The following is a 66,217-nucleotide window of genomic DNA, read 5'->3' on the forward strand; positions in this document are numbered from 1 at the left end:
AAGTGTTGGCAAAGATGTGGAGAAATTGGAATCCTTGCACATTTTTGGTGGAGATGCAAAATGGTGCAGCTGCTATGGAAAAGAATATAGGGGCTGCTAAAAAAGTCAAATATAGAACTACCATATAACCCAGCAATCCTACTTCAGGGTCCTTAACCAAAAGAATTGAAATCAGGATCTTGGAGCACTATTTACAACAGCTGAGATGTGGAAACAACCTAAATGTCCATTGATAGATAAATGGATAAAGAAAATGTGTTCTATACATATAATGGAATACTATTCAGCATTTTTTAAAAAGGGAAATTTTGCAACATGTAACATGGATGAGCCATGAGAATATTATGCCAACTCAAGTAAGCCGGTCACAAAGACAAATACTGCATGATGCTACTTGTGTTATCTGAAATAGTCACATTCATATAATCAAATGGAATGGTGGTTGCCAGAGGCTGGGGGAAGGAAATGAGAGTTACTATCAACAGGCATGAAGTTTCAGTTAAGCACAATGAGTAAGTTCCAGAGATCTGCTGTACAACATTGCACCTACAGTCAATAATGTATGGTACACTTAAAAATTTGTTAGAAAGGTATCTCATTTCAAGTGTTCTTATCACAATAAAATAAAATATACAAAAATAAATTTTAAGATACTTAACCCAAAAATGAAAATAAAACTTGGAGTAATGTTTCTTGAGAACAACCAGTTTCCTCCAAATCCTCTTGTTTTTTAAAGATATAAATTCCATATTCCATTCTTGTGGAATCAGGAACCTGTTTTGAAAAGAGAGGGGACCTAGAACCTACAATTTAAACAAGTTCTCTTGGCAATTCTTATGTGAGGAAATCTGAAAACCACCGTCTTGACTCCCCTCTCGCTCTAGTTGATTAGCTCTAATTAAGCCATTTTCTGACTTTTTATGGTAGCTCTCAAATCAGCTCCTTCCTTTCTAGTCCCACAGCTGATTTCTAAGTCAGCATTCCACTTTCAGTCTTGGTTGATCTCTGTCTTCGATTTCCTATGCCAACCCACTTACATCACTGTTAGATCAACCTGCCCCACAGTGCTCTCTGGCATGCTCTTCCTCAAAGCTCTTCGATGACTCTACTGCCCAACCAGATGCAGTCTAAACTTTTTAGCCATAAATGGTCACAATACATGTGAATCAAACTTTTTCTTTGGTATTTAAGCTCTGTTTCTACATTGAGATCAACAGAAATTTGCTTATTTTGAGTACTCCTGAGAAATATGACTTAATGCCCCCGCTGGTATGGTTGGGTTGGTTGAGCAGTGATCCTTGCACCCAGAGGTCACAGGTTGGATTCCCCACCAGGGCACATGCCAGATTACAGGCTTGATCCCCAGTAGGGGGCGTGCAGGAGGCAGCCTATTTCTCCCTCGCTTAAAAAATCAATAAAACATATTTAAAAAGAAATATGACATTCGGAAGGCTCATGAAAAAGGGTTAAACATTTCTCCATCTTCTATACTCATTTTCTAGGTTATCTTTTCACTGCTTTAGTGTTCCCCCACCCCCAAATTTTTCTTACAAATGCAAATCCTTTTGGAAATGGATGGGCTGTTAGAAAGACACATTCCCCCAGTATGAAACTCAAATGTGTCTGCAACTCCTCTTGTCCAGTCAGTCACTGTCGAGTCTAGTTTCTATGTTTTTTTGGGGGGGGGGAGGCAGGGGTGGCTCTTCCCCTTTCCTTTCCTTTTTGTGCTTTCCTTTAAAGATGCAACGAAATCACTTCCTCCATGAAGCCCTCCCTAACTACCCAAGACTTAAGGTATTTCTTCTCTCAAGAACATCTGTAGCACTGATTCAGCAGGCATTAACAACACAGCAACACAGCTCATATGATAATTTCCCTTTTAATGTACAGGATTATTTCCAACTCATCTGATCTGGTGGTTCCTTAGTCACAATTTAACATGAAATGACTGGGCAGTTTTTCCGGAATAGTCCAGGGCAAATGGAATGAATGATTCTACTCTTGAGTTAGCTTTGATCTGCAATGAGTTGCTATCTCCGGAGAATAATGTATGTGCCAGTTAAGCGAGGGTCCACTGGTCCTCATCCCTTACAAATATTGGACTGTACTTAAGGGAAGAAGGCCCCAGCAGTTTACTCTCACCCAACCCATTTGGACCCTGATGCTCTCTCTTGGGGTTCAAGGGGTTCCTCGAGTTTTCTTGCTCCCTCCCAGGCATGGGGGGCTCGTATCCAGCTGAGGGTTCTCCCTCCACTGGGCAGGGGTCCGCGCCTGTATGGCCAGCGCGTGGACTGGCCCAGCTAGCTCCTCGGCCAGTGCAGCGTGGACCAGCCGGTGCCGCTGCAGGGGGCTCAGTCCCTCGAAGCGAGAGCTCACCACCGCCACGCGGAAGTGCGTCTCGCTGCCCGATGGGACCGCGTGGCCGCTGCTCTCGTTACGCAGTTCCAGCACTTCGGGGTTCAGGGCCTGCTCCAACTTCGTGCGAATGGCGGCTTCGACGGGACCTATGGTCCCGGATCCCGCGCTGCCCCGGGACAGACAGACGCGGCCGGCCATGGAGAACTTGCGTCTGACCAGCTGCCCACTCAGCATCAGCTACCTTAGAGACAAGGGCCAGAGGAGTGAGGGTCGGGGCTACCGCCGGTTCAGAGCCACATCCCGCCACCCTCTTACTCCCACCCCCACCCGCCGACGTGCACAGCCCGCAGCTGCGGGAGAGCCGGCCCTAAGGCCAGACCCCGAGACCCCGCCCCTTTCCTCTGCGTGACGTCTGGGTGCTTAGCGGCCGCCGGCAGCGGCAGGGTTAGAGAAGGCCCGCTCGCGAGGCACGTTCGTTAGTAAGGGGATTAATAAAGACTGGAACCGAGGTTGCAAAAGCAGGTATGTGCAACTCCGGGTTTTCGGTTGGGCCACTGTCCCCTCTGAACCCTAGGCTGGGCCCTTTCTACCTCTGGCGCAGCCCTGGCTACAGAAGTTTCGGTGCAGGGACGCGACTCCCGGCTTTCTAGGTGAAATGCAGTCCTCGAGTCCTGAGTGAGGCACGCTGGGAAATGGAGTCTTCGCTGCGCAATAGTAGAACTGACAGGTGCTACGTGTGCCCCGAGGGCTCACGGGAATTGTAGTCTAAACAAAAACCCGGCAATCCCTGCGCATTTGGGATTGGAATTATTCGATACGTTTTATTGCCAATCATGTAGCCCTGCTCCTTTATTTTACATACAAGAAAATAGGACTCCATTCCATTTTTGAACACATAATTATTGTGTGGTAGACCAGTTCGGTAGGTTGGGGAATAAAGCAGACCCTGTTCTCAAGGAGTTTACAGAACACTGGAGAAGATGGACAAGTGAGGGGACAATTGCTAAGTGCTATGATGGGACTTAAAACAGAATGCCAAGGAGGCAAGTCACCCAGACTTAGGGGCACAGAGAAAACTCTGGACTAGAGGGAACCAACCCTGTGGAAAGAGAAATCTAGGCAGAGGGAATGTATTCATTACATTCTAGATGTTGTGGCACACTTAGGTGTTCAATAAAACTTACTGAATGTAATAATGTCTGAATAGAGAGGGCTGACATTATTTCTGTTGACCCTTTGCAAGGGTCAAGCTCTATAGGGCCACCTATAGTCTTTGTTTCTAATAAAAACAGCCATAATAATACCTACTGTTTAGTGAAGGTTTATCATGGCCAGATTAAGACATTTAGAGGCTTTAAGCACCTAGAAATTATGATGGTCACCTCGTGTGTAATGAAAACAAAACAAACAACAGTAAACACTAATCTGTAACATGTAGATTGGGATGCCCAACAAAATACTCATCCTCCCCCCACCATGATTACTTCAATATTTGTTAGAAAAAATTAATTTGTGCTTATCGACATAATTTTCACTTGAGAAATTTATAAACCTTAAGTGTACAGCTTAATTTTACATATGAGTACAAACATATCAAGATACAGAAAATTTCTAGCACTTTTGAAGCTCTGGGAAGTCAATACCATCCTGTTATAGTAATCGTTATTCTAACCTCTCTCGCCATAGATTTGTCAGTTTTTGAACTTTATATAAATTGAATCAAATAGTATGAATTCATTTGTGTTGTCTTTTGCTCAACATTGTCTGTTAGATTCATCCATGTGTGTGGCAGTAATTTGTTCATTTCCTCATGTGGTATTGTAGTTATATGAATATACTACATTCTTGTATATGCTTTTTGTTGGATGCAAACATTCATTTATGTTTGGGGTATTTCCGGGGTGGAATTTCTGGGTTATAGGATAAATCTAATGTTTATTTTTGAAATTAAAAATTCATTCAAAGAATTTTTAGGATGCCCCTGCTTTGTTGGTCCAAGGTACTGTTCTCTAAACCCAGGCTCTGGAATTTGGGTTCTTAACCATTAAGCTATTCTGCTTCCTAATCCAGCTCTGAGCCTCCCAGGTTCTAGGCTCTGCACTAGGTTCTTTACACTTATTCTCATTTATTCTAACAACTCTGTTACGGTAGAGTATATTATTTTCATTTAACCGACAAGCTTCTATTATATCTTCCATCTCTCTGACCACCACAGTCTACTATTTGTAGTTGGCACTTGGAGAGTGGTTGTTGACTAAAGAGAACTATTTTAAAAATGACACTAATTCTCTTAAGAGTATTGTTTCATTTATTCATGCCAAAAACATTTACCCTACTAAGAGCCAGGTAGAGAGAATTAAGGACTCTTGATTCAAAGATGAAGACATGGTCTCTCCTTTGAGGTGGTCATAAAAAGGAAACGAGACCAAGGTCAAAGCACAGTACAGACTGGGGCTATCACCAGGATGTTTAAAAGGCATATGGGTCCCCCGAGGCTGTGTGTTTAGGAGTAGGGAAGGCCTCATGAAGGAAGAGGTGATATCTGGACTGAAACTGGTAGAATGAGGAGGATTTTACAGGTGAACAGGAGGGTGAAGCATTCTAGCCAGAGGCAACTGTATGTACAGATGTTAAGGAAGTAACTGGATATGCTGTTGAGATGCAGGGAGGAGTAGATTCTGGCTTAGGGACCTGCAAGACTGTTGGTGCAATTCAGGAAAACAGAGCAAAGAGAAGAGGGTAGGCATTGTTTGAATAAATTCGCGTTTGTACAGGTAGAGTAGTTGGAACAAACGGGTTGAACTACCCAGTAAACAGTTTGGTGTAAGGCTTCGAGTTCCTGCTACAAGTTTGGATGTTAGTGGAAAGCATGGAAGCGGGCAAGACTCTTCGGGAAGAGTGAACAATGGGAGGGGTGGGGAGGGAGGCAGAGCCTGGATGTACGCGCGGATTTAGGGACGGGCAGAGGGATAGGAGCAGGAAAAGGAAAGGCGGAGGACATTTTGAAAGCCAAGGGAGCAAGTTTCAAGGTGGTTTCGGACGCCTCCCGCAGGTGAAGAGGAGGAAGAGCAATCTGTTGTAGCCCTTAGTCACCCAGGATTCCGGGGGCGGAGGCGAGTGGGGGTAGGGCCAAACCACGCCGCTGGCAGTGACTAAATTGAAGAGAGGGGAGTTTGGCGGCGATGAGGCAAAACGGCAGGACTTTGAGGGTAATTTAGGGCTCAAGGAGGTAATCAGCTTCAAAATCTCGTACCCCAGAGCGGGAGTGAATGCATCGGCCGGAGGCCCTCCGCAGTCCTTTTGGTCCTTCTTGGGATTTCCCTTCCAGCTCTAAACTGCAAAAAACAAACGAAAAACCTACAAAAAGCCACCACCCTAAACTGGAAAAAAATGCTAGCCGGAAACAAGACCAGAACAAAATTGCGCTTTGTTTGAAAATCTTGTCTCTTTAAAAATCCTGGCATGCAAATAAGGGGATTTAATATAGCTCGCAGCAATTGGTAGGCATTTACGAAATCCGTCATTTCCTGGTTGTGCCGGATGCAAACAAGAGGCTGCTTTCTGCTTCCCTACTGGCTGGCTGATAGGGCCCCGCTCTTAGCCAATCAAACTACCTCCTTTTACCCCCTCCCGGTAGCTCTTATAAATTACACCAAATTGGTTATCCTTTTCACATTCTTCTTATGGTAAAACAGGCTGTTATTCCTTTTTTTTAGCCGTGATGTCAGGACGCGGAAAGCAGGGAGGCAAAGCTCGCGCGAAGGCCAAGTCGCGCTCGTCCCGCGCCGGCCTGCAGTTCCCGGTGGGCCGGGTGCATCGTCTGCTGCGCAAAGGCAACTACGCCGAGCGGGTGGGGGCCGGCGCGCCCGTCTACATGGCGGCCGTGCTGGAGTACCTGACCGCGGAGATCCTGGAGCTGGCGGGTAACGCCGCCCGAGACAACAAGAAGACGCGCATCATCCCTCGCCATTTGCAACTCGCCGTGAGAAATGACGAAGAGCTCAACAAGTTACTTGGGGGTGTTACCATTGCCCAGGGCGGTGTCTTGCCCAATATCCAGGCTGTCTTGTTACCCAAGAAAACGGAGGGTCATAAGCCTGGCAAGAACAAGTAACTAAGGCTTGACACCATCAGTCAGTCCCACTTACCCCAAAGGCTCTTTTAAGAGCCAACAAAGTGTCAAATGAAGGGCTGATCACAAAATAGCGCATTAGCTCTTTTTTTTGAAAGCTTGGGTGGCTCTAAAAAGAGCCTTTGGTCTTTGGTTTTCTTTGTTAGCATTTATTTACTTTTGGCCTTGTGGCTTTCGGTTTTCTTTGGTAATAGAACGGCCTGGATGTTCGGCAAAACGCCGCCCTGCGCGATGGTGACCTTGCCCAGCAGCTTGTTAAGCTCCTCGTCATTGCGGATGGCCAGCTGGAGGTGGCGAGGGATGATGCGCGTCTTCTTGTTGTCTCGGGCGGCATTGCCCGCCAGCTCCAGGATCTCCGCGGTCAGGTACTCCAGCACGGCCGCCATGTAGACGGGCGCGCCGGCCCCCACCCGCTCGGCATAGTTCCCCTTGCGCAGCAGACGGTGCACTCTGCCCACCGGGAACTGCAGCCCCGCGCGTGACGAGCGCGACTTAGCCTTAGCTCGAGCTTTGCCTCCTTGCTTCCCGCGACCGGACATGATTAGAAAGGAGGTTAAAACTGCTAAAGCTCAGAATCTCGCTGCAAAACAGGATTGAAGGATTAGCAATTAGAAAGCCTTTATAAGCTTTCCTAGGGGTGGGGTCAGAAATGCATTTTTCATTGGTCCTAAACTGGCTCCAGAAATGACCAATAAGGTCACGAGTTGGTGTTTTCACGTAATTATTGCTGGAAACGCAAGGTTCTACGTGGCCCAATGGAAACGAAAGACTTCTGGAGTCCTAATTTGCATACGGTGGTTATAAAAGGGTCAGGTCCGCCTATCGTTGCACTTCTTTTCTCAGCTACCCTGTGTGGTGTTTTCTGCAATGCCGGAACCGGCGAAATCCGCTCCCGCGCCCAAGAAGGGCTCGAAGAAGGCGGTCACCAAAGCCCAGAAGAAGGATGGCAAGAAGCGCAAGCGCAGCCGGAAGGAGAGCTATTCCATCTACGTGTACAAGGTGCTCAAGCAAGTGCACCCCGACACCGGCATCTCGTCCAAGGCCATGGGCATCATGAACTCCTTCGTCAACGACATCTTCGAGCGCATCGCCGGCGAAGCATCCCGCCTGGCGCATTACAACAAGCGCTCGACCATCACGTCCCGGGAGATCCAGACGGCCGTGCGCCTGCTGCTGCCCGGCGAGCTGGCCAAGCACGCCGTGTCCGAGGGCACCAAGGCCGTCACCAAGTACACCAGCTCCAAGTGAGTCCCTGCCGGGACGCGGCGCTCGTAGGAGTCGCCGGCTGCTTGACTCCAAAGGCTCTTTTCAGAGCCACCCATCTAGTCACGAGAAAGAGCTGTTCGCAATTTTCCTTCTCTGATCCTTTTCACAAAGTAAGTTACTCTAATAAAGGCCACGGAATTGGCACACGTAGTTTTTAAGCATTTTTTAGGTCCCGGGACCGTGACTGGCTTTGCTCTTTGAATGCAGGGCGCGTCTTTAACCCCTTCCTCTGCTCCTGTTCTCCTGTGAGTCAGCTCTACAGTAGGTTAGAATGTGCTCCTCCCACCCTCTGGTCCTAGACTGGGGTGTCCTGGTGCTTTGGTATGTTTCATCGGTGTTTTAAAACGATTTCAGCCATCATTTAAGAAAGGACCCCAGCACATAACCCAGGTTCCGCGAATACTGCGTCACAACCCTGAAGAATTTTCTCGAGAATTTGGTAGCTGCTTTGGTGCGGGTTACTAGTTCTGCACTGCGATGTGGCCTCCTGGGGACACCAGCGATTCTGGGTACTAAGCGTCTCGGAGTCCGAGCTACAAGATCTCAGCCTTTCCCTGGCTGGACTACATTAATATTCAAAACCACGCGCCGTTCTGAAATGCACAGATTCTGGTTTCTACTCATTTCGGGGCTTTGAAATCCCTATTGTGTCTCATTCTTGTGGATAATTTTTGCATTTTTTGTTTGTTTCCAAAATTATCTTTTCATCACCATTTATCCCCCCTATACCCTCTCCCTCCACGCCCCCCCCCCCCCCCCCCGGGCATTTAGAATGCTCTGGATTCAGGTTACTTAAAGGCACTGGCCGTCCAAGTCCCGGCTCGAAGTCACTTCTCAGGATTCCAAAATCCACTCAGGAACTTGTACCTCTCCTTTCCTGTCCTAGTCCCTCATGGTTTTATCTTCCTCCTAGCAGCTGTTAGAAATTTGTTTTTTATTTTGTTAGAGTTTTTCTCAAGCCCTTAGAGATTTTGCTAGTCTGGTTTTCCGCTATATCGTCCGCGCTATTAAGTTCCTGGCACATACCGGATACTTAAAGACTTTTATTAATATTCTTTGAATTTTCGTATCGCACCCCTTAATCATGTCCATGGAAGGATGGGCGCGGTTCATTTCCATTAGATGTATGTGAAAACATGGTGAAAATGGAAATGTTCTGGAGCTCCTTCCCCCAAGTCTGCCCGTGGTCACCTAAGGGCAACAGCTGGGAGGAGGCCCCTGAAGATTCTTTTTGCCCTAAAGAGGAGGTGGCAATAGCAGGTCTTCTCTGTACCTTTCTCAGTTTACTATAACATCTTTTGGGTTTTATTACATAGAGAGCATGGTCACTGGAAAGACCCTTTTCCCCTTTCTGATACCCCCCCCCCCCCACACACACACACATGCACCCTATTAGCCCTCTCTTCCATACCCAGGTGAGCTTTTAATTTACACATACCAGTCTCATTTGCTTTTTGGGAGACCTTGTAAGACAGACCCTGTAAGATAGGCAATAACCTATTAAAAGGGTTAATAACCCTTTTATAAACAAGGTTGAGAGAAGCAAAGTGATGGGTCCACTGGTCATACAGCTAACATTGTCCACTATTGTATCCTCAGGTTTGAGGACAGTTGCATTTTAGTTTTATTATGTTGAATCTTTCTGTCCAAGCCTTGATTTTGCTGATAAAGACACCAATGGTCTGATCAGTTATCCAACTGTACTTTTCACTAAGAGGTCCTGGAGTCGATTACAGGGGTTTCATGAATCCAAATAGACACCAGACTATCATAGACTGAGTAAATCTTATGTTTTCTACATGTGTGTTTTCAAATGTATGAAGATGGTATTGTTATTAATAAAAAATTACCAGTTAATTTAAAATTATCGGGACTATACTTTAAAAATATATTTAGAATTCTTTTATCTGTAGTGTATTTTCTAACTAAACGACGTTAGTATATACAACCAGTACTGAGTCTGTGGAAAAGCTGGGTGCCTCTCACTTGGAGAATGAATATTTATAAGACTAATTAGCCAAACTTCTAGCCCAGAGGTGCACTGAGGCCTGTTACGAGGACTTTGTTAATGCTTAGTAATTGAAAAATACATGACCACAAGTAAGAATTATAAACAAGACAGAAAAAATAAAATCCTTACAAAATTTTAGCCAACACCTACAGAGATGTGCCAGCCAACGTTCAAGATCCTTTACATGTACTGACTCATTTTGTTTAATCCTCACAAGAACCTCATGAAGTAGTTACCATTATCTCCCATTTTATAGGTGAGGCGACTGAAGCACAGAAGGGCTTCTCCTCAGAAACTCTCCAGAGAATAAAGTGTTTAAGGACCTTGAGAAAGTAAGGTAACTGTCTGAAAACCTGGGCCTCTCTCTGGATTTGGGGGGGAAATACCAATGCTTTAAAATAAAAATCAAAAGAAATATCACCTACTTTATTCTCTTCAGAATGCATCCTGAATATATATCTATGGTGGTGGTGGTGGCCTTGAGGATGAGATTGCGGGCTCTGGTTCTCCATCCCAGAGGCCATAGCTGAACTCAGTTTAGTTTAGCCCCACAGTGGTAGGTAGGGCTCATCAGCTGGAACCCCTTCACTAGCACAAGAGAACCATAGTTACTGGTTATGGGCTCCTCCTGGGGATGGTGTTTACTAGGAAGGAAGTTACAGAGTGAGGAAGGCAGGTAGAGGTGATAGAGTTTGGTATTTTAACTTCCGAGAGAGGCAATTAGTAATGGTGAGATGAATCCTTCTAAGAAACCTCTTTGATCACTTCTTTCTCCTGCTCAAACATCTGTATACATTTGCTGATGTTGGGATTAATAACAATAATTGTTATAGTAATAATTGCTCCTACTTATTGAGCATCTCTTTTTAAATTTTAACTATTACTTTTATTTTGTTTTTTATTTTTGGGCTCTGTATCCTTTTTTAGAGCACCTAACTATTTGCCTGGTCTTTTGCCAAGTGGTTTACATGCATTGCCTAATTTAATCTTTACAGCCACCCTTTAATATAGGTTCCATTATTATCAACCTTATTTTATACATAAAGGAAGCTGAGTCTTGGAGAAGTTAAATAACTTCCAGGGTCGATTAGGGAGTAAGTAGTAGGACTGCAACCCAGTGCACGCTTTGGAAAAGCTTGATATTCAAGGCCCTCAATAATCTGCTTCCTTTTTTTTATTTCTGCTCAAGTTAAAATTATCTGTTTGCCTTCTTCTAAACCTGTTTATTCTTTCCCTGGTCTGGACTGAACTGCCCCTTCTTTCTAGCTTGGCCAGAGCTTGCTTTCAAGCCAAGGTTGTATCTTCCAGCTTAAATGACATTTCTTAACTTATTCTCTACCATGCCCACCTCAACTTAAAAACAACTTTACTGAGGTATAATTGGCATACAATAAACTGCACATGATTAAAGTATAATTTGCTAAATTTTGACGTATATCTATGAAAGCATCACTGCAATCAAAATAATGAACACATTCATCACACCACCACCCCCGTCCCAGAGTTTCCTATTGTTTTTTCATAATTCTTCCCACTTGGGCCACTCTTCACCAGTACCCTCCTTTGCTCCCATCCCTGCCCTCTGGAAACCACTGGTTTGCTTTATCTGATTATAGATAGTTTGCGTTTTCTAGAATTTTATATAAGTGAACTCATACACTGTGTATCATTTGTATGGGCTTCTTTCACTCAGCAGAATTATTTTGAGAGTCACTCATGCTGTTATATGTATCAGTTCATTCCATTTTATTGCTGAGTAGTAGTCACACTACAACTGTTAATCCATTCACTTGTTCATAGATACTTGGGTTGTTTCCAGTCCTTCTTTCACTTTTTAATGCTCTCCAAATTTGTGTCATGGTAGTTCCACAGATGAACATGATAAACTCTGTGCCCTCGATTGCAAAGGAACTCAGATGGGGGATGAAACGTACACATATACTAATTCTGTTCAAGTGGGAGAAAGTGTTAGGGTTTCACATTTGTTCTCCTAGGCTCAAAACTTCTCTAATCCAGCCATTTTCAGCTGGTGTGTGCCGCAAGAGGCAAACTGGTGTGCCACAAGAATTTTTAAAACGTGCAATACCTATTAGCCAGGGGCACTGACCTCTTTTCTCTTTGATTGTCGAATAAAAAAATGACAACAGCCAACACAATAGCCGTCCTGTGTGAATGAATCAAAATTATACCTATTTTTTTTTTGTCGGATCGCCAAAAAATATATTTCTTGGTGTGTTGCAGAAGTTTAGTAGTTTATGTGTGCCATGAGATGAAAAAAGTTGAAAATCACTGCTCTAATCCATCCCGTCTTGCTGCCAGAGTAATCTTCTAAAGCACAGATCTGCCCATCTGCTCACTAACCTCCAGTAGCTGCCTCACTGCCTCAGTCACCTTCACAAGAAACAAAACAAAACAAAAAAAAGGACAAACGTAAACTTTATCAGTAATTCTTGTACCATATGGTTTCATAATGTTGTCTGAGGAGCCCCACTCCTTTAAGAAGGGGACTAAAGAGCTCGCAATAAGTCTGGCACAGAAAGTAAGCCTGAGGGGCAGCTATGTTTAGGTTTCAGAAACTGACTCTTAATGGAGAGACTGTCCCTGTGACTAGGCAGACTAGGTTTAATCATTCATTTAATATGGGTGATTGAAAATCTGTATTAATTTAGTAAATATTATCTATTAATATTATTAAGTTCTATAAAAACGGCTCTCTAGGACCATTCCTTTTCTCTGATTCTTAAGTATTGTTAGGTATGGTATCGTTATTTTATTCTTTTATTCAATAATTATTGAGTGTCAGTTAGATACCAGGCAATCTGCTGGGGAGTGAGGATACAAGGTTAAACAGAACAGTGTGGCTTCTGCCTTCTTGGACTTTTTTAGTGGCTAGACTTGAAGATGGATATTACACCAGTGACTATAATAAAGTGTGAGGAGTGTTAAGATGGGAGAACAGATACAGAGAATGTAACTAAATGTTGGTGCTGATAATGAAGGCCTCCTTGAGGAAGGGCCTTTTAGGATGAGACCTGAAGAGGCTGGGAAGGAAGCATGTTCCAGGCAGTAGGTGACATGGGCAAAAACCTTCCTAAAGAGATGAAGAGCACTAAAGGCCTACCCTGAAGGAACTCAGAACCTGGTGGAGAATTGTAAAGATAAATAATCCTGGAGGAACTACTAAAACAGAGGAAAGTGCATGCTTATTAGAACCTAAGGAAAATGCCATCTGTTGGTCTGAGGAGTAGCAGGGGTGGTGATGGTAGGGCAGGCACATGAGGAAAGCTTCACAGGCTGAGTTCTACAGACTAAACAATAGGCCTACGAAGGTGGGGAATATATTTGGAAAGAAGAAAGGGTTTGCCAAGTCATGGGAGTGGTTGGGAACTGCCACTATTGGGCAGTCCAGAACAAACTTGTGCAGCTAGAGGAATAGCTAGTGAACATCTAATTAAAAACCAGGGGAGACTCATAATTTAGGAATTGTAAGGTGGTTTACTTTTATAATTTTGTCCTATTTTTTTCTGAGTAGCTAATAATAGCATAAAATTTCCCCATTGTTTGTTCTGGGTCAGACACTATGTTTGTCACTTTATGGGAACTGTTTCTTTATATGTCCCCAGACACCACCACCAGGCAGGGCCCGTTATCCCCATTTTACAGATGAGGAACTGAGGTCTGGTGAGATTAAGCATTTGCCAAAGTTGTGGGGGCAGTAAGAGGCAGAGCCTGGACTCAAACTCAAATCTGCGCCATTGAACTTAGCCTCTGCTTCTCTACTGACTATGATGCGTGGGTGTAAATTTCATCTGAAGGCAAAGGGGTGGAGGGCATGGAAAGGTGGTAAAGCCTGTAACAGGAGTGACAAGCTCAACTCTGGCATGTGCGGAGGTTTTTCTCCACTTGATGGTAGTCAGGTGGGGAGTGGGTAAGCGGGTAAAGATTGCAATGAAGCAACAAGGCCCTCAACCCTGTGCATTATGAGCTTCCTGTCACTTCCCCTCTCGGCTTTTAGTATGGGCTCTTTGCTTGGTGTTTTCTGCTTGAGAATATGAACTTTGGAGTCCCAGCACTTTGATCAGAGTCTCTGGCCCTGGTACTCACTAGCTGTGGGAGCTTGGGCAAAATACTTCAAGCTTCCTAGTCCATAAAATGAGGATGACAAAACACTCACCTGATTTACAGGGTTGTCATGGTGATTAAAAGAGAGATGAAGCCCAGGCTGGGTAGCTCAGTTGGTAGTGTATCACCCAGATACCCCAAGATTGTGGGTTTGATACCTGGTCAGGACACATACAAGAATCAACCAATGAATGGAACAACAAATTGATGTTTTTTTTTCTCTCTCTCTCAAAAAATCAATAAATAAAAATTTTAAAATATAAATAAAAGAGATGAAATACAAAGTATAGTCAGAAGTGACTGAGTTTAATGAACATAAGTGTAACAGAGTGAAATGCTCACTCTCTCTGACTCTATCTTAATTGAAGCCTGCATTTCTACCATGGCCTTCAGGCAAATAGCTCCTGCTATAGATATAATAATTATTAGAGGAATTCTGTTTGAGGCTTGAGCTTTTTACAAAGATTTTCAGGAGTCTCAAGACAATGGATTGATGTTTCTCTCTCATTGTTGTCTCTCTCTATCCCTCCCTCTTCCTCTCTCTAAAATCACTAAAAAACAAACATATTTTAAAAATATATATTTCTGAACATCAGTGCAAGATTTGGCCCTGTTGATACAATCTTTGCCTTCTTTAGACATACTGCTTTTTCAAAAACTGTTTTTGATTTTTTAGAGAGGGAAGAAGGGGGAGAGAGAGAGAAAGGGAAACATCGAGGCAATTGGTTGCCTCCTGTATGCACCCTGACCAGGGTTCGAAACTACAACCTGGGTATGTGTACTGATGGGAATCAAACAGGAACTTTCAGTGCACAGGACGATGCAACCAACTGAGTCACACTGGCTAGGACTGGACATTCTGTCTTTCCTGGTGGTCCTCCTCTGTCTCCCACTATCCTTCTGCTTCTTGGTGTTTTCTTCAACTATCAGCCCAGTCACTATTTGCCCAGGGTTCTTGCCTCAGCCCTCTTCTCCCTGACCTCTGGATAGGTCTCATCAAATTCCCTGACTTTTGTTCTTAAATATCTGCCAAGGGCTTCCCCCAAAATGTCTCTAGCTGAGCCCCTTTGCTGAATAGATTAATATATCCAACTCTTGGTGAATGTGTCCTTCTAGACTCTAGATAGATAACAGGAATCTCAACTTCAATGACAGAAAGGGCTTTATGCATCTTATTGGTTCCAAAAGCTATTTCTTCTTCCTGAATTCTCCACTTTAGTGAAATCTTCCACCATCTCCCAGCTCCTCAGGCCAAGCAAAAGCTCCCTATTCTTTTGCCTTCTCCACATGCCTAAATCACCAAATCTTGTCAAATTAAAATCTGTCATTTCATCTCTTTTCACTCTTAGCCACTGCCTTAGCAGAAGCCACCATCAGCTGTGATTTAAGGACCCAAAGTCCAATTAACAATACCAATTCCATGGCAGACTTTTCTTGGAACCAGGGTGGACACAATGAGACTTTTTAAGTGAATGCGAGTTGTTTTTCGCTTCATTTTCTTTTGCAATAAAGTTCCCACTAGCAAAACCAACTTGGTGTGGTGTTTTGGCTGACACCTACCAAGTGGCCAAAGGCAGGTTTGATTGAGTAACATATTCTGTTGCCGTAGCCCTGTGGGGGCAAATCCCCAAGATACGGCTGCTGATAGGTAAGGCAGCAGTGCCCTGCCCAGGTGGGCCTGACCCTCTGCTGGCCAAGAGATATTAGATCAGATAGGCCCCACTTCCTCAGAAAGTGCGTGTGTACATACATGTTTGCACTGCCTGGTGTTTCCTGGGTTTCATGTGTGGGCAGGGGTCTCAGATCAAGCCAAGTAGAGAACCTTTCCATTGTTGAGGCCCAGAGCCTCTGCTGTGTAGCAGCCCTGGAAGAGAGATCAGTGATGCACACAAGGCCCTACCCTTAAGGGGCTCACCTTTGACAGGAAACAAGGAAAGACCAACCAGGGAGGGCCTCCACTGTCCTTCACTAGTGAGGGACCAGGCCCTAGACTCCCCAGTGCTCCTGCTTCTCTGCCTTCTTTCAGTGTTCCCCTTCCTCAACCTGCAAGCTTTGAGTTTGGTGAGTGAGCAAGCACTCCACTGTTGTGGCAGGAGGAACAGAGGAGAGAAGGGCGAAGGTAGGATACAGCCATTCCCACTAAGCCAGAGGACCTCTGAACTGCTTTAGCCATGACAGATGAGCAGGCTGTTGTCAGATCTCAGGGCCACAGGGAGGTCTTGGATATCTTTGGCATTTTAAACCTGATGTAGTATTAATTCAGGGAGTATGGTCCTGGGGAGGAATGGCCCTGAGGTAGAAATCTACATGCTCAGGGATTTGCTCAGCCACTGATGGCTCTGACACGGTGGAATATTACTCACTCTGAGGACTTGAGGCTGCACTTCTGAAAACAAAACTTCAATGGATGAGACGCCCAGTGCCAAGGTACCGGCCCTGCACAGCCCCAAGTCACTGATGTTTCTGCTTATAACTCACAAGGTACAGATCCTGAGAATCCCATTGTGTGCTGTGGGTCTGGGTAGGGAATGAGGGTCTGGGCAGAGATCAAAGGGGGCCTGTATTTGCTGGGGCTGCCATAACAAAGCACCGCAGACTGGGTGGCTTAAACAATTTTCTCAGTTCTAGGTGAAAGTCAGAGATCATGATTTCGGCAGGTTTAGTATCTCCTGAGGTCTCTCCTTGGCTTGCAGATGGTTGTCCTCGCCCTGTCCCCACATAGTTGTCCCTCAGTGTTGTCTGTGTCTGATCCCCCCGTTTTATAAAGATCCCACTCACATTGGATTAGGGCCCATCCTAGTGACCCCCATTTTAACTGCCTTTGTAAAGGTCCTATCTCCAAATGCTCTCACATCCGGAGGTGCTAGGAGTTAGGTCTTCAGCATATGAATACCGGGACCAACAAAATGGAGACTAAACCTGAGCATTACAGGACCTTCTTCCCCCGCCGCCCAGCTGCCGGCTGCTCTGGAGACAGGTCAGTCAGCCTAACAACTGGAATTGCTTTTGTTGCGGTTTTCTTTAACTACGGGCTCGCAGCCCTGGGGATCCTCTTGATGGGATTAAACCCGGTGCTGGCGCTCGCGTCCCCGTTCTCCCTCCCCCCATCCCCCCTCCGGAAAACCTTTCTTCTTCGCCAAAATTTAATGCCTGGGGGGAGCGCAGAAATGGCGAGGAGACGAAAACAGCTGCGGAGTCCGGAAGGCCGGCTTTGGGATCTGAATTCTCCCGGGATTGTGGCAGGCAGGGTCCGCTAGGGGGCGGCGTGGAGAGTGAAGCAGAAGGGACAGGACCCGCGGGAAACGAGATGAGAAACTGCGGAGGGGCGGGGGGAAATTTCGAGGGCTTCCCGCCGGCGCGCTTGAGGTTTTCAATCCGGTCCGATGTTCTTGTATATCAGGGGCAGAGCGGGCCTCCCCGGCACTGAGGCTTGTGTGCTCAGAGCGTGGTCACTATGTCTGGGAGAGGCAAGGGCGGCAAAGGGTTGGGTAAAGGCGGCGCCAAGCGCCACCGCAAGGTCCTGAGAGACAACATCCAAGGCATCACCAAGCCCGCTATCCGACGTCTTGCTCGGCGTGGTGGAGTCAAGCGCATCTCGGGGCTCATTTACGAGGAGACTCGGGGGGTACTGAAGGTGTTCCTGGAGAACGTCATCCGGGATGCCGTCACCTACACTGAGCACGCAAAGCGCAAGACGGTCACGGCCATGGACGTGGTGTACGCCCTAAAGCGACAGGGACGTACCCTGTATGGCTTTGGCGGTTAGGCCGCCGCTGCAGGCCTTACACGTGCGGCTATCCCAAAGGCCCTTTTTAGGGCCACCCACATAATCCTCGGGGGAGCTGAGCACACGTGTGTGTGTGTGTGTGTGTGTGTGTGTGTGTGTGTGTGTGCGCGCGCGCGCGATTGCTTTGCGCTTTGCAGTTTTGGGGGCGGGTAGTGATAGCCAAAGCGCTTAACAGCCCTAGGCACCACGAAGCTTTTTACCAAAGCTTATTTTGAACGGGGCTGAGGCCTTCCCTGTCCAGTCAGAGGTGTGTGGCTGTATCCGCATTTGCATAGTTATTGGCCAATCAGTGGGGCTCCAGGACAGTCGGTGTGAGAACTCAGCCAATCAGGGCGGTGGTGTTTGGACCAATCGAACTTCGCATTATTCAAATCCGTACTTGCGTAGAGACGGGCTACTCAGGGGACTGGGATGGGGGAAGGGGTGAGGCGGGAACTTTCTCTCTCCCCCTCTTTCTGTAAGCCAGCCTAGCATCCCTCCTGCCTCTGGAGCGCAGTTTTCGCTACCTTTGCCCGGGTACGGTGCTGGGATACCTCATCGGGGGCTCCTGTTGATGCAAGGATGCTGGCAGAGGACTTTTTCTCCTAGCTGTCTGAGAGGATAGTGTGCCCCATCTTTAAACACGGACGGTTTGATTTGGGGCGTTAGCCACATTTGTGGTCGTGTTACTGGGCCGTGTGAAGTTTAAACCAGCAAGACGGGGCAAGGTCACTGTTAGTCTCAAGGCGGCCCCAGATTTGCGGTCCTGAGGTGCCAGTTCTGCCACTTGTTCATCAGTTAATTCTTTTGGGCTTCCCTTCGCACTTCTGCAATGAGAGAGTAGGCCAGGTGGCTTAGGGGCCCTGTTCAGGTTGGACGGTGTTTTGTGCCACTGCACTGGTGCGAGAGCACTCGCAAAATCCAATCCAACAGCCATTCGAAAATCAAGGAGAAGAAATACAGGTTATAAGATCACGGGTGAACTCATTATGCGCAATTTTAAAACAAATTTGGCAGGCTCTCAGGCCAGTGTGTGAAAAGTATCCTCGGTATCCTGTGTTTTCGTCGTTTTCTCCATTGCGGTGGTTTTCAGTTGCTGGTCGTGACCCATGAACAAGGTGGTGAATTCAATTTGGAAATTGGGAGCCAGTATCTTTAATTAATGGAGCAGAATTGGGTTGAGAATATCCCAAGTGAAAAAAAAGAAATCCTTTTCTACACCTTGTTTCAATTTTTACACGCGTGTGTATGAACGTGCAGTAGGTAGTAACATAAAATTATATCTTACCGTAGTTTAGAGTCAGAAATCAGAGCTACTGAACGTATATAGTGGTACTGTACCTCTAGATGTAAGTATTATGTAGCAATCTAATACAGAATGGAAAGCAAAACACAAGACCCAGGCTCAAGTGGTCCCCCCCCCCCCCCCATGCCATCTTCTGGCTGTGTGAACCACACATTCCCAGGTGTCTCTTCCTCCACTGAAGGTTTGGTTTCTTCAACCATTCAACAGGAATACCAAAAAAAAGCCCTCCCTCCCTGCCAGGGTTATTGTGAAATTGAACGAGAGGAGGTGAGCGAAAGATGAGCCATAAGCCACCTAGGAACCTGGGTATTTTTACTGCCCAGGCCATGCAGCCTGGAAGCTGGTCGTGTGTTTAAAATTATTCACCAATTTTCTTTGTGGGTGTGTTCTTCCTCCTCCTCCTCTTCTTCTTCTTCTTCTTCTTCTTCTTCAAGTGGCGTGAGTGATTGTAATTGGGACTTACATCAGTTGATACTAATGTCACTAGTATTTACCTCATGATTGCTGTTGCTGTTAATAGATTTGCGACCACATATAAGGCTCTGTTCTAAGCCCTTTGTGCGAGGGCTGTACTCTCTCTTTTCATCCTCACAGTGATCTTGGAGTGAGTGCAATTAGGATCCTGCTTTACACCTGAGGATATGGAGATCCCAGTCTTTTTTCTCTGGAGACTTTTCCTGGTAGGGGTGAGGGGGTCAGGAGCCCTGGCTCTACCCGTAAGGGGCCGCAGGCTTTAACCTCCTACCCCCAGCTTACCTGTATAGCAATGAGGACCCTAGAGGTCTGTTTCCCGTCCCCTTTCTCTTCTCTGCCGTCCTTCCTCCTCTTCCTGCCTTTCTCTATGTACTTCACTCTCAGCCCCCGATCATACCCCGATCCTCTACCACATCCCCAGAAAATTCTGTCAGCATGAGCAGGATTCAAATCCGAGCTCGTCTAACTGCAGAGTCCCTACTAGTTATTAACCGCCAGTGCTCTGAACTGCCATGCAAAAGAAGGTGGACTTGCAGAGACATAGAAGCATGGAACAGAGTGAGGGATCTCAGAGGGAAGGTGGGTGTGGGTGGGGAGACATTAATCAAAGAATTTACATGTTTATAAGCATAACCCATGGACGCAGACATTGGTATGGGGAAGGCCTGGGGGTGGAAGGGATCAATGGGGGAAAAAAGGGGACATCTGTAATATTTTCAACAGTAAAGATAATTAAAGAAGAGAAAGAAGAAGGTGGACTTCATCATTTCTGAAGGGAGTTGGGAAGGAGGCGGGAAATCTATCCTGAATAATCAGAGCTGGTGAGGGCATCAGTTCAGGCAGGGACCACGGACGGATGGAGGGAGGGTGGCAGAATTGAAAGTCAGAAAGTAGATTTGATAGCATTTGTTGACTCATGAGATTTGGACAAAGGACGGCAGGAAGGAACCTCTGCCCGGGAAGGGTGGGGGGGTGGGGGTTGGGGTGGGGAGCTGAAGGTGTCTTTCATTAAGATGAGAAATATGAAACATAGCTTTGGGAAGCAAGATGTGGCAGTTTTGGAAATAAGCTGAGGTTGAAGTGGCTTCTATCCATCCAGAAGGACCTAGTCACAAGGCAGTTAGAAAATATCGGTGTAGAGCTCAGGACAGGGGTCTCAGCAGGAGATACCTATTTGCGAGCAGCTGTCAGAGGCAGAGATGTGCAAAGCAGGGAATCCGTGATCTCACTTCAGTTGCAGGGAGGAAAAAGACAACGGCCAGCATGGGTAAAACCAGGATATCGATGGACCTGGCAGAGAAAGAGGAGGAGAACATGAGAAAGGTGAGAGAGGGACCTGGAGAAAAGGGTGAGGAGGACAACCAGGAGAGGGCGTGAAGCAAAAGGTGTCAACAGGGCCATAATACCACACAGTTCCCCTCTACACGGGCACACGCACCAGGCTGAACGAAGACAAGTTTCTCACTTGGTAAAGTCCCAGGTGCAGGGTAGACTTTTCCCACAACCAAGCTGGCCGTGTAGAAGCTAATGATCAGAGGAAGAGCATTTATTTACCTTGTCCTTCATTATCCTTTAACTCTCATCTGCGAGTAGAGGAGTGCTTTAAGTGCAGAAATGGTTAAGTGTTAAAACCTGCATCTTAAATCGTTCTCTTGTATTGATGAACTCGTCTGCACCAGCCTCTGAAACAGATGGAAAGATCTGAAAGACTGCTGTGAGGGTAGGTAGGCCTTTACCGTGACAGGAACACAAGATTTTATTGTTCTTGGCTAGATGTCAACGATGCCACTAAACTTGAGATTCAGACAGGGAGACTTCCTGTAAGTAAAGGGGCGGGGGAGGCTGGTAAATGAAAGCAGTGCCATCTTGGGTGTAGGCAAGAGGCTGTAGAGGACCATCATCTGACACCAGCATCTTAGGTCCCAGGGTCAGCTCAGCTAGCTGCTCCTGGACCTGAGATGCTGGGCAAGTCACTCACCTGAGAGCCTCAGAGTGTCTCTCAGAAAGCAAGGTTTGCCTTGAGGATGGATGCAAAGGTGGCACCCCCCCCCCCCCCCCCAAGTCACTAGGACTTCCTAACTCAAGAGTACAGGCCCGGTCCAAGGGACCCAGCCTGCACTGGGGCCTACGCTAGCAACAAGGGACTGGGCAGAGACCTAGAGGCATGCTCTGAAAATTGCCTGAAACAGAAACATGTGGCCACCTGTAGCAGGAGGGGCACAGACCCTACACGGCTCTCCCCTCTTCTGACACATCTCGAGAGGCAAGGGGAGCTTAAAAAAAAAAAAAAGAAGCGGAGAAACCATGTCCGGGCAGAGTACCCAGACACAGGTCGAAGCTTTCAGACGCCTCCCCGGTGTACAGCGAGTCTCACTCTGCGGACCCGGGCAGGAAACGGCCCGCTGAAGGCCCAGCTCCCGAGTGGCCCATAGGGCCTGTACACACGCGCGGCCCCCCCGCGCCCCCCCCCCCCGGGGCCTTGATTGGGAGCACAGGATAGGAGGTATCACCCAGTTGGCGAGTGAGACCCGAAGTTATCTGCCGTCGGGACGCAGGCATCCGGGACTTGAACTGACAGAAACCCACCCGACAGAGGGGGCGACTTTCCTCCGCAGCCCGAGAGCCGCGCCGGGTGGGGCCGTTTCCGGCGGGGTCGGGAGGCCCGCAGCTGGCCGAGAGGCCTCCGGGGTGCGCTCTGGACGGCGTGTCCCTGAGCGTCCCCCAGTAGCTGCTCGGGGGGACAGCCCAACCTCCGACCCCCGGTCACTTGTGACCAAAACGGCCCACGAGAGCCTTACACCACACACCACGACTGCGCGAGGTGTCCGAGCAGCGAAACTGGGCGTCCCGACCTCGCCCAGGGGAGCAGCGGCTACGCCGGCAGTCCCCATTAAGACTGAGCAAACCCCTGTAAAACTCAAAATGACACCTCGGAAAGTGGGCAGCAGAGGGAAGTAGGTCTTGAGGCCTGGAGCCTATGCCTGTGTTGGGAACCCAACGCCGCCCCCCCCCCCCTTCCCTCCCCGGCAGGACGCGGTGGGAGCACGGAGGCCCCAAGTGATACAATACAGCTCCTTCCCAGTGCTGTTGTGGGTGGCTCTGAAAAGAGCCTTTGGATGCGATGGAACAGAGTGCGCGTACTTCTTACGCTCGCTCCCCGCGAATGCGGCGAGCCAGCTGGATGTCTTTAGGCATGATGGTGACACGTTTGGCGTGGATGGCGCACAGGTTGGTGTCTTCGAACAGCCCCACCAGGTAGGCCTCGCTCGCCTCCTGCAGCGCCATGACGGCCGAGCTCTGGAAGCGCAGGTCGGTCTTGAAGTCCTGCGCGATCTCGCGCACCAGGCGCTGGAAGGGCAGCTTGCGGATCAGCAGCTCCGTGGACTTCTGGTAGCGGCGGATCTCGCGCAGCGCCACGGTGCCCGGGCGGTAGCGGTGCGGCTTCTTCACGCCGCCCGTGGCCGGCGCGCTCTTGCGGGCCGCCTTGGTGGCCAGCTGCTTCCGCGGGGCCTTGCCACCGGTCGACTTGCGAGCAGTCTGCTTGGTACGGGCCATGGCGATCAGACACGCGAGCCGAACAACACAACGGCGGGGAAGGGAGCGAGGCCCCGGGCCACCGCCGCCGTCTTTATAGACACAGTCGCTTCCGGATTGGGCGGGACGATAAAATTGAAAGTCCCGCGCTGGCTGCCCATTGGCTGTGATGTCATCCTCCTTGGCGTCCCCGATTGGCTGGGGCAGAATTCTCCCTGCGCGCGCGCGCGCCCCCGCCCCCCCCTCTACTTTGCAGCAGTTTGCCAACAGTTTTTTCTATTTTTTTTTCCCCTTTCTTTCGGGCCGAGTCATTTTTTTCTTGTTCTTTCCTTTTTTCTTACCCGCGACTGTGTCAGAATGTTCCCCCGCAGCCCTTCACTCCCTAGGACACGCTCCCCGCCATACCCTCTTCCTTTCCACTCCTTGTAACTCCCGCGCCGAACCTCAACCTTCCGTTTGCCCCCTCCTCCCCCCCGCCCCCTGGTGGCCTTGTTAGGTTTTCCGAACCCCGTAGTCGGTCTGAAGGACCGCTTTTCCCGCCTTTCGGATCGGAAAATTGTCCCCGCCCCGGGCACAAGATCCCGCCCTGGAAAGCCCCTATCTCCGCCTGGAAGGCATCTTCTCACTTCTAAAAACCCAAAACCAAACTAACCTACAAAGACAGTCGCCTCAGTCAGGCCAAGCAAGCCCCAGGTTGGCCATTCTCGAAAACTGCCCGCTCCCCTCCCGACTGCGGTGGGGTGTCCGTGTGGTGCGTTTGTGAGCGTTCCCTTCCTACTAGGTCCCAAGTGCCGGGCACAGGTCTCCGGGGTAACTGGGGAGTTGCGCGCTGGGCGCCGACTGAGATCGATCAAGCGCGCCGGAGGCCGCCTCCCAAAGGAGTTGTAACCGAGTGGCTGGGGGCGCTCGAGAGGTCTTGTTGCCTCCACTAGCCCTGATCCGTGGCCTTAAGGATTACGGCCCCGCCCTGCCAAAGGCAAGGCAGCGGGAGTGCTCGAGATGTGGGCGAAGGGACGGTTGGGAGTCGAAGGCAAATGGCACTCGCAACCCCCCGCGTATGGGCGGGGTGGGCGCTCCCTACTGCGAAACGTGGAATGGAAGAACCTGGTTAGCATAGTAACAGCTCTTTTACTTGAAAGAGTGGGTGGCTCTGAAAAGAGCCTTTGATTTCACAGGTGCCCCTTTCAAACGGGGGCTGGGTGGGCGCGAGACGCACGGCTCCTCACTTGCCCTTTGCCTTGTGGTGGCTCTCCGTCTTTTTAGGGAGCAGCACGGCCTGGATGTTCGGCAAAACGCCGCCCTGGGCGATGGTGACTTTGCCCAGCAGCTTGTTAAGCTCCTCGTCGTTGCGGATGGCCAGCTGGAGGTGGCGAGGGATGATGCGCGTCTTCTTGTTGTCTCGGGCGGCGTTACCCGCCAGCTCCAGGATCTCCGCGGTCAGGTACTCCAGCACGGCCGCCATGTAGACGGGCGCGCCGGCCCCCACCCGCTCGGCGTAGTTGCCTTTGCGCAGCAGACGATGCACACGCCCCACAGGAAACTGGAGGCCAGCGCGGGACGAGCGGGACTTGGCCTTAGCGCGGGCCTTGCCTCCTTGTTTACCACGACCAGACATGACGGCGATACGCACTGCGAGCAGCTCCCGACTGACGATCGAGGAAGTCGCCCTAAACGGCTCCCCTTCACCTTTTTATAGGCAGAACGGCGATTGTTCACCGAGCACGTTGATTGGCTAAAGCAGAGCTTTGTCCTGATGCCCAATAGGAGAGCGCGGGCAGAATCCACTTATTTGCATAACCTCGTCCCCCCTCTCCCGCAGGAGCGCCACTGAAAACCCGCCAATCACAACGCGGCGTACTGGGAACCTTAATTTGCATACAGCCTCTATAAGTACCGAGCCGCTTCCGGTAGCCTCGGTCCCGCTGTTGTGCTTGCGTCCTTGGTCTTTTCCTGCCGCTGGTGCTTCCCGCTATGCCTGAGCCGGCCAAGTCCGCTCCCGCGCCCAAGAAGGGCTCGAAGAAAGCGGTCACCAAAGCCCAGAAGAAGGATGGCAAGAAGCGCAAGCGCAGCCGAAAGGAGAGCTATTCCATCTACGTGTACAAGGTGCTCAAGCAGGTGCACCCCGACACCGGCATCTCGTCCAAGGCCATGGGCATCATGAACTCCTTCGTCAACGACATCTTCGAGCGCATCGCCGGCGAAGCATCCCGCCTGGCGCATTACAACAAGCGCTCGACCATCACGTCCCGGGAGATCCAGACGGCCGTGCGCCTGCTGCTGCCCGGCGAGCTGGCCAAGCACGCCGTGTCCGAGGGCACCAAGGCTGTCACCAAGTACACCAGCTCCAAGTGAGTCCCTGCCGGGACGCGGCGCTCGCACGAGTCGCCGGCCGCTTGACCCCCCCCCCCCAAAGGCTCTTTTCAGAGCCACCTATCGTTTCAGTGAAAGAGCTTGTCGGTCACTTCTCTCATTCCAATGTCGGTACCGTCCTTTCCTATGCCACCTACCTGTTTCCCAGTGGGTACCAGGGATGCCTATTCAGCAGCTCTGGGCCCAGACACCCCTCTGTCGTTGCCCCAGCCTGAATGATCTCTTCAGATGTGCTGGTTGATTGCCTCTTTCACGTGTAGCTCAGGGTTCCTTGGTGAAGGTTAGAAATGCATGCCCCCCCCCCCCCCCCCCCCCCGAGTTGTTCCCAGCAGCAGGGCACGGCTTTACATTCTCCCGAATCTGCAGACAGACCTCTTTATTTTTCCCGACTTCGGGAGACTTCGGTAATTAAAACCTTTTTCTCTTTGGCTGGAGTTACTCCTCCACACCTCTGTCTCTCAGATGACATGATATGCTCTGTGGGTTTAGACTTCTGGACAGAACATGCCAGGAATGCTCTTTGCCCTGCCTCACAGTTCAGTCAATATAAAGGAAATCAGAAACCGTCCCTTGAATGAACCAATAGAAGAGAGAAAATTCAGGAAGAAGAAATATTTTTTTAAAAATCTCTATAATTGATGCCATATTGTCTCAGCTTGTTTGCCCCACAATTTACAACATACAGTCACTAAACATCTTGAACAAAGGAGCAGCTATGGAACTCAACCTCAAATCAGTTTTTGAAGTTACCTTGCAGTGGTCATTCAAATCGGAGAAGGGAAGGGAACGTAAAAGTCTTCAAAAGGCTTAGGAATTTATTATTAACATTGTAAATGTGCAATACAGGTCCAAGTTAACTTTTTCAACTTCTCAGCCTTCTTGGTTTCCTTTCTTGGGCACACTGGTGCCTAAGAAACCTCAGAGACACGGAAGTGCTTAGAAAATGTTTCCTTCTCTAGTCCAGCTCACATGCTCTGCAGGTCCACCTGGACAGAATGCTGGGAACATCTCCAGAGGCACCATTTCAGTTTCCTTTACAGGTCTTTGAGTGCAGTCACTCAGAGGAACTGACCAAATGTGGCATGTCTCATCAGCTGACATCTCAGGGCAACTAGTCTCACTTTCTTTTAAAATCAGAAAAAAATACTAGGTAGTCTTCATCAAAGACACAGCCTCAACTACCATCCTTTTTTGTTATACCTTCCAAATGTATGTCTCCAGGTAAAGCCCCTCTCCTGAAGGTCAGCAGATTTACCTGAAATATCCACGTGGACTCAGTAAGGCATCTCAGTGCAAAACATTTCAGACTTCCCTCATAATCTCATTTTCCCCAAAACATCCTATTTCTTTCATTTTCTTCAATTTGGTTAATGTAGAACCAGTCACATAATCACTCCAAGCAGAAAATAGACTGCAAACTTCCACTCCAACTCATTTAACTCCTTTTTATTAGCTTTTTGTTTATCCCAGAGTTTTTCACAGCTTTTTGCTCAGCAGCTTACAGTAAGAATTATATTTCATATCAGAGATAGTTTTACAAAACAATCCTTACCTCTACTTTGTGTGGTGCACAGTAATAATTTGCTATTCTCTTCTTTCCTATTCCATTTCACCTCCTTTTTAAATGCCTGTTGAGCTCCATGAAGTTGATCTCACAACCCACTAATGAATGAGTTGCAAACTACAATTTGAAAAACATGGTCAATAGAACCCCAGAAAATTAAGGACATAAACATAAAACCGTTGTGAAAATATACTCGCACATTAAAAATATGCAAATATGACTCTTAAAAAACAATAATGATTTTCCTTTTTTTCCTTGAACTCCTATTTCTATTCTTTCTTTAGTGTTATTCAGCTGTAATATAGTTATATATTTGAAAATGCTTTATTAATCACTCTATGGTACATAACCTAGAACAGGGTGTTAGTTTTGTTTTCAAATGTGTAAGTGTAAATGTGGTTGCTAAAGGGAACTACTGATTGATGGGTAATTTAGTTTACATTGAATCACTTTCTCCACCCTTCAAGATTAGTTCTTTTCTGCTTTCCTACTCATTCTGAGTCCTCAGAAACAAATATCAACCACTGCCTCCCCCAAATATTAGGCTATTCACACATGCTGAGAGCCTCTAGAAATGTTTTCTTTGTTCTATTCCTACCCTGAAAACTCAATCTCCCTCCTCGCCAGCTCTAAAAAGTTAAAGCTGAACTTTCTCAGCTCTAGCAATTGGCCTCATCTAGCAGTAGATCCAAGCAAGGCATGTGTTACATCAGGGAGATGTTTCCTGAGGCTAAAGCATGAGAAAGGGATGGATTTAGTACAATAACTAGGAAATAATTTACCTGTATTTGGGTACAGCACACAAAAAATAAGAAATATCATGCTGGAAGATAATATTTGGGATTTTGCGTAGGTACATAAGAGAAAAAAAAAGCCAAAGCAACCGCTAGGACCCTGTTGCAGTGTGCTTAACATTTTTTACATGGAGTTTCAGTTTTATGACTTTATTTTGTGCTTTGTCTTCTGTTCTCATTTGACCTCTTTAAAATGTTTAAATGCAGGAATGTAAAGTCCTGTCCTACATTTGGTGCCTGGAATTAATGAGGGAATAAAGGGAAAATGCAGCTAGTTTTGTACATAATGTTACCAACAATTCTGGGAAAGGACAGGAAAAAAGAAAGCGTCGGGGGTTGTGACTAAAAACTGTGAAGCAAGGAATAAGGCAACCGCATAACCATGTCATTGGTTACCAACCATGCACCACCTGGTGTGTTCCAATGTGTTCATCCTTGCCTCTGACGAACAGTATCCCAGTGATTTGGGTTCGGTGGACCTATGTGGGATTTTATGGTTAGGTTGATTGATTCAGGGTTTAATGGCCATTGAGATATTTTAGGAAACACATCTTTGTAACCATAGTCTCAAAAATGGAGAGAGCTTGTATTACTAATTTTTGGTGCCTCTTTTTTCGGACAGAGAATGAATTGCTCTCGGCAAGGAACAAATGTTTTTAAGGTGGAGTAGTTTTAACATCATCAGCCGCTGCTTAAAGTCTCTGGGAGGACATTTTATGAAAAGCAGGCCCAGGTTCTTGAAGTCCCTTAATATGTATTACCTTAATCGGACAGTGTTGAAATTCTCCAATTAGAGCAACAGCACGTATTGATTCTGCATACTTGAAGAAGAATACATAACTGAGACAGGAGGAAATGTGTAAGTTAAAATCACACACTCAAGGTATCTGGGTACACCAGGAAACTTTACAGGAGGTGCTGAGGCGTGTGGTATCCATCACATTGAATCAAGTTCCCAGAGATCAAAAAGAATGCATTTCCAAAATACTCACCTGACCCAAATGCCAGAGTTAACACTGCTTGCCCCCCAACGCCCCGTCATCTTCAGTAGATTTACATCGATGACCACGCACCATTAGGGTTTTCAGGTGGAGGCAGTTACTTGTGTGGGAACATGCCTCCTAGCTAGGTTCTTCAAGCTGCAAAAACTGTACCTTCCCAGTTGTCGTTTCAAAGTACGAATTTCCCACTGGGAAATTGGTTCATTCAAGGGACGGTTTCTGATTTCCTTTATATTGACTGAACTGTGAGGCAGGGCAAAGAGCATTCCTGGCATGTTCTGTCCAGAAGTCTAAACCCACAGAGCATATCATGTCATCTGAGAGACAGAGGTGTGGAGGAGTAACTCCAGCCAAAGAGAAAAAGGTTTTAATTACCGAAGTCTCCCGAAGTCGGGAAAAATAAAGAGGTCTGTCTGCAGATTCGGGAGAATGTAAAGCCGTGCCCTGCTGCTGGGAACAACTCGGGGGGGGGGGGGGGGGCATGCATTTCTAACCTTCACCAAGGAACCCTGAGCTACACGTGAAAGAGGCAATCAACCAGCACATCTGAAGAGATCATTCAGGCTGGGGCAACGACAGAGGGGTGTCTGGGCCCAGAGCTGCTGAATAGGCATCCCTGGTACCCACTGGGAAACAGGTAGGTGGCATAGGAAAGGACGGTACCGACATTGGAATGAGAGAAGTGACCGACAAGCTCTTTCACTGAAACGATAGGTGGCTCTGAAAAGAGCCTTTGGGGGGGGGGGGGGGTCAAGCGGCCGGCGACTCGTGCGAGCGCCGCGTCCCGGCAGGGACTCACTTGGAGCTGGTGTACTTGGTGACAGCCTTGGTGCCCTCGGACACGGCGTGCTTGGCCAGCTCGCCGGGCAGCAGCAGGCGCACGGCCGTCTGGATCTCCCGGGACGTGATGGTCGAGCGCTTGTTGTAATGCGCCAGGCGGGATGCTTCGCCGGCGATGCGCTCGAAGATGTCGTTGACGAAGGAGTTCATGATGCCCATGGCCTTGGACGAGATGCCGGTGTCGGGGTGCACCTGCTTGAGCACCTTGTACACGTAGATGGAATAGCTCTCCTTTCGGCTGCGCTTGCGCTTCTTGCCATCCTTCTTCTGGGCTTTGGTGACCGCTTTCTTCGAGCCCTTCTTGGGCGCGGGAGCGGACTTGGCCGGCTCAGGCATAGCGGGAAGCACCAGCGGCAGGAAAAGACCAAGGACGCAAGCACAACAGCGGGACCGAGGCTACCGGAAGCGGCTCGGTACTTATAGAGGCTGTATGCAAATTAAGGTTCCCAGTACGCCGCGTTGTGATTGGCGGGTTTTCAGTGGCGCTCCTGCGGGAGAGGGGGGACGAGGTTATGCAAATAAGTGGATTCTGCCCGCGCTCTCCTATTGGGCATCAGGACAAAGCTCTGCTTTAGCCAATCAACGTGCTCGGTGAACAATCGCCGTTCTGCCTATAAAAAGGTGAAGGGGAGCCGTTTAGGGCGACTTCCTCGATCGTCAGTCGGGAGCTGCTCGCAGTGCGTATCGCCGTCATGTCTGGTCGTGGTAAACAAGGAGGCAAGGCCCGCGCTAAGGCCAAGTCCCGCTCGTCCCGCGCTGGCCTCCAGTTTCCTGTGGGGCGTGTGCATCGTCTGCTGCGCAAAGGCAACTACGCCGAGCGGGTGGGGGCCGGCGCGCCCGTCTACATGGCGGCCGTGCTGGAGTACCTGACCGCGGAGATCCTGGAGCTGGCGGGTAACGCCGCCCGAGACAACAAGAAGACGCGCATCATCCCTCGCCACCTCCAGCTGGCCATCCGCAACGACGAGGAGCTTAACAAGCTGCTGGGCAAAGTCACCATCGCCCAGGGCGGCGTTTTGCCGAACATCCAGGCCGTGCTGCTCCCTAAAAAGACGGAGAGCCACCACAAGGCAAAGGGCAAGTGAGGAGCCGTGCGTCTCGCGCCCACCCAGCCCCCGTTTGAAAGGGGCACCTGTGAAATCAAAGGCTCTTTTCAGAGCCACCCACTCTTTCAAGTAAAAGAGCTGTTACTATGCTAACCAGGTTCTTCCATTCCACGTTTCGCAGTAGGGAGCGCCCACCCCGCCCATACGCGGGGGGTTGCGAGTGCCATTTGCCTTCGACTCCCAACCGTCCCTTCGCCCACATCTCGAGCACTCCCGCTGCCTTGCCTTTGGCAGGGCGGGGCCGTAATCCTTAAGGCCACGGATCAGGGCTAGTGGAGGCAACAAGACCTCTCGAGCGCCCCCAGCCACTCGGTTACAACTCCTTTGGGAGGCGGCCTCCGGCGCGCTTGATCGATCTCAGTCGGCGCCCAGCGCGCAACTCCCCAGTTACCCCGGAGACCTGTGCCCGGCACTTGGGACCTAGTAGGAAGGGAACGCTCACAAACGCACCACACGGACACCCCACCGCAGTCGGGAGGGGAGCGGGCAGTTTTCGAGAATGGCCAACCTGGGGCTTGCTTGGCCTGACTGAGGCGACTGTCTTTGTAGGTTAGTTTGGTTTTGGGTTTTTAGAAGTGAGAAGATGCCTTCCAGGCGGAGATAGGGGCTTTCCAGGGCGGGATCTTGTGCCCGGGGCGGGGACAATTTTCCGATCCGAAAGGCGGGAAAAGCGGTCCTTCAGACCGACTACGGGGTTCGGAAAACCTAACAAGGCCACCAGGGGGCGGGGGGGAGGAGGGGGCAAACGGAAGGTTGAGGTTCGGCGCGGGAGTTACAAGGAGTGGAAAGGAAGAGGGTATGGCGGGGAGCGTGTCCTAGGGAGTGAAGGGCTGCGGGGGAACATTCTGACACAGTCGCGGGTAAGAAAAAAGGAAAGAACAAGAAAAAAATGACTCGGCCCGAAAGAAAGGGGAAAAAAAAATAGAAAAAACTGTTGGCAAACTGCTGCAAAGTAGAGGGGGGGGCGGGGGCGCGCGCGCGCGCAGGGAGAATTCTGCCCCAGCCAATCGGGGACGCCAAGGAGGATGACATCACAGCCAATGGGCAGCCAGCGCGGGACTTTCAATTTTATCGTCCCGCCCAATCCGGAAGCGACTGTGTCTATAAAGACGGCGGCGGTGGCCCGGGGCCTCGCTCCCTTCCCCGCCGTTGTGTTGTTCGGCTCGCGTGTCTGATCGCCATGGCCCGTACCAAGCAGACTGCTCGCAAGTCGACCGGTGGCAAGGCCCCGCGGAAGCAGCTGGCCACCAAGGCGGCCCGCAAGAGCGCGCCGGCCACGGGCGGCGTGAAGAAGCCGCACCGCTACCGCCCGGGCACCGTGGCGCTGCGCGAGATCCGCCGCTACCAGAAGTCCACGGAGCTGCTGATCCGCAAGCTGCCCTTCCAGCGCCTGGTGCGCGAGATCGCGCAGGACTTCAAGACCGACCTGCGCTTCCAGAGCTCGGCCGTCATGGCGCTGCAGGAGGCGAGCGAGGCCTACCTGGTGGGGCTGTTCGAAGACACCAACCTGTGCGCCATCCACGCCAAACGTGTCACCATCATGCCTAAAGACATCCAGCTGGCTCGCCGCATTCGCGGGGAGCGAGCGTAAGAAGTACGCGCACTCTGTTCCATCGCATCCAAAGGCTCTTTTCAGAGCCACCCACAACAGCACTGGGAAGGAGCTGTATTGTATCACTTGGGGCCTCCGTGCTCCCACCGCGTCCTGCCGGGGAGGGAAGGGGGGGGGGGGCGGCGTTGGGTTCCCAACACAGGCATAGGCTCCAGGCCTCAAGACCTACTTCCCTCTGCTGCCCACTTTCCGAGGTGTCATTTTGAGTTTTACAGGGGTTTGCTCAGTCTTAATGGGGACTGCCGGCGTAGCCGCTGCTCCCCTGGGCGAGGTCGGGACGCCCAGTTTCGCTGCTCGGACACCTCGCGCAGTCGTGGTGTGTGGTGTAAGGCTCTCGTGGGCCGTTTTGGTCACAAGTGACCGGGGGTCGGAGGTTGGGCTGTCCCCCCGAGCAGCTACTGGGGGACGCTCAGGGACACGCCGTCCAGAGCGCACCCCGGAGGCCTCTCGGCCAGCTGCGGGCCTCCCGACCCCGCCGGAAACGGCCCCACCCGGCGCGGCTCTCGGGCTGCGGAGGAAAGTCGCCCCCTCTGTCGGGTGGGTTTCTGTCAGTTCAAGTCCCGGATGCCTGCGTCCCGACGGCAGATAACTTCGGGTCTCACTCGCCAACTGGGTGATACCTCCTATCCTGTGCTCCCAATCAAGGCCCCGGGGGGGGGGGGCGCGGGGGGGCCGCGCGTGTGTACAGGCCCTATGGGCCACTCGGGAGCTGGGCCTTCAGCGGGCCGTTTCCTGCCCGGGTCCGCAGAGTGAGACTCGCTGTACACCGGGGAGGCGTCTGAAAGCTTCGACCTGTGTCTGGGTACTCTGCCCGGACATGGTTTCTCCGCTTCTTTTTTTTTTTTTTAAGCTCCCCTTGCCTCTCGAGATGTGTCAGAAGAGGGGAGAGCCGTGTAGGGTCTGTGCCCCTCCTGCTACAGGTGGCCACATGTTTCTGTTTCAGGCAATTTTCAGAGCATGCCTCTAGGTCTCTGCCCAGTCCCTTGTTGCTAGCGTAGGCCCCAGTGCAGGCTGGGTCCCTTGGACCGGGCCTGTACTCTTGAGTTAGGAAGTCCTAGTGACTTGGGGGGGGGGGGGGGGTGCCACCTTTGCATCCATCCTCAAGGCAAACCTTGCTTTCTGAGAGACACTCTGAGGCTCTCAGGTGAGTGACTTGCCCAGCATCTCAGGTCCAGGAGCAGCTAGCTGAGCTGACCCTGGGACCTAAGATGCTGGTGTCAGATGATGGTCCTCTACAGCCTCTTGCCTACACCCAAGATGGCACTGCTTTCATTTACCAGCCTCCCCCGCCCCTTTACTTACAGGAAGTCTCCCTGTCTGAATCTCAAGTTTAGTGGCATCGTTGACATCTAGCCAAGAACAATAAAATCTTGTGTTCCTGTCACGGTAAAGGCCTACCTACCCTCACAGCAGTCTTTCAGATCTTTCCATCTGTTTCAGAGGCTGGTGCAGACGAGTTCATCAATACAAGAGAACGATTTAAGATGCAGGTTTTAACACTTAACCATTTCTGCACTTAAAGCACTCCTCTACTCGCAGATGAGAGTTAAAGGATAATGAAGGACAAGGTAAATAAATGCTCTTCCTCTGATCATTAGCTTCTACACGGCCAGCTTGGTTGTGGGAAAAGTCTACCCTGCACCTGGGACTTTACCAAGTGAGAAACTTGTCTTCGTTCAGCCTGGTGCGTGTGCCCGTGTAGAGGGGAACTGTGTGGTATTATGGCCCTGTTGACACCTTTTGCTTCACGCCCTCTCCTGGTTGTCCTCCTCACCCTTTTCTCCAGGTCCCTCTCTCACCTTTCTCATGTTCTCCTCCTCTTTCTCTGCCAGGTCCATCGATATCCTGGTTTTACCCATGCTGGCCGTTGTCTTTTTCCTCCCTGCAACTGAAGTGAGATCACGGATTCCCTGCTTTGCACATCTCTGCCTCTGACAGCTGCTCGCAAATAGGTATCTCCTGCTGAGACCCCTGTCCTGAGCTCTACACCGATATTTTCTAACTGCCTTGTGACTAGGTCCTTCTGGATGGATAGAAGCCACTTCAACCTCAGCTTATTTCCAAAACTGCCACATCTTGCTTCCCAAAGCTATGTTTCATATTTCTCATCTTAATGAAAGACACCTTCAGCTCCCCACCCCAACCCCCACCCCCCCACCCTTCCCGGGCAGAGGTTCCTTCCTGCCGTCCTTTGTCCAAATCTCATGAGTCAACAAATGCTATCAAATCTACTTTCTGACTTTCAATTCTGCCACCCTCCCTCCATCCGTCCGTGGTCCCTGCCTGAACTGATGCCCTCACCAGCTCTGATTATTCAGGATAGATTTCCCGCCTCCTTCCCAACTCCCTTCAGAAATGATGAAGTCCACCTTCTTCTTTCTCTTCTTTAATTATCTTTACTGTTGAAAATATTACAGATGTCCCCTTTTTTCCCCCATTGATCCCTTCCACCCCCAGGCCTTCCCCATACCAATGTCTGCGTCCATGGGTTATGCTTATAAACATGTAAATTCTTTGATTAATGTCTCCCCACCCACACCCACCTTCCCTCTGAGATCCCTCACTCTGTTCCATGCTTCTATGTCTCTGCAAGTCCACCTTCTTTTGCATGGCAGTTCAGAGCACTGGCGGTTAATAACTAGTAGGGACTCTGCAGTTAGACGAGCTCGGATTTGAATCCTGCTCATGCTGACAGAATTTTCTGGGGATGTGGTAGAGGATCGGGGTATGATCGGGGGCTGAGAGTGAAGTACATAGAGAAAGGCAGGAAGAGGAGGAAGGACGGCAGAGAAGAGAAAGGGGACGGGAAACAGACCTCTAGGGTCCTCATTGCTATACAGGTAAGCTGGGGGTAGGAGGTTAAAGCCTGCGGCCCCTTACGGGTAGAGCCAGGGCTCCTGACCCCCTCACCCCTACCAGGAAAAGTCTCCAGAGAAAAAAGACTGGGATCTCCATATCCTCAGGTGTAAAGCAGGATCCTAATTGCACTCACTCCAAGATCACTGTGAGGATGAAAAGAGAGAGTACAGCCCTCGCACAAAGGGCTTAGAACAGAGCCTTATATGTGGTCGCAAATCTATTAACAGCAACAGCAATCATGAGGTAAATACTAGTGACATTAGTATCAACTGATGTAAGTCCCAATTACAATCACTCACGCCACTTGAAGAAGAAGAAGAAGAAGAAGAAGAAGAGGAGGAGGAGGAAGAACACACCCACAAAGAAAATTGGTGAATAATTTTAAACACACGACCAGCTTCCAGGCTGCATGGCCTGGGCAGTAAAAATACCCAGGTTCCTAGGTGGCTTATGGCTCATCTTTCGCTCACCTCCTCTCGTTCAATTTCACAATAACCCTGGCAGGGAGGGAGGGCTTTTTTTTGGTATTCCTGTTGAATGGTTGAAGAAACCAAACCTTCAGTGGAGGAAGAGACACCTGGGAATGTGTGGTTCACACAGCCAGAAGATGGCATGGGGGGGGGGGGGGGACCACTTGAGCCTGGGTCTTGTGTTTTGCTTTCCATTCTGTATTAGATTGCTACATAATACTTACATCTAGAGGTACAGTACCACTATATACGTTCAGTAGCTCTGATTTCTGACTCTAAACTACGGTAAGATATAATTTTATGTTACTACCTACTGCACGTTCATACACACGCGTGTAAAAATTGAAACAAGGTGTAGAAAAGGATTTCTTTTTTTTCACTTGGGATATTCTCAACCCAATTCTGCTCCATTAATTAAAGATACTGGCTCCCAATTTCCAAATTGAATTCACCACCTTGTTCATGGGTCACGACCAGCAACTGAAAACCACCGCAATGGAGAAAACGACGAAAACACAGGATACCGAGGATACTTTTCACACACTGGCCTGAGAGCCTGCCAAATTTGTTTTAAAATTGCGCATAATGAGTTCACCCGTGATCTTATAACCTGTATTTCTTCTCCTTGATTTTCGAATGGCTGTTGGATTGGATTTTGCGAGTGCTCTCGCACCAGTGCAGTGGCACAAAACACCGTCCAACCTGAACAGGGCCCCTAAGCCACCTGGCCTACTCTCTCATTGCAGAAGTGCGAAGGGAAGCCCAAAAGAATTAACTGATGAACAAGTGGCAGAACTGGCACCTCAGGACCGCAAATCTGGGGCCGCCTTGAGACTAACAGTGACCTTGCCCCGTCTTGCTGGTTTAAACTTCACACGGCCCAGTAACACGACCACAAATGTGGCTAACGCCCCAAATCAAACCGTCCGTGTTTAAAGATGGGGCACACTATCCTCTCAGACAGCTAGGAGAAAAAGTCCTCTGCCAGCATCCTTGCATCAACAGGAGCCCCCGATGAGGTATCCCAGCACCGTACCCGGGCAAAGGTAGCGAAAACTGCGCTCCAGAGGCAGGAGGGATGCTAGGCTGGCTTACAGAAAGAGGGGGAGAGAGAAAGTTCCCGCCTCACCCCTTCCCCCATCCCAGTCCCCTGAGTAGCCCGTCTCTACGCAAGTACGGATTTGAATAATGCGAAGTTCGATTGGTCCAAACACCACCGCCCTGATTGGCTGAGTTCTCACACCGACTGTCCTGGAGCCCCACTGATTGGCCAATAACTATGCAAATGCGGATACAGCCACACACCTCTGACTGGACAGGGAAGGCCTCAGCCCCGTTCAAAATAAGCTTTGGTAAAAAGCTTCGTGGTGCCTAGGGCTGTTAAGCGCTTTGGCTATCACTACCCGCCCCCAAAACTGCAAAGCGCAAAGCAATCGCGCGCGCGCGCACACACACACACACACACACACACACACACACACACACACACACACACGTGTGCTCAGCTCCCCCGAGGATTATGTGGGTGGCCCTAAAAAGGGCCTTTGGGATAGCCGCACGTGTAAGGCCTGCAGCGGCGGCCTAACCGCCAAAGCCATACAGGGTACGTCCCTGTCGCTTTAGGGCGTACACCACGTCCATGGCCGTGACCGTCTTGCGCTTTGCGTGCTCAGTGTAGGTGACGGCATCCCGGATGACGTTCTCCAGGAACACCTTCAGTACCCCCCGAGTCTCCTCGTAAATGAGCCCCGAGATGCGCTTGACTCCACCACGCCGAGCAAGACGTCGGATAGCGGGCTTGGTGATGCCTTGGATGTTGTCTCTCAGGACCTTGCGGTGGCGCTTGGCGCCGCCTTTACCCAACCCTTTGCCGCCCTTGCCTCTCCCAGACATAGTGACCACGCTCTGAGCACACAAGCCTCAGTGCCGGGGAGGCCCGCTCTGCCCCTGATATACAAGAACATCGGACCGGATTGAAAACCTCAAGCGCGCCGGCGGGAAGCCCTCGAAATTTCCCCCCGCCCCTCCGCAGTTTCTCATCTCGTTTCCCGCGGGTCCTGTCCCTTCTGCTTCACTCTCCACGCCGCCCCCTAGCGGACCCTGCCTGCCACAATCCCGGGAGAATTCAGATCCCAAAGCCGGCCTTCCGGACTCCGCAGCTGTTTTCGTCTCCTCGCCATTTCTGCGCTCCCCCCAGGCATTAAACATACTCTTAATCACCTGGACTCGCACTGTGAAAATTTTCCTGCAGGAATTCAAGAACCCACACAGTATTGGTCGGCCTTAGGCATACCCACTCCGGGCCAGGTCCCTTTTCTGGTACCAAGATGACTACGTTTTCCTGCTCTAATCCTGAAAACTCTCCCTGCTAAGCTAGTTCATACTTCATATTTACCTTTATTGTCTACCTTTATCTCTAAATTCTAGCTAGATTCTCCCTCCATTCCTCAGTGATTGTAGAGCTTATACCAACTAGATTGGGTGAAATGGACAAAAAGTACATCAACTTTGGTTGATATGTCACTTCATGGCTTCAATCTTTCACATAGATCTTTGATTCTTAAAACAGTCCTGTGACGTAAGGAGGAATTATTAGTAACACTGAAGCTGAAAATATTGAATTTTGGCAAAGCTAGAATTTGCCATGGTTCATATAGCCTAGAGTATCTATCATCTTTAACTGCCTATCATCTTCAGATTGTTTTGGAGGAAATTATACATGTTTATTTGAAGAAACTTGAACAATTTAGAAACGTTCAATGAATTTAACAAAAACCAACACCTATACATCCTTCTTAAATTTTTACGAATGTTTTTCCTGATAATTCTCCATACATTCATGCATGCTTTATATACTAGCAGCATTCTGCATGTATGATAATTCAGTTCTTTTGGCTCAAGTACAGAAATAACATGTATATTAAGAGCTAGAATATAAAGAACAGAGTGAAAAGTTTCAAAGGAAAAAAATAAGCATATAGTGAAGGATGACTCAGGGGCATCTAGCCTGGGTCCCTAGGAGGATAGTGCTGCTAATTCAGACAAGCAGGGGGCCTGGAAAGGAAAGGCAAGACTTTAAACTGGTCCATTGTAAAGTTTGATTAGTCAGTGAGACACTTAAGTGCCTCTATGACCCTGGTAATGGAAATAGACACACAGAGTAAATTCTATAATCATTTACATATATCCTAGTGGAAGTTCTGAATTCACCCAGGGAGGGAAGAGATGGCAACCTGGGCTGGCTTTTAGAGAGCATCTGAACCATTCAGGGGTGGAAATGAGAAAAAAGTTATTCTGTTAGTACTCAAAGAGATAAAGTAGCATTATACTCCTTACTCTTACAGATGATTGTTTTTTAAAAATGAGCTAGCCCTGACCTGCGTGGCTCAGCTGGTTGGAGTGTCCTCCCATAAACCAAAAGGTTGTGGGTTCCATTCTCAGTCAGGGCACATTGCCAGGTTTTGGGTTCAATCCCAGGTCTGGGTGCATGTGGGAGGAAACCTATTGATGTTTCTCTCACATACCAGTGTTTCTCTCTCTCTCTCTTTCTCTCTCTCGAATCAATTATTTATAAAGTTGGGGGTTTTTTAAAGCCATTTATTAAAGCAAAAAGATTCTTAATGAGTGTTCTGTAATTTGGCAATATTCAGAGGCTGGACACAGCTAACAGAAAATTAAGGTAAGCCATATCATAATAGTATTTAGTGGAGTAGACAAGATGGGAACAGGGTCACTATTAATATCACTATAAAGATGTATAATTATTGCTTTAAGGACAAGATCTTGGAGAAATTTAGGAAGAAAAAAGAAATATAACTATTGATAATAAAATTCAATACTATTGAACAAACAGACCAGTAATATTCAGTAAAACAAGCTGACTACAGTTTTTATTCAGACCTCTTTGTTTGCCCTAAATGCTTTTGTTATTGGAGGGACTAGCTAATTACAACAGTATCACATTGAGAAAATAAGCTTTACCTTTTTCCTCCTGTAATATTTTGTACAATTTAATAGTATCATTCACCCAATTTTTTTCCACTAAAGAAAACAAAATTCAACATTATGGTAAACAAATATAGAGGAATATATATTCAGATTCTAAATACTTTTGTTTCCTTTAAACAAAGTTACTTAGATCCGTGGTTCTCAAACTTAATGTGTATCAGAATCACCTGGAAGGTTTGTTAAAACAAATTGCTAGGTCTCAGCCCCGAGAGTTTCTCCTTCAATTGGTCTGGGTTGGGTCCAAGATTTTGCATTTCTAACAAGTTCCCAGGTGATCTGATGCTCCTAGATTAGAGTTTACAGTTAGGACAACTAGTTTATCCAGTGGGCAGGTTTTTCTCCCCCTTCCTCCTATTATTCTTTGATTTCTCTTCAAATCTTTAATATGTCCTCCAGAGCATCTCCGTGAAGATCAGATATATTCAATCTATATTGCCTTTAAAGTTTTAAAAAACCGATAGTGATATTTGCAATAGAAATGCTATCGCTTGCTACTAAGCTTTTAATTTAAAAGGAAAATGAAACATCTTGAACACCGAATCCTCTGATCTGTTTCTCACCTGGACATCTTCACAAACGTTACTCTTGCCATTCTCCCTGGCCCTCCTCTTCCCCCTCCCCTATCCTGGGTATCTCAGCAGGATGCCAGGCATTCTGCTCTATATTCAAAGCCTGACACAAGCCCCACACCCACAGCCATTCTTCCCCAATTTCCCAGCAGCCAGTGACTTCTGTCGTGTATAGGATTCCTACAGAAATTCTCTACATTTCTTTTTTAATTTTATTTTTTATTGTCGTCTTTGCCGGCTCGATCCCAGTCGGGGGCGTGCAGGAGGCAGCCCATCAATGATGACTCTCTCATCATTGCTGTTTCAACTCTCCCTCTCCCTTCCTCTCTCTGAAATCAATTTAAAAAAAAAAAAAAAAAAAAAGCTTGCTTTCAAGAAATTTATTAGTTTACTTTGCTTTTATAGGATATTGTCTCTGCATCTGTATCTTTGCAGTATTGTTACTGAAAGGTAGTATCATAGGTCCTTGACTAAATTTCCTTGAATGCGGTACCAAAGAACCAAAATCTAAAAAATATAAAGAACAGACCCCCATGAGGGGCCTTTTTATTGAAAAACAGAAACACAGGAAACCAAGAGTACTTTCCACACGCTGTTCAGACAAGTGTCAAATATTTTACAACTGCACTAATGAACTCATCTCTGATTTAGTAAGAGGATGAGGGAAAAGGTTTAGTTTTAGGTACACGAATTTATGCTGGTATTTTATTAGGTGTTGTATTAATTCCTATACAAACTATAAACCTACTTTTGCCCCATCCTGTATTTGAATGGTTGATGATTGGATTTGATTTTGCAAGAACTCTTGTACCTTCTCCGTGAACAGTGTAGTGTCACAAAATACCACCCTATGTTCAGGTGCCTAAGGTCACCAGGCCCACTCCCTCATTGCAGAGGTGAGAAGTGAAGCCCAGTTTCAAGAGGCACAAAAACCACCAGGATGCAGAACCGCCTTCTAAAGGTTGTAAATCTGAGGCTGCCTTCCCACTTTGTCCAAACAAACGTAGCAAGGCTGTAGAGAGTAACCTGACCTTCCATTGTTTTCGTGGCTTCCACATTCCACAGCCTGACCCCATGATTAAATAGCACGCCAAGAAGAAAACCTAAATACTGGTTCGATCTGGGGCAAGATAACCTTTCAGATCGATTAAACTGAAAGCGGGCCAGGTGAAAGATATTAAAAGTTGGGTAGCACCTTGGGCAGCACTACGCACGCACACACACACACCCCCTAATGTAACTCTAAGTCCCAAATGCAGTTCTGTATGCTACAGGAACAAATGCGCAGCTCTTCCACGGGCTAATGTGGGTGGCCCTAAAAAGGGCCTTTGGGATTGCCGCTCCTGGAAGCCTGCAGCAGCGGCCTAACCTCCAAAACCATACAGAGTGCGTCCCTGCCGCTTCAGGGCGTACACCACGTCCATGGCAGTGACTGTCTTGCGCTTGGCGTGCTCCGTGTAGGTAACTGCGTCCCGGATCACATTTTCCAAGAACACCTTCAATACGCCCCGGGTCTCTTCGTAAATAAGGCCTGAGATGCGCTTGACCCCACCGCGCCGAGCCAGACGGCGGATGGCAGGTTTAGTGATGCCTTGGATGTTATCCCTCAGGACCTTGCGGTGGCGCTTGGCACCACCTTTGCCTAAGCCTTTGCCGCCCTTGCCTCTTCCAGACATGGCTGCCGCGACCTGAAAGCACTGGACTGCTCCCCGTGTGGCCAGCTCTGCCCCGGATATACAGGAACATCGGACCGGATTGAAAGCAGCGAGCGCGCGGGCGGGAAGCGGTCGAGATGGTCCCCGCCCCTCCAGTTTTTCATCCCGCCCCCCCGTGTCCACCCCCTCTCCGCCCTCCACGCCGCCCTCTAGCGGCCTCTATTTGCCAGGGTTCCAGGAGAATTCAGGTCCCAAAGCCAGCCTGCCGGATTCCACAGCTGGTCCTGTCTGGCGCTCGCCCTCTGTGCGCTCCCCCCAGGCATTAAATTTAGGCGAAGAGGAAAGGTCTTTCTGGGGCGAGAAAACCAGGAAAAGAGTAGAGTCCAGAGACAGAACAGAGACGAGAGCGCCGAGTCCAGTCCCAACAAGAGGCTTCAAACTGTGGTTACAGACTGACAGACGGACAAGGCGATCTCCAGAGCGGCACCTGGGATATGGTGGAAGGGAAGAGGGGAAATCGTCATAATACCCGAGTCTAGTCTCTATTTTAGTGATATGAGGCCTGGAATTTCACCTCACCCAGGAGAAATGAGATCCTACGAAAACTAGTCTCACTGTTGCCAAACGTTCTCATGGAGGTGAGTGAATCCAATGCACTGTCATCCAAAGCTCTGCTGAAAGAAGCAATATATACAGAAAAACTGAAGGATATTCTGTAACTGTCTCTAGATCCTCCAAAGTCAACCTTTGTTTTTAGCTAGGATTCAGTTCCCAAATTGTGTACCCGTTGGGGCCCCACATAGAGCTCCAATAGTTTGTCGAATTGGGTTTCGCAAGATGACAGCTGCTCCATATTGAGAGTCATTGGGAGAAACTGCCCTGTGAAATTGACGGGGGTCATTACCTATAGCATGTTCATTACCCTACGGGGGTCTTTTTAGGCTAATCCCTGAAAATACGTGGTTTCTCCATCAGACAGAATTAAGGGTTTTCTTTTTCTTTTCTTTTTTAAGGATATTATTGATTTCACAGAGAGGAAAGGAGAGGGAGAGAGAAACATCAATGATGAGAGAATCATTCATCGGCTTCCTCCTGCACCCCCCCCCCCCACTGGGGATGGAGCGCACAAACCGAGAATCCAACCGCGGTCCCTTGGGTCATAGGCCGATGCTTAACCACTGAGCTAACGGTTTTCTGAGAAATGTTTATCTTAAAAAAATGTATGTGCCTTCTTTCATCTCTCTGGCTCGAACTACTTTCTGTATGCTAATGAATTCCAAATCTGTATCTTTATACAGATTTCTCGGCTTCAGGCATGTAGATCCATCCTTCTGCTGCTGCTTCTTTCATTGTAAACTCAAAATCTCCAAAAATCAAAATATTTAAACTGAAAATCACTAAGGTGTGACTCTCAGGAGGGTTGAGAGGATTCATTCCCCCACCCCCACCCGCTTTCTGTCTGTTCACTGAATGGTGCCACCGTGCATCACAGGTCTAAAACAATACCCTGGAATTCACAGATGTTGAAGGATAGCAGAATATGCTACCCAAAATATGAGTAGGAGTTCAGGACTTGCCATACCAAAATGATGCTTGGTAGATTGATGATTTTGAGCCACGGGTACTTGAAAAAACAGCAAATGCAGGGACATACTTTCTTTGAATTCACCTTATTTGCCTAAAGACAGATCCTCCAAAAAGAACTCAATTGCCTGGGCTTAAGAATTAATCTGACATAAGACTGATCAAAAGGAAGAAAGTATACAAATTTTAATACTTATATGTGTGCATGGTAGCATTCAGAAAGAAATGAAGACCTAAAGAGCCCATTAGGCCCAAAAGTTTACTTCTACTCTCAGGATTTTTTGCTGGGCCTGAGAATTAAATTGACATGAGACAATTAACAGGAGGAAGCATACAAATTTTACTGTAAATTTTACTTGCCATGGGAACCCTTCATAAATAAGTGAAGGATCAAAGAAGCAGTTAGAATTGAATCCTTACATACTGAATTGGACAAAAAGTAGTAATTTGGGAAAATGTAACATGACAAAATGGCTTGGGTTAGGGCATTAATGGTGGAAAAGTGACCAGGAAGATAAGGGTTAGTTTAGCAAAGTTTGTACAGATTTCTCTCAGCTTTGACTCCCCATCCTTGGTGAGAAGACTGTTATAATCCTCCTTGTAAAGGGAGACATCTTCCATGTGGAGAGTTAGACTGCCCTTCTGCACCTGCTATTTTTCAAATGCCTTAGCTGAAAATAATGCTTATGCCAAAATGGCATGTTTTAGGTGCGGCATATTCTGCCGCTGATGGGGTTCAGGACACGCCACCCTAAAATGCAGCACCTTAGCATATTAAATATTTTAAGCTGAAGCGGCCTTCCCCTGGGCCTTCTCCCCTGAAACAGTTCATAAAACCCTCTTGTGAAAGGTGCCCTCCCTATATCCAGAGGAAAGGAGCATTCCTGTCTTTAAAGGCAAAGGAACACACAGAAGAATCCTAACAAACAGGCCTTGCACTTTCCCCCAGGTTGCTATACTTACCTCAGGCTCCTTAATCTGTCCCATCTCTACACAACTGCCCACTCTTCAGTAAACCTAGCATAAAAATACTCAGGTATAACTGTTTCTTCAGATCTTCATTTCCTTGTGAAGATTTCTATGTCATGTAAAACTTATGTTAAATAAATGTGTGTGTTTTCTTTTTGTTTATCTGTCTTTGTCAATTTAATTTTCAGATCCCGCCAGGGACCCTCAGAGGATGGAGGAAAACTGTTCCCCTCTCTTATACCACCCTTCACTACACAGTACAAGCAGTAGTGTCAAGGACAGGCAGAAAAGGGGGGAGTTGTATCCAATGGGCAACACGTTAAGGGAATGAGTTTATCTCAGAATGGGATAAAGAAAGCAGCTCAGAATCCTATGGTTTCTCAGTTTGGTCCAGGGCTGCAGGCCTCTCAAGACAAAAGGGATTCGGGCATATGGTCTCATCTTGGTGGAACCTAAAGCCCTGGGGGTACTTGACTCAGATTAAGCACAGACTGTCATCCTGGAACACATATTTAAATTTAGTTCATTACTTTTGTATTAAAAACAAACCCATACACTGTCTTCCTGGAACACATGTTTTAATTTAGTCCATTACTTTCGTATTAAAAACAAACCCATACACATATTTTTTAAAATGTCTAATAATTCACTTTTTTTTAATCCTCACTTGAGGATATGTTTTTATTGATTTGAGAGAACGAGAGAGATGTGAGAAACACTGATTGGTTGCCTCCGTACAATACTCCAACCGAGGCAAACTGGCCAGAGCATTAATTCACTTCTTAACATTTTTTTTTGCCTGTTTATTTTCTGTGGTAAATTTTAAGCTGCTTATGCCTGTGTTTCTCCCCTCATATGACTGAATAATAAAATTTCAGTGCTTAATCTTGAAACTGCTCATTCTTATTATTTCTGGTGAAAGAAACTTCAGAAATATTAGGAGTGAAATATTCTCTCTTCCCCACAGCTAGAGCAAAGCAAACATTCTTCTGCATTATAAACTTGCTTCTGATAAATGGTCACTGAGAAATATCACTGAAATAGTACTCTATTGTCCAATGTGAAGACTAGATGAAACTGAACTAATATAGATATAAATTATGTTATTAAAGGTAACTTCTAAGGCAACTTTATATCACAGACTATTATATTCTGAAAAGTGTTACCTATACCTTTTACAAATTTACTATTCTGATTATTATATTTGATTTGTTGCCCTGGAATTAATAGTTAAATTGTCATCTCTTTTCTGTGAAGTAGAAATTCTTATACAAGTTTTTTTATTAAGCCAGAGGAAGACTCTTGGAATTTTCTATGCTATGAAGGTAAAATAAATCCCATGGTTATTGGATTCTATATGAATATACAACTTGAGAATCTTTTTTCTTATATAAAGAGTGCATACATAGCAAAAGTTGCATACATTTAAAAAAAAAACAACCCCCTGAAAACATTGCAAAGAAATGTGACATTTGAGTGAGCTGCTTTGGGCTGTCATCCTGACACCATAGATAGTTTCCTCTAATTGGAATAGGTCAGTGGAAACGTTTTGAGAAAAACTGAGTGACTTGATTACATGATGGGAAAATTTTCAGTGTTTGAAAATGTAACCCAAGTCCGATAAAACTGGAAATGTGAGGAAAATAACATATTTTGCAGAGTTGTGATTAAATGAGATGGTGTATATAAGAGAATTTTAAAATACTGAGTAGCGCTCTATATATGTTATTTCAAACCTCCATAGGGAGGCATAACAGCTATTCACATCAGTTACACATTAGCATGACATTTTAGATATTTTCCCTAGAGCAGGAGATTGCTGCTGCCCAAGGGGGACTATTGAAAATGTAAAGATAACAAATTTCTACTTTGTGCTTAGTGTTCAGGAAATCCCCTCAAAATCATTTATTTTATTTCGACTTCAGCAGGAAGATGATCATTCTTATTGACATCGGGATAAGTGTTACGTTTGTTTGGCCTGCTTCTGTTCTCTAGTTTGAATTTTTATAAGATTTGAATTCAGTGCTCTTTCAACGAAATAAACAGCTGTTTCAAAGTTTTATATTTATTATAACTTTAAACATTGGTAACCTTATATAAATGCAGTTTTATGACATGCAATTTTCTGAGCAACACTTCAAAACCTGTGGAATAACTGAAACATAAAGGATCTTCAATTTCCTTATACAGAAAAGATAAGAAACTTTTAAGCATTAGAAAAACACTTTATTGAAGGACATATGCCAGCAATTCAGTAATCAACGAATAATTTATTTGCTTTGAATCTTTAACTTTTAGTCTGACTGAAAAGTAAGGACTATTTAGAAACTATTCACCATCATAAAGGAGAAATTAATATTTCCGGTCTTCCTTGATTTAGAAGCGTTTCGTCCATAGGACCTAATTGGCCTTTAACAGATTGAGGAGGGAACCGCATTCCCGGGGGGAAAGGCTTCAGCAAGGCAGAAGGCTGCTCTGCAGGTTCAGACAGGTCAGCACACGGCTAGTACGACTTCTGAAGTCAGGTAAACGTAAATCCAGTTTTTGGTTCCTTTAACTGCCTGTTGTTTTGCTGAACCTCTGTCACAGCGCGCTTAGCACAATGCCAGGCGCTAAGTAAATATTAACTATGAGAAAGGAGTTACAGTAACTCCTGACTGGGAATATAGGCTGAAACCTAGTTCATGGGAGGGCATGCTTGTATCTCTAAGGAACCTGTTAAAATATGTCCCAAGCGTGCAAAAACACTTCTTAAAGTGCTCTTACAAAAACTACACCACTTAAAAGGAAGATCTGTATAAAATCATAATAATCTGTGATCGATAAGGTTATAAAAAAGTAACCAAGGAGGAGTAATAAAGGAAGAGAAGATCAGCATAAGAATCTTCAGTCCTAGTAAACAGGATTGAATTCTAGCCAATGCGATCACAACTCTGGAAATCCCGGGAGCGCTTTGGTCCAATCAAAGCGAGGCTATATCTATAAATAAGCCTGCCTAGGCGCCCTGAAAAAAAACACCGGGGGCGTCATGGCGCGTACCAAGCAGACTGCTCGCAAGTCGACCGGTGGCAAGGCCCCGCGCAAGCAGCTGGCCACCAAGGCGGCCCGCAAGAGCGCGCCGGCCACGGGCGGCGTGAAGAAGCCGCACCGCTACCGCCCGGGCACCGTGGCGCTGCGCGAGATCCGCCGCTACCAGAAGTCCACGGAGCTGCTGATCCGCAAGCTGCCCTTCCAGCGCCTGGTGCGCGAGATCGCGCAGGACTTCAAGACCGACCTGCGCTTCCAGAGCTCGGCCGTCATGGCGCTGCAGGAGGCGAGCGAGGCCTACCTGGTGGGGCTGTTCGAGGACACCAACCTGTGCGCCATCCACGCCAAACGTGTGACCATCATGCCCAAGGACATACAGCTGGCCCGCCGCATCCGCGGGGAGCGGGCTTAAAGCAAACGGCTTTAAGCAATTTCCAAAGGCTCTTTTAAGAGCCACCCACGTTTCCTTAAAGCGGCTGTAACAGCTTTTCAGTTAAGGCATCTCGTACACCGGTGTTGTAGGTAGAGGGTACATTCTACCTACATCGGCCAATACCCTGGTTTGACCTTGGGCCGGCTGACCGGGGTAGATGAAACGGCGGTCTACGTTTCCACCTCGCTTTAACACGCTGGCTTGATTTCAAATCCGGAAGGCCAACCTTAGCTAGTAAAGGAGAAATTTGCAAGACTGCAATCCACTGTTAGCAGCCGTTCATAACTTCAAAAGTGCTAGTACAAAACGTTAGCACAAATCTGAGTACAGATTGATACCTTTCGAAGATCATTAGTAGCTTCGAATGGTATTCTGGGCTTCCAATTCGTTCTGGTTACCGGGACCATACCGGGTGTTTACAGGTAAAGTCCTCGATCCCCAAGTAGTCGCCAGGATTTTTAACAAAGGATTGGGGTAAGACACTGCTGAGTCCCGAGGACAGGGGTGGGAGTAGAGACATTTCTTTTAAAAATTAGGAAACCGTTTCCTGCTTTGTGCTTAAGAACTACATAAACCCAATTTTTAATATAGTATTCATCTTCACTGCATAATACAGGTGTCGTACAACGGAATGGGAATTTCAGGTGGGAAAAAAACGGAGGTTTTTTAAAAATGTAAGCTATTTTTCCAAAAATCAAAACGAACTTCCAGAAAGTAGAGAGCAAAACAATGCAAAAATAAGGAAGTTCATTTGTCTTTAGCTGGCGCTGCAAATCTCTTCCATACTTAAGTCTATATTGAATGAGAAAGGCAACAGCAAAAAAGATCCCAAACTAGATACTATCACTTGAGATAATTTACTGGTCAGTGTGAAATGGCACATTTTGATTGGTTGACAAGACTTTTGTTCTAATGGCCACTGAGAGAGCGCGAGCAGTACCTTATTTACTTGGGCTCCACCTCTATGACGCCACTATTGGAAGTCAACCAATGACAACGCAGTACTGCCTGAGACTTCATTTGCATATAGGCTCTATAAATGGCGCTCAACCAACTCGGCGGTAGTCGCAGTTGGTTCTACTCTTGGGTGGTCGTTCTCTTTGCGAAGATGCCAGATCCTGCGAAGTCTGCTCCCGCTCCCAAGAAGGGCTCCAAGAAAGCGGTTACCAAAGTGCAGAAGAAGGATGGGAAGAAGCGCAAGCGCAGCCGAAAGGAGAGTTACTCCGTTTACGTGTACAAGGTGCTGAAACAAGTTCATCCGGACACCGGGATCTCGTCCAAGGCCATGGGCATCATGAACTCCTTCGTCAACGACATCTTCGAGCGCATCGCTGGCGAGGCCTCCCGCCTGGCGCATTACAACAAGCGCTCGACCATCACGTCCCGGGAGATCCAGACGGCCGTGCGCCTGCTGCTGCCCGGCGAGCTGGCCAAGCACGCCGTTTCTGAGGGCACCAAGGCCGTCACCAAGTACACCAGCTCTAAATAAGCGCGCAAGAAGTGCTATAGAACAGCTACTTTACCCCAAAGGCTCTTTTCAGAGCCACTTCAATTACCGGAGAAGCGGCTGTAAACACTTGTTGGGAGATAGGTAAGCTTTTGGTTAGGTGGGTGGGCCCGTGGTCACGAACCCGTTCGGGCCGTAAAAAGGATTATATTCCCTTCCTTGTTAAAATTCGGAAAGTGGTATTGTTTAGTCGCGCGACTCTGTAAGAAGTGATTAGCTCTCAAGAAATTAGTTCTCGAAGCTCCTTAAGAGGTCCTCAATGGAAGCTTAAGCACAGAAGCCGCGGGATGGATATTATTCCATAAGTTTCTTGGGTGGCGAGGGTTCCTTGTACCCCTGGATGTGTTTTTAAGTAAGTACGCTAAACCCTAATTTTTCCCCAGCGTGTACAGGTAGAAAGCTTATTTTTCCACTGTTTTTTCTACTTGTTAGCTTCTAATCGTCTTTAGCCAATTTTTACCCAATAAAGCCACATGCTCTAGGTTGTTGGTCTACACATAAGTTTAGACCTAGCACCTACTTTCCTGCCCAGTAATTCAACCAGACATTTTGACCCCCACTCCATGGGACATTTAGAAATAGTAGATTCTTGTCATGAATTTCTGCATTTGTGGTTTCTGCTCCACATTTTATGTAATGTTTTTTGAACAAACAAGATCTCAGAACTACTTCAAATGCAAACATCTTTGGGTGTAAATCCCCCCCTCCCCCGTTTTTTGTTTTTTTAAACTTGGAATTCAAATTCCAGGTGACATTGACATGGGGGGGTACAAGAATAAAGAGAAATAAAGCAAGCTAAGATTTACGTTATATTCAGGAAGAAGATACAGATATTATTACTCTAGGAGTTGTTTAGGAAAGCATAGGTTTAAATAACTATATATAACATGTATAGGCATAAAAAGCACTAAAAGAGGGATATTCCAAGTTCCCCAAAGCAGCAGTCCTGTAAGGAGTGATCATAAATTGTTGGCACTTAACTTAGACGCACATATGCATATACTCACATGAATGTGCCTACAAAGATTTTTAAAAATCAAGTCAGTGGTACTTATGTTAACATATATACACCTCGGAGTGTCAGCTCAAGTCGACTAAAACTTGATATAGAGGATTTGAAGAGTATGGTTAACAAGATTAATAACTATATTTAAAATAGAAAAAGTACACTATTTTGAAATTCACATGGAATACTGGTAGAACCTGACCATGTGTGAAATGACAAATGGGAAGTTCAACAAATGTTGAAAAAGCTGAAACCATGCAAGACATTTACTAATCATAATGCAATGAAATAACTGAAAATGCTCTCCATGATCTATACTATTAGGGAAAAGCATATAGGTTAAAGAGGACATTAAAATAAAATTACTTTTTAGAAATGGAGCACTATGTATTATAAACCTGCATGAAGAGATCAGGAAAATCAGAGCTTTAAAATGAGAAAATAGATTAAAAATAATGAATTAAGCTTTTAACTTAAAAGCCAATAAAGGAACAACAAAACCTGAGGAAAGTAGAAAAAATAAATTAGGAAAGAAGCAGAAAGCAATAGAAGAGATCATACTTTCCCATTCCCCTAAAATAGAATTAAGCAATTAACCCAAAATCTGTTTCTTTAAAAAATTAAAGCGTTTATCCTTTGGCAAATTTAGTACTGAAAGAGAAACATTACACAAATAATAGCAGCATTAGATATAGAAGACATTGAGATTGGTATGTATATTTTGATATATTTGCAAATATAGGCAAAATATTTAAGATACAAATGACCAAATTTGCCTTAAGAAAAGTAGACTATATGAATAAAACATAGATATAGGAGAAACTAAAAAGACAGGCAAATATCTATACCCTTAAGCCCAGCCAGAGCAGCTCAGTTGGTTGGAGCATCCTCCCAAAAGATTGCTGGTTTGATACCTGGTCAGGGCACGTACCTGGGTTGCACGTTTGATCCAGAAGGGGTGCCTACGGAAGGCAACCAATCAATGTTTCTCTCTCTCTCTAAGTATGTCCTCGGGTGAGGATTAAAAATTTTTCAAAAAGCACCAGGCCCAGACAGTTTTACCTTGAGGGGAGAGACAATATCTATATTACATAAATTGATCAAGATAATGATGACAAAGATATTATGGACACAATATACAAACCTTTTGTAAATGCCTGTTTCTTCTCTTCAAGGGCTTTATTCTGCCTCTCCAGAAGTGGGCCTCAAAGTCACAGCCAAACTCCAGATGATAGCTGTTTCAACGCTTCTTCAAAATTACCTTCTCAAAGAGCACATTTGGGAAATGTATTTCTCCAGAATGTGTAAGCCAGTTATTTCTAGTGTTTTTTAGAGATTTTATACCTCCATTAATTCACATAACATGTTTGAAAATCCCTCCCTTTAACATGTGCTCCCTCTTCACAATTTCTTTTCTTCCTCTCTAAGGGTTAAGGAGTATCACGTGCTTAGTATTATGGAGATGAAAGGGGAAGGCATGAAGATGAGCTTTTTACCCTTTGGGGATTTTGAACCCATATTTAGAAACAAAGCAAGAAATGAGGAATAAAGGAAGTACAGCAATTTTATTGGCTCCCATTTTACTGCTAGTGTGCATTAACAAAGAAGTCTGTACCTAAAAAAGACAACCTTACAGAGACCCAGATTTTCAACTTCCAGAGGTGTTTTTTTTTAACATCCTGCCAAGCCTAATACACAGTTCTCTTAGGGTCTTTTAGTTCTTATACTATTATAACTAGGAGGCTGATAATAATCACTTCTTAAGCTTCTAACAATACCATTTACAGTAATGGTATTGAAGAACCTGGAAATCAACAAAAAGAACAAAACTTGTAGAAAGAAAATTATATAACACTTGTGTAATATTAACAATGATATGAATAAATGGAGTTATATCATGTTCATGAATTAGAAAAGTCAGTATTATGATACCCCCTCCCTCTAAAGAGCTAGACTTAAGACAATCCCACTCCTAATCCAAGTCTTAAGAGAATTTGACATAGTTGATCACTCTTTCTTGAGACACTTCTGTTTTTCCTGCCTCATCAGCAATTCCTTGTCCACATTCTTTGCTGCTAACTCTTCTACACAACCTTCAAGATTTGGCACGTCCCAGGATTCAGCCGTAGACCTTTCTTCTGTTTTCTATCTGTACTTTCTATTTACATTCTCTTCTATTTTGTCTATGGTGCTGAATACCACATACACAGGATAGGGCAAAAATAGGTTTACAGTTCTTATAGAAAATAATAATAGAAGTATAAACTGCTTCATGTATTCACAACTGTAAATCTACTTTTGCCCCACCCTGTGTATGATTCTCAAATTTTTCTCAGCTGAGTCAATGGAATCAGTTTATTGACCCACTCTCCTCACAACCCATTGCCTGTTCTCTATAACTGTCTACACTGCAGTGTGGTGCTTAGGTCTGGAAGCCCTAGGCATTACAGGGTGGACCCAAGAGCCTCTAAAATGAAGCCTCGGTAGGTCCAACAGACCCTGGGTATTGTCCCTGCTAAATCTAAAGGCGAAGAAAAGAACTACTCACCTCCCTCCCCCCAAACCCATCCACCCACCCTCCTCCCTACAGCCTTTTTCTCAGTCCTAGAAACCCTTGTCATCCGGGATAAAATGGGCCTTGGAGCCCTGAGGGTGAAGTCCCGTGGTTCCCCATTGCATTTCAGAGCAGCCCCTGAAGAGTCTGGAGGCTCCCTGCACACAAGCCTGCTGCTTCTGCCGGCCCGGGGTCCCTTCCTTGCTCTGATGGTGGAAGAACCAGCAGGAACGTGGTCTATACTTGACAGGACCGCCATCTCGCACTCTCCACCTGCTGCCGCGGCCTCTTTCTTGGGGCACTGCGGGAGGGCCAGGATCCTCCGGCTGGAGCCCTTTCGCTTCCCGTAGTCGCCCAGGCCGGGCTTCCGCGGCGTCGGGGCGGAGCGCTCACCCCACGTGCTCTAGGCCTTCCAGCAGCCCCTGCGCTAGGCGGCGGCAGAGGCTGCAACCTCTACAGGCGGCCGCGGGGTGGCGCTGCCGCCGGGTCCGTGAGCAGTCGGGTTGTCCCTCCCACCCGGGCCTGGCTGAGGCCATTGCCTTTGGCTCCCTGCGAAGCTTCCTTCCGCTCCTGACCCGGCCCACTTGGGAGCCCGCTTCTCACACCTGCCGGCCCCGAGTAAACAAGTACGGCGAGATTTGGGGGCGGCTCACGAGTTGGGTGTTCTTTTCCGTACGGGGGGGCGGGGATCGGACAAGCACTACCCCTTGCTTTCCTCTGCTCGCACTGCTGATGCTGCCAACGCACTCTAGAACTGATTTCTTGCCACTACCCGCTCTGAGGAAACAAAATTTTCTCACGGGATTTTGGGGGAGGCTGCGGAAAGGGTGCCCCTGTTAGTTTCGCGCAACTGGGTCACGCGCAGCGGCCACCTTGGCGAGCTCAGGTCGCAATGTGCATACGTGACCACAGGGTGGCGCCAGCGGCCTTCCGCGGGCCGCGCTGGGAGCTCACCGTCTCTGCTGGTTGGAGAGCTACCGCAATGAGCTTCAGCAATGTCTGTCCATCTCCAATGTCTGTTCATCTCCGAGCCGGGTTCACCGCTAGTTAAATGTGGAGCTAAAAATATGTATTAATAACTTTGTTAAGTAGCCGATTTACAGTAGAATCTACTAACACATCCCAGTTGGGAATAGAGAAATGATCGGTGGGTGATGGCAAGCTGATTTGAAACCAAGTAAAAACAATACTACAACTACAGTAAAAACACTCAAAAACATTCAAACTCACGGAAGGCTAAATGGCATGTTATTAAACATGAATGGGTTACCAGGAAGATCAAGAAAGAAATCAAAAACTTCCTGGAAACAAATGAAAATGGACACACAACAACCCCACATCTGTGGGACACCTCGAAAGCAGTCCTGAGAGGGAAGTTCACAGCACTGCAGGCCTAACTCAAAAAGCAAGAAAAATTTTTAGTAAACTAACCCTACAACCTAAAGAATTAGAAAGGTCCCCTGTGAGGCCACCTGGACCAGGCTTTTGTTTGCTGGGAGTTTTTTTTTTAACTGCTTCGATTTCATCAGTTATTATTGGTCTATTCAGGTTTTGTGATTCTTCCTGATTCAGTTTTACATGATCTCACTCATATGTGGAATCTAATAAACAAAATAGACTGAGGAACAAAATAGATCCAGAGACAGAAGCATGGAAGAGACTGATGAATCTCAGTGGGAAGTCGGGGGTGGGTGGGGAGAGAGTAATCAAAGAACTTATATGCTTATATGCATAACCCATGGACACAGAAAATAGTGTGGTGAAGGCCTGGGGGGGTGGCGGATGTGGGGTGGAGGGGGTCAATGGGGGGGTATCTAATACTTTCAACAATAAAGATAAATTTTTTAAAAAAACATGAATATTGTATGGGTTTACAATATCTAGTACTTAAGTTTTTGGTAAAATTAATGAAACAATTTCTCCTAAATTATTTGAGAAAATATAAAACACCAAATTACCTTCAATGTATTCCTTTTACTTGAAGATGTACCCTAGCTTATTCTGATACAGCCGAATTCACAGACGAATAGATCAGGTGTAGAGCAGTGCGTAAGTTTGTTGCCTAGATAAGGTTTGGTAATCAATATTTCTTACTTATACTCTGCCTTTCTCTCATAGGACTCTCCCTCGGGAGCCATATAAAGAAGAGGCAAAATCTTTAAGTGAAAGTTGTCATAAATTCTGCCCTTCCGCTACAATGTACCATGATTCAGAACATCTCAACATGAGTCAACATGTCCATTTCTAACACATAGGTTTTCGCCTAACACCCATGACTATAAGATAAAGAAAGATACAAAAACTTATTTCTGGTTTATAGTGCCTTTGTCTTTGGTACACTCACATTTTTTTTATATCCAGGGCAATGTATTATGATTTGGGATGGGTGAGAGATATGCATTTCTTTTATAAACTGAAAGAAGGGTATGTGGGAAGGAGTAGGTGGAAAAGGAGAACCTGATGGTCTTGTGATAGATGATTATTTATAATCAGTACTATCACAAAGTCAGTTGTCATGACATTCCAGCTGTTACTAACAAAATATTTAGAGCTACATTTTAAGAAACACAAATAATCATCAATTAGAAGGCTTTGATACGGTTGCTAAGGACAGCAAGTTTAGTCAAAGGTCACATCACGAAACTTCAAAATGAAATGAAATTCCAGACGCAGAGATGGAGTTTTTTCATATCTACACCTATACTTTCAGATGCTCCAGGTCCTATTCAAAGCTGGCAGCTTTCAGTATTACCTGGTATGGGCCAAAGAAGGATCCTTAGACGTGGAATATTCTGCTTACAGAATCTAAACAGACCCACCAAGTGTGCTTTCTTTTAGGTAGAAGGTTCAGGACACAAAAATACAGTTCTGAGGTAAGGTCTTGACTACTGGACTTAAAACTTAGGGATGTGGCATCCCCTGACTCTTTCAGAGTTTATCTCCCGCCTTCTGGAGCACCACTCCTCCAATGTGTCGGCCACATCTTGTTCATCTGGCCTAATTAACATAATGTCACCAATGTAATGGATTAATATGAAGTTCTGCAGGATGACAAAGGTGAGAATGAGTTAGCTCTGGGGCCAGACTGTATATTGTATGTTGTACATTCCATATGAATATAAATGTGTTTGTGATTCAGGTAGAAAACGCAAATCACTGGTCAAATACCTAATTTTCTCTAGTAAAGCTACCACACCTGGCATGGCAGCTTAGGACTGTGGCTACTACTTAGTTGAGCTTGCAATCATCTCCAGAATCCATCTAAGCTTCTGCAGGGACCAGGCTGCTTAACTGAATAGAGACATTATGGGGACCACTTCCATCCTTTAGATTTGTACCATCCAGTATGGTAGCCACTAGCCATAGGTGGCTATTTAAATTCAAATAAAATTAAAAATTCAGCTCCTCAGTCATACTAGCCATATTTCAAGTGCTCAATAACCACATGTGGCTTGTATGTTTCCAGTACTGGATGGGATAAAAATAAAGAGGAGTGAACACTTAAATATATAGGGACAAGTGCCAGGGAGAGGGTACCCTGCCCCTGTAGGAAAATTTGAGGCCTGGGCATCTATCTGGAGAAACTATGAGGTAGTGCCAGGCCTTGATCAGACCCAGCACTAAGACTTGGGAACAGGCAGGTGTCAATTTGGGAGACCTCCAAGAACGTATTCCTGGCACAGTTATATGCCAGGAATAAGGGTAGACAAGTGCAAATTGTTCAATTAAATTAATTTAATCAAATCAATTAAGCAATAAAATATATATGAGGGGGAAAAACACCTGTGACAAAGATTACAAGCGTAGGAAAATTGAGAGCATAAAAGGAAAGTGGGGGAGGAGGAAGCACTTCATGGTGCTTTAGCTTCACCCCAGGTCATTAGTGCTCTGTCTATATCCATGTATCCCCCTGATCTTCTGTCCTAGTGGGCCCTTTCCCTAGAATTCTCCGCCTTGTGAGGGTGGCAGAGCTCTCTCCTCTGAGTGTGTGTCACTTCCTGCTTTAATTCCCAGTTCCTCAGGCTAGAGACTTCTCTAGACAGACCTGTCCCTCTACACAGCGTCTTTGGGCATCTTTTCCTATGGGACTCATTCCCTGCAATTCTCATTTCTCTGGTCCACAAGACAAAACATTCTGTGCAATTAAGGAAACTTCTTTTATATATGACCATGTCCTTTAATAAAAATGTTGGAGTTGTTGGACTTCTATTGAGATGATAATGATTGTACTTTTTTCTGAAGGTGAGGGGGAGAGGGCATTCCCATTGTCCACAGATCAGGAAAGCAATGGGCTCAGGTGCTCTTCCATCTACTTCAAGTCCCAAGTTCCTTGAAGGTACGTCCAGGTGGTGGGTATTAAAGGTGAGCCCTACCAAGTGGAGCCAGACCAGAGGCTAGGCAGGGATGTGTCCTTGTTTGGCAAAAAAACTACATTTTTTTAAACCAAATAATCTAGAATTATGTTGCTACGTTTGTTAATACCCTTTTGGGGTTTTTCTAAGCTTTAGTAAAGTCATATTCATATATTTGTTTTATCTCAGCTGTGTTGTGGAGTAGCAAGGAAACATTTTGTCTCCAACATAGAGCCCAAGTGGGAGAGCAGTGTATCTTTTAATTTTATTATTGATTTGAGAGAGAGAGGAAGGGAGAGGGGAAAGAGTGAGAGAAACATCAAGGTAAGATCCATGGCCTCCGTACACACCCTACCCGGAGACTGAGCCCACAAGCTAGGTATGTGCCCTTACTGGGAATAGAACCAGTCACCTTCCGGTGGCATAGGATGCCTCTCCAACCACCTGAGCCACACTGGCCAGGGTGAGAGCAGTGTATCTTTTTTTTTTTTTGGCAAGAGAACATTTATTTGGTAAAATTACAGAGGTGGAAGAAGTAATTTCTAGAAGAAATGGGCTTAGGAAACAAGTTCTAGAGGCAAAGCAAGGTGAGGAAGCTAATGCTAACATGCCTGGGGCATGAAGGGGCGGAGAGAAGGGAAAGGCAAAGGCAAAGAAAAAGCGAGGGCAACTCCCAGGAGGGAGAGCCTGGATCCTCCATCCTAATGGTTTTAAGCATGGAGACCTTAGGGGAGGTCCCAGGGAAAGATCTCGTCGTAATGCAGCAGCTTTCCAGGTGCGTCCTTTCAGGGTCGTGGTCTCCGCTGACTGGTCGGCACCAGGGTGGGGGTCATTATCCACTGCAGCTGGTTCTGAGATCAGCCGAGGCTGGTTTTGCTGCTGTTCTGGGCCTGGAGCTGAAACACAACTGAGGCCTACATGTTCTCTTGAGGGAGGAAAGGTCAGGGGCTCCAAACCGCATGACCAACAATATGCTAGAGGAAGGTAGGCCGCCCTGGGGATGAGGTCCCACCCTACAATTGTCCTTTGCTAGGAATCCAGGGCTTTCCACCCTGGTGACCTTTTGTACCTGGTCCGTTGTCCTTGTTCTGCTCCTGTCTAACTGCCTATCACATCCCCCCTCCAGGATCTTGGCTCTGAATTCTTTCAGAGAAAAGGGGCACAGGGTCTCTTCCATAACTGCTTCCTGCTGAAAGGGGGTAACATATATCTTCAGAGCCAAGAGAGCAGTGTATCTTGAAGCTAGTTAGTACTCATCCAGAAAATCAGACCTGTCGAGTAAATCTGGAGATAAGAACCGGGGCTTACAAATACTTCTGACAGACTGAAAACGAGAGCTCACATCTCTGTCACTGCCCCTCCCCACCTGAAGCTTCTCCTTCGGGTCCCAAGCTTGGAGATCTGGATTTAACTTATTAGGAAAAGCGGCAGGCACCCCTGCTTTCCCATAGGGCAGGGAACAAGGACAGGCAAGGAAGAGCCCTGGTCATCTCTGCACTCAGGTTATGAGAAAGCCTCAAATGGAAAGGCAAAAACAACACCCCCATTTCTCACCGTGAGTTACCCCCTTGTCTCTGTAAGATACACGGGCGCATTCCCTGCCGGGGTATATGTGCTAAAGGGGAAAAGCTGTGAAGCAGCCATCCCGAGGACCACAGATGCGAGCTCTCATTTTCAGTCTCTCGGAAGGATTTGTAAGCATGTTTCCTTCATTTCGGTCAATACTATTCCTGACTGTCTCCCACATATCCTCCCTCTGTTCTCTCATTCTATCTCTTGTACATATGCACACACTTACCTTTTCACCTGTCCCCAGAAATATCGCTCAAAATACCTAATAGGTTAATTAAGTTAGACTTCTAGTCTTTTTTTGGTCTTTTTTTAAATATATCTTTATTGATTTCAGAGAGAGGAAAGAGAGGGAGAGAGGGAAGTAGAAACATCATCGAGCCCACAGCCTGGGCATGTGCCCTGACCGGGAATCGAACCCCGATCGCCTGGATCCTAGGTCGATGCTCAACTGCTGAGCCACACCCGGCCGGGCAACTTCTAGTCTTTAAGGGTAGCTTTAGAGGAGGTCTCACATCATCCCTGATTATAAAGTTTCCAAGTTTATCTCCATTGAAGTCAGCTCATTTATTTGCTTTAGTTAAAAGTTAGTCTGATGCCATGGGACTCACAGTTCTACTGTCTTTCAACTTTTGGAGCTTCCTGCCCCGTTGGTCACACAGAGAGGAAGCGGTAGGGACTGTCTTGATTTATGGGCACCCACTGAGCTGCAGCTGCTGCCCCCCTCCTGGGGCTTCTGGAGTGCCCTTTCTTGCAGCTGTTCTTGTTCCTGCCATTTCGGTTCTTCTAAATGTCTATTTTCTTGAAGAAGTTACCTTCTTCCCATGACCAGAGTCCAAAGGAATTTCTAAAATCCACTTTTTATTTCTTTGCAGTTTCTTATGTATTATCACACACAAAACAGTGTTCACCAAAAATATTATTCCCGTTGCCAGATGGAACAGAACATGAGGCCAGACAGAAGTTGATGACTGGGGGCCTGTAAAAGAAAATGACAAAGAGAAGAAATGCTATTCAGAAACCAGAGAGATCTGAGTTATGTTTGTAAGAGAAGGTTGCCTGAGACCTGCTATGCCTGTCCCCTGTGAAGACACCAGTAATGTCAGGGGACAGAAAGGAGCTGGAGGAGGCTCCAGCTGGGCTACAAGGGGTACAGACAAGGGGAAGGCTCTTCATAAGACCTTGACTGCCAGAGCCCTGTCAGCGGACTTGCTCCCTAATTTCAGAGACAACCGCTATTTCTATGTAATGCTTGAAATAAATTTGGATTGAAGATAAACTTTTTTCCCCCACAGAGTTTGTGTTCTGGAGCTCACAAACCCTTCACCTCAGCCAGATATAGACATTTGGGCAGGTATTTATGTGCAGTCCACAAAGTCCCCATCTCCTCAATCCACCATGTGAGCCCCTTGAAGTAAGAACTGCAGCCCAGTGTCTTTATATCCCGATACCTATGACAATATTGTTGATTAGATTGTTGGTGAGAGAAGGGGGAGAGAGAGGAAGAAAGAGAAAAGGGAGGGAGAGAGAGAATAGAAAATACAGGAGAAAAAAGAAGGAAGGACAAAAGGAAGGAAATAGAGGAAAGGAAAATAAATGAAAAAGAAAACAGAAAATTTAATGATGTTTATAAGGAGAATAGTAAAGTTTTGAATCAAGGGTGAAAAGGCCTGTTTATCGGTTTTTTCCTTTCCAGGCCATGAAATCCCCTGGGACAGACCTCAGTCCCACAGGAGACAAGGGAGCATCTTTTGTACCAGTCAGCTCCAATCATTCTCACTCACCAAGCACTTGAAGCTCCAACTCAGGGCTGTGCCTGATGATGTTTCCATCTTCTGTGGCAGCCTCACACCAGTAGAGCCCGGAATCTTCTCTTTTAGCAGTTAGTATCTGGTAGTCAGAGGACGTGTTCCGGCTCAGCAGGGTCTTATTTGCCACGTAGAAGGAGAAGTAGAGCTGCACAGGAGGGCTGTGTGGGAGCACCCTTGTTTCACAGCTCAGGGTGACCGGGTTCCCCTCTAGGAGGGGGGATGAAGGGGATGCTCTCAGCACTGGAACTGGAAATAGCTCTAAAGAAAACATTGACAGTTACCTGATTCAGAGTCAAGGTTCTTTTTGCAGAAGATATACCCCCTCCTCCTCTGGGAACCTGTCCCTAGAGAGTGCATCCATAAAACGTAATTTTTCCCACTTCCAGCAGAGAGGCATTCTTGGGGTTTCCTCATAGATACAGTTACCAGCTTGCTCACACCCTACTGGGAGAGTACTTTACACAGCCCATGCTTCCCTTTGGTATGGGGAACCAGGAGTGGACACACCCACACACTAGCCAGTTCAGTGTCTCATTACTTGTGTTTCTGCCCCAAAAGATAATCTGAGACAATAATTTCTTTCCATAGGAATTAACTTTTTCAGACAGAAAAAAAGTGCTGGTGGTTATGAGTACTGAGATCAGAGGCCATTAAAGAGTCACAATAAAAGCCACATGCAACTGGAACAGAGGAAGCTGCTTAGTTAGCAGAGGTTCAAAAAGACGTGGACCCAGAGAGGCCACATTTTCCCTGAGATATAGATGGAAAGTATAAGCAAGTCCTAATGTCTTCCTGGCGTCTGTTTTTATGGAGTTTTCATGAGATTCCATGGCTTATTTTCCAATAACTCTCTCTCTACCTTGACTGAGTCTCTATTCCTTGCAACTAAAATTAAGTTGATGAAATGGATCCTCACTATGCCCTGGCCTTGACATTAGCTCCTGAGATTATTGAAGGGGCGCTGTGGTATGCTGGAAAGAGTCAAGGACTGGGACCCGGAAGACCTCAATTCTGGACCCCACCCAGCCACTGGTTATCTAGTGGCCTCCAGTAAGGCAGTTTACTTCCCTGGAGTTCAGTTTCTTCATTTGCAAATTAAAGCAATGATTTATGATGGTTTCACTGGTCCTTAAACTATAGCTCTGGGACTATTCAGATACAATACCTTTTACAGTGATAGATACTCTTGCTGACTCGAAGAGACGTTTTCCCTGGCCTGAGCAGTGATAGATGCCACTGTGATTCAGGTTGGTCTTCAGAATGGTGAGTTCAGAATCCCAATAAGAAAACTTAATGCCCTTGTTATTGTGGTAGAAAGCCACATTGCGCACCAGCTTATTCTTCCATCCATGGCATCTCAAGGCCAGAGGCTTCCCTTCAGTGACGACTCTGCTAGAGACCTGGAGTAGTAGCAAATCTAGAAAATGTGAACCCAAAATGTATGCATACAGTGGCAGAGGTACAAAGAAGCCAAAGCTTGCTTTTTCTTCTTGAACATTCTAACCTAGAGCTCTGCTGAATCTGAGGCCTAGCTCCCATTCCTGAAATATAGTTTAGCTTTGCTGGGAAGAAGAGTAATCTCTACCAGCAGCCCTGTACACCGCCCTTCTTATCTTCCCTTTCCAGATCTTAGACATTGGTTGGAAAAAAACAGTTTATCATACGTGGTAGGCAGTATTCTAAGATGACCTCAATAAATCACACCCTTGTACAATCCCTTTGAGTGTGGGTTGGAAACTATAACTTGCTTCTAGCACCAGAATATGACAAAGGTTATGGGATGTCACTCCCATGATGATGTTACATTATATAGGACTCTGTCTCAGCTGTCTGGACTGAGAGACTCTTCCAGCAGTTTTTCCAACCACAAGAAACTGAATTCTGACAATTAATAGACTTAATTTCATGGACCTTAGAGAAAATTCACATACTTCCCAAACACACATGCCACAGTTATACAAACTGAGCACATACCAGACTACAAAGCAATTTTTAACAAATACCAGGGAACTGATATCATATTTAACACAAATTCTGACCAAAATGCCATAAAAGTAGAAATAAATAACAAAAAACCACCCTCTGAAAACACTTCTAAATAAGTCATGAGTAAAAGAAAGAGAGAAAGAAAGTTATAAATGAAATTTAAAATATTTAGCCTTAAAAGATAACAAGAGTATTACATATCAAAAACTGAGGGATACAGCTTTTAGCACACATTAATTTTCTACTCAAAAACCTTTCTCCCCATGTTTATCACTTTGGAGTAGGATGGGGACACTCATTTTAAACTACATGATTATGACTCAGGTCCATGAACCAGTTGTTTTCTCTTGGAAATCCTTAGCTAAAACACATTTCCTCCAAAGGCAGTCTAGTCCACATAAATCTAATTCTGCCTTCAGCATGGATTCACTTTTTCATTATCAATTACACAAAAGTTTTAACTTAATGCTTTTGAATAACTAAATAACCCATCTGAGTGATTTGTCCTGAATAATGAAACATTTGTTCCTAGAGAGTATTGCAGTATCCATCTCTTGACAAGTAGAAACCTTACAAGTGTAAGTGGATGGTAGGGTTTTATCTGCTTCTATTCATCAAAGTTTCAAATGCTTACAGTAAAAAAATAAAATAAAATGCTTAAAGTCTAGCAGTAATTCCATGTCCAGGATATTATCTTACAGATACACTATGAAATGTGCCCCAGATGATATGTATAAAGACATCTACTGCAGCATTGCTTGTAAAAGCAAATAATAGAAACACACTAAAAGCTTAGGGAGGAATGGTTAAATCAATTCTAGCACAGCAGTATGGCAACATTTGAAAAGATGAGGTGGATCTCTATTAATATAAACAGACCTTCACAGCATTTTAAGTGATAAAAGTAAGGTGTAGGATAGTAAATAGAGTATCCTCTATAATACTAGTATCCTTTAAAGTAAGTAATTTTAAACTTAAGTTTGGGTTTTTTTGTTTGTTTGTTTATTTGTTTGTTTAATATCTCCTTATTGACTTCAGAGAGAGGAAGGGGGAGAGACAAAGCTAGAAACATCAATGATGAGAGTCATTGACCAGCTGCCTCCTGCACACCCCCTGCTGGGGATCAAGCCTGCAACCTGGGCATGTGTCCTGACAGGGAATCGAACCTCGATCTCCTGGGTCCTAGGTCGATGCTCAACCGCTGAGGCACACCCGGCCGGGCTATGTTATTAAGTTTTGTTTCTGTGGAAGCTGACTGAGGGACTAGGAGTTTGGGCTGGGAGGGAGACTTTACTGTTCATCATTGCACATTTTTCCAAATTAGTATTATCTATTATGGGCAGGTATAACTTTTTTTTAAGAAAACTAGATAATTTTGAATAATGACAAAAGCTTAGGGTCTGAGTTTTACTCTAGATACCCTACTCACACCTGTCCCAGTAGGGGTGCTTTGGGGGCACAGTTTAAGGACTCTAATGTGATCTTTTGATTATTTTGACTTTATCACACCTGCTTGGCACATAGAGCTGAGACTCATACTCAGATAAATCAACACTATCACACACACACACACACCTGACATCCAGAAAGGAGAAAACACAAAGGAAGACTTTGTGATTTCCAGCCCTCCTGCTCCATGCCATACTTACCACTGTGGACTTCCAGCTGTACTGGGTCACTTGGAATTGAGAGGCCTCTTTGACACTTGTATTCGCCAATGTCATTGGCACTGGCAGCAGTGATGTTGTAGCTCGCTGTCGAGGTCTGAATGGCTGTGCCATTGAGAAACCACTGTGTAGAGTTGTCCCAAGGCAGGTGGGGTCCCTCACACCATAAGGTTACACTTTCCATTGTGAATACACTGACCCATGGAGGCTGCAAGGTGATCACTGACTTTGCAAGGTTTGCTTGGGGGAAACAAAAACAAGTGGAGTAAAAGGAAAGGCTCTGAACAACTGGTGAAGTTTTGTGGATAGCACAAGGAAAACACTGTACATTTTAGATTAGATTGAAAAACAGGCAAGTGAGAACCTGCAAGAGCTACCTATTAAGAATGTCCAGACCCGACTGCAGAGAGCTCTGTTCATGTTATTAAATCTGGGTGTTGCAGATTTCGGGTTCCTGAGAATTAAATGACCAATTTAGTTCTCACTGTTGGTAAACAATGAAGCAGGGTTTTAAACTGGTGCCACTAGATTAAAGCCGATTTGCCATATCTCTGAGGGTTCATCTCAAGCCTTAATTAGCATCTGTATCGGAAATCAAGGTTCAAACTTCTCACTTGGAAGCCTCCATTGCCTGCTAACTTCAGCTTTCTTGTAAAAGTGACTAGTTTGAGGGATATAAGCAAACCCAGAATTACTTCTATATGTTTGCAATTCTGGCCCTTTCCTGCTATCTAGGCATTTAGTCCAGAGGTCAGAGCTCATTTAGAAAATCTTAGAGAGAGACCTTAAAAACCAGGATTTTATCAAAATCATACTCTACATATAAGAGGACTTCATATAACTTATAAATCTTTCTCCTTTCTATCTTCTCCCCCATACTCTCTTCTTTAGGAAAATGAAACCTATCTTTTGGGAACAGGGATGTGCCAGAGGAAGAGAAGTTGAGTTAGACATTACTCACATATTTGCCCATCAGCTGGAACTGCAAGAGACCAACAACAGAGACGTCATCAGTTCATCGGTGGAAAACGACAAGTAAGAAAGAATTAGGGAGACAGAATTAATATAGACTCTAAGGGCCCAGCCTAGGTCTCTAGTTTTTCTTTACCTCCTTTCCCATTGGTACTGAACAGCCTACAGGGGTTACTGATGGGGCTTTATTTTGACATGATGCTTCCAGGCTTAATGTTACCTCAGAGTCGCTCTTCCCATCTTTTGATATAATAAACACCAATAAACCACGAAAGCACAGATACAGTCATCTCCCTATTCATGAGTTCTAGCTAGGATACTAAAGTTAAAAAGATCCTGAGTTTCCTGAACCAGTGCCTGCACCCTTCTAGTTACCCCCTCTAAGCCCAACTTACCCCAAAGGAGCAGAGCTGTTAAGAGCCACATGTTATCTCCAGCGCCACAGGAGCAGTGAACTCTGTAACGTGCAAGACATTGAAGAGATTCTGCTGAGGGATCTGGAGCCCAGATTAGAAAAGAGGAAGGAAATTGTCTCTTCTGACCATTTTCATATGTTTGTTTTCTGGGAAATGCATCCAGAATTTTTGAAGCAGGCTCTCTCTTTTCTCCCCTAGTTAGAAACTCTGGGTTTGGGGCTTATCTAAGAATTCAAGGGAGGGGCTAATGTTTTATTGACATTCTATTCTGATTATGTTCTCCCTCTACTAATTATGTTACTTGGGGCTAGAATATGGCAAATCCCCATTTTTAAAATTGGTTCAAAGCCTGGCTAATCCCTCCAAAACTTGATCAATTGAAAACAGATTATTCTGCATCAGCCTCTATGGGATATGTGAGGAGTTACTCATCTCTAAGAGCTCCTCTAATACAAACTAGCCTCTGTTCCTCTGGCAATGCATGCAAGATCAATTTCCCACTTTTGTTTAAAAAACAAAAAGCCATCTTCCTGAAAGACATTGTGAA

At 46.5% G+C, this 66,217-nt stretch overlaps 16 protein-coding genes across 21 annotated transcripts in view; 8 read left to right on the forward strand and 8 right to left on the reverse strand.

Annotated features, from left to right (window-relative positions):
• Window positions 1–1,863: 1,863 nt before the first annotated feature.
• Window positions 1,864–3,032, reverse strand: BOLA1 (bolA family member 1). The gene is made up of 2 exons (XM_081121653.1): window positions 2,949–3,032; window positions 1,864–2,599 (listed from the first exon to the last, which is right to left on the reverse strand). Exon 2 carries the CDS (start codon window positions 2,590–2,592, stop codon window positions 2,179–2,181), a length of 414 nt encoding a protein of 137 aa, XP_080977779.1. The 5' UTR covers window positions 2,593–2,599; window positions 2,949–3,032; the 3' UTR covers window positions 1,864–2,178.
• Window positions 2,762–10,072, forward strand: LOC308549221 (histone H2B type 2-E). Of its 2 annotated transcripts, none has more exons than XM_081121655.1 (2): window positions 2,762–2,880; window positions 7,334–7,899. In XM_081121655.1, exon 2 carries the CDS (start codon window positions 7,358–7,360, stop codon window positions 7,736–7,738), a length of 381 nt encoding a protein of 126 aa, XP_080977781.1. In that variant the 5' UTR covers window positions 2,762–2,880; window positions 7,334–7,357; the 3' UTR covers window positions 7,739–7,899. The 2 variants fall into 2 exon arrangements, 1 of the variants encoding a protein (XP_080977781.1); XR_013997732.1 differs by lacking the exon at window positions 2,762–2,880 and adding an exon at window positions 10,024–10,072 and having other exon boundaries at window positions 7,340–7,866.
• Window positions 6,070–6,472, forward strand: H2AC21 (H2A clustered histone 21; the record flags this gene model as incomplete). Its single annotated transcript, XM_081121654.1, has 1 exon — window positions 6,070–6,472. The coding sequence occupies exon 1, from the start codon at window positions 6,080–6,082 to the stop codon at window positions 6,470–6,472; it is 393 nt and encodes a 130-aa protein (XP_080977780.1). The 5' UTR covers window positions 6,070–6,079.
• On the reverse strand, window positions 6,629–7,064 carry LOC308548829 (histone H2A type 2-C). The gene has a single exon (XM_081120941.1). It carries the CDS (start codon window positions 7,027–7,029, stop codon window positions 6,640–6,642), a length of 390 nt encoding a protein of 129 aa, XP_080977067.1. The 5' UTR covers window positions 7,030–7,064; the 3' UTR covers window positions 6,629–6,639.
• Window positions 10,073–17,332: 7,260 nt separating the features above from the next.
• Window positions 17,333–17,674, forward strand: LOC308548916 (histone H4). Its single transcript, XM_081121071.1, has one exon. It carries the CDS (start codon window positions 17,344–17,346, stop codon window positions 17,653–17,655), a length of 312 nt encoding a protein of 103 aa, XP_080977197.1. The 5' UTR covers window positions 17,333–17,343; the 3' UTR covers window positions 17,656–17,674.
• A 4,848-nt stretch (window positions 17,675–22,522) lies between these two features.
• Window positions 22,523–23,021, reverse strand: LOC308549031 (histone H3.2). Its single transcript, XM_081121263.1, has one exon. The coding sequence runs from the start codon at window positions 22,988–22,990 to the stop codon at window positions 22,580–22,582; it is 411 nt and encodes a 136-aa protein (XP_080977389.1). The 5' UTR covers window positions 22,991–23,021; the 3' UTR covers window positions 22,523–22,579.
• Window positions 23,022–24,085: 1,064 nt separating this feature from the next.
• On the reverse strand, window positions 24,086–24,627 carry LOC308549046 (histone H2A type 2-A). The gene has a single exon (XM_081121277.1). The coding sequence runs from the start codon at window positions 24,582–24,584 to the stop codon at window positions 24,192–24,194; it is 393 nt and encodes a 130-aa protein (XP_080977403.1). The 5' UTR covers window positions 24,585–24,627; the 3' UTR covers window positions 24,086–24,191.
• Window positions 24,628–24,899: 272 nt separating this feature from the next.
• On the forward strand, window positions 24,900–25,361 carry LOC308549110 (histone H2B type 2-E). Its single transcript, XM_081121434.1, has one exon. It carries the CDS (start codon window positions 24,941–24,943, stop codon window positions 25,319–25,321), a length of 381 nt encoding a protein of 126 aa, XP_080977560.1. The 5' UTR covers window positions 24,900–24,940; the 3' UTR covers window positions 25,322–25,361.
• Window positions 25,362–29,453: 4,092 nt separating this feature from the next.
• On the reverse strand, window positions 29,454–29,915 carry LOC308549014 (histone H2B type 2-E). The gene has a single exon (XM_081121242.1). It carries the CDS (start codon window positions 29,872–29,874, stop codon window positions 29,494–29,496), a length of 381 nt encoding a protein of 126 aa, XP_080977368.1. The 5' UTR covers window positions 29,875–29,915; the 3' UTR covers window positions 29,454–29,493.
• Window positions 29,916–30,187: 272 nt separating this feature from the next.
• On the forward strand, window positions 30,188–30,729 carry LOC308549395 (histone H2A type 2-A). The gene has a single exon (XM_081121926.1). The coding sequence runs from the start codon at window positions 30,231–30,233 to the stop codon at window positions 30,621–30,623; it is 393 nt and encodes a 130-aa protein (XP_080978052.1). The 5' UTR covers window positions 30,188–30,230; the 3' UTR covers window positions 30,624–30,729.
• A 1,064-nt stretch (window positions 30,730–31,793) lies between these two features.
• On the forward strand, window positions 31,794–32,292 carry LOC308548594 (histone H3.2). Its single transcript, XM_081120294.1, has one exon. The coding sequence runs from the start codon at window positions 31,825–31,827 to the stop codon at window positions 32,233–32,235; it is 411 nt and encodes a 136-aa protein (XP_080976420.1). The 5' UTR covers window positions 31,794–31,824; the 3' UTR covers window positions 32,236–32,292.
• Window positions 32,293–37,147: 4,855 nt separating this feature from the next.
• LOC308548795 (histone H4) lies at window positions 37,148–37,489 on the reverse strand. Its single transcript, XM_081120866.1, has one exon. It carries the CDS (start codon window positions 37,476–37,478, stop codon window positions 37,167–37,169), a length of 312 nt encoding a protein of 103 aa, XP_080976992.1. The 5' UTR covers window positions 37,479–37,489; the 3' UTR covers window positions 37,148–37,166.
• Window positions 37,490–41,526: 4,037 nt separating this feature from the next.
• On the reverse strand, window positions 41,527–41,840 carry LOC308548830 (histone H4; the record flags this gene model as incomplete). Its single annotated transcript, XM_081120942.1, has 1 exon — window positions 41,527–41,840. The coding sequence occupies exon 1, from the start codon at window positions 41,836–41,838 to the stop codon at window positions 41,527–41,529; it is 312 nt and encodes a 103-aa protein (XP_080977068.1). The 5' UTR covers window positions 41,839–41,840.
• Window positions 41,841–47,398: 5,558 nt separating this feature from the next.
• On the forward strand, window positions 47,399–47,809 carry LOC308548882 (histone H3.2; the record flags this gene model as incomplete). The annotated part of the gene is made up of 1 exon (XM_081121035.1): window positions 47,399–47,809. The coding sequence occupies one exon, from the start codon at window positions 47,399–47,401 to the stop codon at window positions 47,807–47,809; it is 411 nt and encodes a 136-aa protein (XP_080977161.1).
• Window positions 47,810–48,899: 1,090 nt separating this feature from the next.
• Window positions 48,900–55,203, forward strand: LOC308549425 (histone H2B type 2-F). 4 transcript variants are annotated; one of them, XM_081121976.1, is made up of 4 exons: window positions 48,900–49,421; window positions 51,519–51,647; window positions 53,028–53,523; window positions 55,016–55,203. In XM_081121976.1, exon 1 carries the CDS (start codon window positions 48,939–48,941, stop codon window positions 49,317–49,319), a length of 381 nt encoding a protein of 126 aa, XP_080978102.1. In that variant the 5' UTR covers window positions 48,900–48,938; the 3' UTR covers window positions 49,320–49,421; window positions 51,519–51,647; window positions 53,028–53,523; window positions 55,016–55,203. The 4 variants fall into 4 exon arrangements, with proteins under 4 accessions (XP_080978102.1, XP_080978099.1, XP_080978101.1 ...); XM_081121973.1 differs by having other exon boundaries at window positions 53,028–55,202; XM_081121975.1 differs by lacking the exon at window positions 53,028–53,523 and having other exon boundaries at window positions 55,016–55,202.
• A 3,929-nt stretch (window positions 55,204–59,132) lies between these two features.
• Window positions 59,133–66,217, reverse strand: part of FCGR1A (Fc gamma receptor Ia) — a 10,505-nt gene continuing 3,420 nt past the window's right edge. The window contains exons 1-6 of one of the 2 annotated variants that reach the window (XM_081121072.1): window positions 65,650–65,726; window positions 65,244–65,264; window positions 64,265–64,522; window positions 61,795–62,046; window positions 60,603–60,887; window positions 59,133–59,797 (exon numbers count right to left, since the gene is read on the reverse strand). In XM_081121072.1, coding sequence (XP_080977198.1) covers window positions 59,613–59,797; window positions 60,603–60,887; window positions 61,795–62,046; window positions 64,265–64,522; window positions 65,244–65,264; window positions 65,650–65,680 — 1,032 coding nt within the window. In that variant the 5' untranslated portion in view covers window positions 65,681–65,726 and the 3' untranslated portion in view covers window positions 59,133–59,612. Of the gene's footprint in view, window positions 59,798–60,602; window positions 60,888–61,794; window positions 62,047–64,264; window positions 64,523–65,243; window positions 65,265–65,649; window positions 65,727–66,217 lie in introns of those variants that run through there. The other variant, XM_081121073.1, reaches the window with a different exon arrangement.

The sequence above is a fragment of the Miniopterus schreibersii genome, assembly GCF_964146895.1.
Source record: "Miniopterus schreibersii genome assembly, chromosome: 19".
Classification (NCBI taxonomy): domain Eukaryota; kingdom Metazoa; phylum Chordata; class Mammalia; order Chiroptera; family Miniopteridae; genus Miniopterus; species Miniopterus schreibersii.

Excerpts from the sequence above, each read along its gene's own strand:
- BOLA1 (XM_081121653.1), bottom strand. The coding sequence starts at position 2,592 with ATGCTGAGTGGGCAGCTGGTCAGACGCAAGTTCTCCATGGCCGGCCGC.
- LOC308548829 (XM_081120941.1), bottom strand. The coding sequence starts at position 7,029 with ATGTCCGGTCGCGGGAAGCAAGGAGGCAAAGCTCGAGCTAAGGCTAAG.
- LOC308549221 (XM_081121655.1), top strand. The coding sequence starts at position 7,358 with ATGCCGGAACCGGCGAAATCCGCTCCCGCGCCCAAGAAGGGCTCGAAG.
- LOC308548916 (XM_081121071.1), top strand. The coding sequence starts at position 17,344 with ATGTCTGGGAGAGGCAAGGGCGGCAAAGGGTTGGGTAAAGGCGGCGCC.
- LOC308549031 (XM_081121263.1), bottom strand. The coding sequence starts at position 22,990 with ATGGCCCGTACCAAGCAGACTGCTCGCAAGTCGACCGGTGGCAAGGCC.
- LOC308549046 (XM_081121277.1), bottom strand. The coding sequence starts at position 24,584 with ATGTCTGGTCGTGGTAAACAAGGAGGCAAGGCCCGCGCTAAGGCCAAG.
- LOC308549110 (XM_081121434.1), top strand. The coding sequence starts at position 24,941 with ATGCCTGAGCCGGCCAAGTCCGCTCCCGCGCCCAAGAAGGGCTCGAAG.
- LOC308549014 (XM_081121242.1), bottom strand. The coding sequence starts at position 29,874 with ATGCCTGAGCCGGCCAAGTCCGCTCCCGCGCCCAAGAAGGGCTCGAAG.
- LOC308549395 (XM_081121926.1), top strand. The coding sequence starts at position 30,231 with ATGTCTGGTCGTGGTAAACAAGGAGGCAAGGCCCGCGCTAAGGCCAAG.
- LOC308548594 (XM_081120294.1), top strand. The coding sequence starts at position 31,825 with ATGGCCCGTACCAAGCAGACTGCTCGCAAGTCGACCGGTGGCAAGGCC.
- LOC308548795 (XM_081120866.1), bottom strand. The coding sequence starts at position 37,478 with ATGTCTGGGAGAGGCAAGGGCGGCAAAGGGTTGGGTAAAGGCGGCGCC.
- LOC308549425 (XM_081121976.1), top strand. The coding sequence starts at position 48,939 with ATGCCAGATCCTGCGAAGTCTGCTCCCGCTCCCAAGAAGGGCTCCAAG.